The sequence below is a fragment of the Euleptes europaea genome, chromosome 19 (assembly GCF_029931775.1).
Source record: "Euleptes europaea isolate rEulEur1 chromosome 19, rEulEur1.hap1, whole genome shotgun sequence".
In the NCBI taxonomy this organism is placed as follows: domain Eukaryota; kingdom Metazoa; phylum Chordata; class Lepidosauria; order Squamata; family Sphaerodactylidae; genus Euleptes; species Euleptes europaea.
The window spans coordinates 37,102,807-37,174,895 of record NC_079330.1 but is presented as its reverse complement, the minus strand read 5'-3'; the positions used below and the strand labels follow the sequence as shown (position 1 = coordinate 37,174,895).

Here is a 72,089-nt window from a genome sequence, read left to right as displayed (position 1 = left end):
AACCACAAGGAGACCTGTTGGTCGAGATGTGCGGGGAGAACCTGCTGATCCGCCTCCCTCAGAGAAGCATCCCGGAACCGCTGTTGAAAAGCCTCTGGGATTCCCTTGAGGGGAGGAACATCCTGGCGGTGGGACTGGGACCGGGTGGTTACTGCAAGTCCCGAGACTTCTCCTCTCTGTTCAGGGGTAAACAAGGAATCCTCCGGCCGGTCAAAGTCATTGCGGTATTTGTAATCTGTGACTCCGATGAGTCAAAGGTTTCATTTGTAATCCGTGGCCCCGATGGGCCAGAAGAGCCCGAGGCTTCGACCTCGGCGCGTGTGTGCAAGGCCGAGGGTGTGCCCCGTCGGCTTGGTGCGCCGCTCTGGCGGCGAGGTTGCCCCTCGGGAGGGGGCTTCTCAGGTTCGGTCGTTTCCGGACAAGACGGTCCCGGACGTCCGGGTCAGGAAGGGCATTGAGAGGCAAAGTGTCCTTTTCCCCCGCAAATGAGACAGACCCCGCTCTCAAAGCGTTTGCGGCGTTCGGTCACGGATGGTCCTCCCCCCGAGGGGGGACAAGAGTCCTTCGGACCGCTGGGCCTGTCTCCACGGGTCTTGGTCTCCCGTCCGGTGTGTTGTCGGGACAGGAGCAGCAGCTGCTTTCGGTTCTCGATGTCAGCGGCGTGACGAACCCACCCTTCAACATCGGGAGGGTTACCTTGCATGAAAGCCCAGTGTTGCAATTCCGGGTTCAAACCTTCGCGGAAATACTGCACCCTGGTAGCTTCACTCCAGTCCAAAATTTTACTCGAGAGCGACTGAAATTCGCTCGCATACTGCGTGACAGATTTAGTCCCTTGGCGCAGTTGTAGCAAGGCAGTTTTTGCTCGCTCACCCAAATGCTGGTCCTCGAAACGGTGTCGAAGGGCGATCATGAAGTCATCGAGACTTCGCAAGACCGGGGAGCGGAGCTCATACTGCAGTACCATCCAGGCGGCCGCCTCACCTTGTAGGAGGGACGCCACGTATTGGACCAGGGATTCTTCCGAGGTAAAAGTCCGGGCCTGTTCGCGCATAAAAATGTCCACTTGCACCATAAAAAACGTCAGCTGGTCACTCGACCCGTCATATGTGATCTTCAGATCTCGGCGGGCCGGTGGAGCGGGACGGATGGGAGGTGCGGGAGCCACAGGTGGGCCTGGTTGCTGCCCTCCGTCCGCCGGAGCCACGGGTGGAGCCGGAACCTTCAGGTCGTCCATGGCTTGAGCCATGTCCAGAATCACCGCGTTCATGGCATCCATCCGGTCCAGTAATTCCTGGCGCTCTTCCTGCCAGCGCTGCCGCTCCTCATCCATCTGGTGAAGCAGCAGGGCTTCCTTTCGGGCGGGATCGTCCTCGAACCCCAACCTGTGAACTGCAGTCCGTCGTGACCGCGCGTCGCTCTGCAGGAGCGACCAACCCCGGGGAGATTCCAGCCAGGTATTCAAGCGAGTAGACTTGGGCTTTGTACCCAGACCCGATCCCGAGTCAGCTCCACTGGGCGTCTTCCCAGTCGACTTCCCTTCCGAAGGGGCCAGGTCGGGCTGCTTGGGTACGGCGCTGTCCTTCTTGTCGTTGTCATCCCCGTTGCCTGCCATAGCTGTCCAAGAATGGTACAGGAGCAGGACAATGAGGCAGAGGACTTGCAACTTAATGTGAGGGTTCCCAACCTCCCTGTGCAAACTCCATAAAATCACTTGCTCAGACGGTCATGCAGAAACAAGGAACTTTATTGGAAGCTTCAGGTAGTACAGGCCTTACACTGGTAAAGTTGCAAGTGCTCACGATTTCACAAAGACAGAATTATAACCCCTACAGGGAAGCAGATGTCAAACGTATGTTATGGGAATCTACGAGATAATTGTGCATGGTACAAGAACATCAAAGACCTCAGGGAGCTCGTTATTGCTATCTACCCACCAAGGCCACAGCTGGTGGGAGGGAGTCAGAGAGAGCAAGGGAGGTGGACGTGGGAAGAGACATTCCAACCTGGGGCCTGTCAGACGCAGCGCCTGAACCAAGGAAAGGCAAAAGACCTGGACTGCTTTTACGAGTCCAGGGGGGGGGAACACACAAGGCAAAGGCGTACAGACCCTCACACAGGCGCCCCTACAGGCCTTCGGTCGTTGCAAGGAGGGGGTCTGTCAGCGGCGGAACGGACTAAACGTTTCCAGAGTGGTTCCTGTCTCGTTTGCGGAGGCTTGGGACATTTTGCCGCTTGTTGTCCTGAAAAAATGGCCCCAGTCCAGCCAGCATCTGTGGAACCGGAGAAGGCGCGCACTGAGGGACAGGCGCGCCACAGAAGCGCCCCGCCGGGACGACGGGGGACACCCACGGCTCTTCAGCTTCAACCCACCCAAGAACCGCCGAAAGCTACCGGCTCATCGGAGCCGCGCATTACGAATAAAAGACTCCTCTTCCTCCAGCGAGGAGGAAGAGTGGAGCCCGCCGGCAAAAAACGCCGTCGGTCTGCTGTAAAGGGAGCTCCACAGCAGGCCGCTCTGGACCTTGAGCAGGGAGCTCCAGTGATGGTAAGCGATCATGAAGACAATGTGTTTGTTAAGGTCGCCCTTGCGTTACCCAGGGGGGACCCATGTTGCAAGTATCAGTGCTAGTTGATTCAGGCTATACGCGGACTTTGATAAATGAAGAGACTGCATGTGAATTATGGGCGAAGAGGGTTGAGTTGCCCGAACCCATCCAGTTTGCCCAGATAGACGGTAGTGACTTTAGGGGGGGGGCGGTCACGCATAGAACAGCCCGGGTTGCTTTGGGAGTTGGGGAGCATTGGGAACAGCTCCATTTTACCATTGCCCCCACTATTAAATACCCCATAGTGTTGGGGATGAACTGGTTACATGGCCATAGTCAAACCATAGACTGGAAGGAACCAACTATTACATTCTCGCAGGCCCAGTGTGACCGACACAGGAGGGAGGTGGCGTTCAAAGAACAAGCAGCCGCGTTACAGGAGCTTCCATCGGAGGAGGCTTCATCACCTTGCCTCCCTGAGGAATATGCAGTTTGCAGACGTGTTTGATATGCGCAAATGTGATGAATTACCCACACACACACACCGAGTAACTGACTGTGCAATTGAAGTGGTGGGGGATGGCAAACTCTTGAAAGGGAAGATCTATCCCATGAGTCCTAAAGAAAAGGCTGTGTTAAGAGACTACTTGGATACGACCTTGGCAAGGGGTTTCATATGCCCATCCTCAGCTCCGTTTTCGGCACCGGCGTCCTTTGTGAAGAAAAAGACTGGTGATTTGCGACTCTGCATAGATTTCCGCAGACTCAATGCAGTCACACAGACTAATGCCTATCCCCTTCCTCTCATTCCAGATCTGCTCGCTCAGTTGAAAGAAGGTCAGATTTTTACTAAGCTTGATTTAGTGAAAGTGTACCATCGCATTAGGATCAGGGAAGGAGATGAACACAAGATTGCCTTCTCTAGCTGCTTTGGAATGTTTGAATATTTAACAATGCCGTTTGGATTGATGGGGGGCTCCGAGTGTCTTCATGCAAATGATTAATGAGGTGTTGCATGATTTGTTGTTTAAAGGAGTGATTGTTTATTTGGATGACATTTTAATATACACCCAAACCATGGACGAGCATGTGGCTCTGGTGAAGGAGGTGTTAAGTTGACTGCGTGCCCACAAGTTGTACACTAAGGTTTCCAAGTGCGACTTTCACCAGTCCTCAAAAACATTTCTGGGATATACAGTGTCACAGCAGGGACTCGCTATGGACCCAGAAAAGGTTCGAGCCGTTGTGGAGTGGGAGGTCCCCACTACTCGCAAGCAACTACAGCAATTCTCGGTTTCGCTAATTTCTACCACAATTTTATTAATGATTTTGCGCAAATAGCCTTGCCTCTCACCTCTCTGCTGCTGCTGTCCGCCAGGTTGCTTTGGACTCCTGAATGTCAACAGGCGTTTGACACACTAAAACAATTGTTCACATCTGAACCAGTGTTGAAACACCCTGATTGTGAAAAACCTTTCATTGTTCAGGTGGACGCTTCAGATGTTGCCATGGGAGGGGCACTTTTACAAATGGGTGAGGGTGGACAATTGCAACCGTGTGCATATTTCTCTAAGAAATTCTCTCAAGCTGAACTAAACTGGGCCATTTGGGAAAAGGAGGCAACGGCCGTGAAACATGCCCTCACGGTCTGGAGACATTTTTTGGAAGGGGTTGACGTTCCTTTTGAGGTTTGGACTGATTACAAAAATTTGGAGGCGCTAAAGGGGTCTAGAAAATTATCAGCCAAACAGGTTAGTTGGGCAGAGTTCTTTGCCAAGTTTCGATTCGTGCTGAAACATGTTCCAGGGAAGGAAAACTGTCTGGCTGATGCGTTGTCCTGACTCCCCCAGCACCGCAGTCAAATCGACCGCCCCGTGGATTCCTTATTCACCCCGGAACAACAGGGGTAGGTGCCGGGATTGGCCATAGTCACTCGTGCTCGGAGCCGAGCGATGGATTCTGACCCGGTAAGCGGACTCCCGGAAGCCTTCTGCGCAAGGGTGGCTGAAGCCTCGCGCCAGGAAGAGGGGGGTCAAATGCTCCCTCAAGCTCTCACTCGCCGGGGGGAGTTGTGGTTTCATGGGGTGAAACTGTATGTTCCGGAGACTGTTTGGAGGGAGGTGTTGGAGATGGCTCATGGGGCAAAAACCGCAGGACATTTCGGGTTTGTCAAGTCTGCATTTATTGAGGTGTCAATTTTGGTTGCCGGGCATGAGAGCCAATGTAGACTTTTTTGTGCGCAGTTGCCCCACCTGCGCAACCTCTAAAAGACTTATGGGGAAACCCCCGGGACTCCTCAAACCCTTGGAAGTCCCGTCCATTCCCTGGGAGGTCATTGCCATGGACTTTATTATGGATCTCCCCCCCAGCCGAGGGAAGACGGTGTTGTGGGTGGTGATGGACTTATTTTCTAAGCAAGTGCATTTTGTTCCTTATACGGGTTTATCGACAGCCCAGAAGCTGGCAAGCATGTTCATTATACACGTGATGAAACATCACTCGTTTCCATGCAAGATAATCTCCGACAGGGGGGTTCAATTCGTGGCTAAGTTCTGGAAAGCCTTTTTAAAACTAATGGGGGTGGAACAAGGTTTGTCTTCGGCACACCCTCCTCAGACGGATGGACAGACGAAACGAGTTAATTCTGTGTTAGAGTGCTATTTGTGCTGTTATGTGAACTATCACCAGGATGATTGGGTGGATTTACTGCCTTTTGCTAAATATGCTTATAATAATGCTCATTCGTCTACGGGGTACAGTCCCTTTCGGGTGGTGTACGGCAAAGATTTTGGACCCTTTGGGAACGTAGAACTACTCCAGGAGGAGGGGATAAAAGGTAAAGTGGAAGATTGGGTGCAGGTAGTTCAGAACACATGGCCCTGGCTTCAGAAGAATATGGAGCAAGCTAAATGCAAATACAAAGAGAATGCAGACAAACATCGTTCCCCAGGGTGGGACTTTAAGGTGGGGAATCAAGTCTACTTGTCCACCAAGAACCTTCGGACCCTACGACCATGTAGAAAGCTCAGTGACAAGTATGTGGGTCCCTATCCCATCACAAGGGTGATCAACAAAGTGACTGTAGAGCTTGCGCTTCCCAAAGCCCTCAGGGGAATCCACCCAGTGTTTCATATCAGTCATCTCAAGCCCTATGTAGCGGCTCCCCAATTCCACCCAGAACCTAAGCCCGAGGTACCAACCGTGGTGGGAGGGGAGGTGTATCTGAAAGTCTCTAAAATCCTTGATTCCAAACTTTAAAAAGGGAAGTTGTTTTATTTGATACATTGGAAACATCTGGGACCAGCACATGATAAATGGATGGTGGCCCCGCATATAGCAGCACCCTGTCTGGTACAACAATTTCATGACGCCTACCCCCAAAAGCCTCGGCCTGTCCCGGACCTGGGAGGGGGGTCTTAAGGGGGACAGAATGTCAGGAGTCATGCCGTCCAGACAGGCGCTTGACATGAGTTATGCCCATTTCTGTTCAAGTGCATCTTTTGGTTTTGTTTCTCTGAGCTGTTCAAGCTCCTTTCCTTCCCCCCCTGCTCTGACCTTGAGTCTCTGGCAGGCAACTTCAGTATTATGGCTTGCTCACTCTCTACTTCCTACCAGGCACCGTTATCTCCTAATTCCCAGGCCTGCTTGGTTTTGCACCTAGGATTGCTTTGTGCTTAAAGTTATGCTTTGTAGTTTGGTTTGCCATTAGCAGCTTTGAACCTGTGGATTGCTTATGCTGTACCTGCGGCTCCTAAATAAACGTTTACCTGCTTTAGACCTGCCTGTCTGAGCGAGTGACTTTTTGGGATTGCCGAGGTTGGCTGGAGAACCTCACATGCACCCTTCTAAGAGCATTGGCCTTAAAATGCTCTAACTCTGTTTAGGATTGCACTGTTAGCCCTGTATTCTGCTTTGCAGCGATGCTAATTCTGTGACCTTAGGCAGATGATGAGGGAGGGCATCTTGGCCATCTTCTGGTCACTAGGTGTGGGGGAGAGGTAGTTGTGAATTTCCTGCATTGAGCAGGGGGTTGGACTTCATGACCCTGGTGGTCCCTTCCAACTCTATGATTCTATGATTTTAACACTTCAAGATCTTGTGTAGAGAATGAGAGAGCCCGATGAGCGATTTCAGTGGAAGATGATGGCATTAGAATTTAGTGGCATACCCAGGGACTAAGCAGAGCCAGCACCTTTCTCAGTCACTGCAGATGTTAAAATTGCTCGGTGCAACTTATCACTATGCCTATGCTTGTGTATTTGCATAGAACTGTAAAATCATCTCATTTTTTGTGACTCCAGTGGGACATACAGTAAAAGGAGAGTGAAGCATAATGTTTTGCTTTCCTAGCCCCCCTCCCTTAAAAGACCTGTTTTCTCAAAACCAGGCAGCCTAGTTTGAAATAGCAAAACCAAGTGGTGCCTGAAGGGTTAAACACCCTTCCTTACATTGTCCCCAGGTGAACTGAGTCTGACCAAAGATGCAATTCATGTGTTAAGGACTGAGGGAGATGCATAACTTCATTCCTGTTTCAGGCCTGAGAAGTATGTGGGCTACACTGAACCTTGGAAAATACTGGCTGAGTAGACCAAGACTTCCACTTATTCTCAGCTGCTGCCCAAAGCAAAAATATGTAGAATCATAGAATTGGAATGGACCACCAGGGTCATCTAGTCCAACCCCCTGCACAATGCAAGAAATATGATATTGTGCATCAGTTAGTGCTGGATCACAGCTTCTGCTGTATGACACATGGCAAGTTTTGAATGGTAGCCACTGAAATGAACTGCAGCTGGTGCTTTTAGCTCTTGGGATTACTTGTCAGTTTGGGATTCTTTTTTCACCCTCACAGTGAAACAGCTCTCCACTGCAATTGGAACATGTTATTCTTAAGGATGGGGTCAGACAGATTTTTAACAAATAGAAAATAGAGAAATGTGTGCACATTGCAAAGTTAAATTGAGCTTTATGCATGTCTAGTGATGTGCACACACCTGGTTCTGCAATCTTCAACCTACCCTCCCCCTCCCACCAGATTTGGACAAAAGGGGTGGAAGAGGTAGTGTAACTCTCATAAATGAAAAAGGGGCCATCTAGTCCAAGCCCCTGTTCAACACAAGGACATTGTAAGCTGGAACATCACAAACGGTTTGCAAAGAGGGCCAGCCCACACCAGCTAATAGACTCAATTGTCTAAGTTTCTCGTGTTCACTTAACAATCTAGCCTTGCCTCTTTAGGAGCAGAGAAGTTGCTCCAGGTACCCACCCCTGGATCATTTCAACAGCATTGCATCTCCATCTTCTCCAGGGTAAAAAATGGCCTTGTCTAGAGGAGGCCGTTCAGCAGAACCACGGGGCGGCTGCAAGAGAGCTGGATCAATATTAATTAGGTTAATAAAATTGTGCTCGCCTGCGGTTGCTCATGTGGGTGTTGGATCTATGGCTCGGAGCTGACCTAATTTCGTCTCACTGCAGCGGTTCCCTTCTCCAGCACAGCAATTCTGGAGGCATTTTTTAAAAACCATTTGGAGGGGTGGGGGCTGTTGCACCCTCACACCTATGCCAAAAAATGGTCCCGTGTAAACTGCTCCCAATAAACACTAACAACATAATCACAGCAGTGTTAGCAAACAAAGGGCAAACAGCCACGCAGGGCCCGACCTGCGGTCCATATCACCCGGCATCTTGTTTCCTGGCAGATGAACCCCTCCCGCAAAGCAGAACACAAGATTTAACCCCCCTTACTACAATGCTGAAGTGTACTGCCTTTGAAGACAAAGGCTGCATTGGGACAAGACCAAAAAAACATGTGGCTCAATGCTAAGACACCTGCTGAGCATGCAGAATGGCCCAGGGCCAATTTCCAGCTCCAGAATGTCCAGCGCCAACTGTTGGGAGAGGCCCTGGAAAGCTGCTGCCTGGGAAGACCATGCGAAGCCAGACAGAACCACCGTCTTCCCCGGCATAAGTTAGCAGCGCCAGATTCACATCAGCCTCTCCTTTCACTGCTCGGGGGGGGGGCAGCTCAGTAGTGAAGCCCCTGCTTAGCGTTGAGGGGGCCCCAGGTCTGATCTTTGCCAACCTGTTAAAAGGATCACAGGGAAGGAGGGTGCGAAACGTCCCACCTGGGATACCTGGAGGATATGCCCCAATATTCTCAGCGCATTGGTTCTTGTAGGTTATCAGGGCTGTGTAACCGTGGTCTTGGTATTTTCTTTCCTGACGTTTCGCCAGCAGCTGTGGCAGGCATCTTCAGAGGAGTAACAATATTCTCAGCGCACTTTGGCGAGAGAAGGGGGGAAATACAGGTCCTGGGTCTGTAGGGGCCCCTGGTGCCCAACTCCACGGTTTATGCCCTTTCGTTCTCAGGGCAGCAGGCTGCAGGAACCCCCTTTCTTCACAGAAACCTTGGAAAGCCCCTGCTGCTGACCCATCAAGCCCACAAGTATCACACTTCCCTCACTGGAAACCTAAAGCTGCTTTGAGCTGATTTAAATAGCTTCATACAACAGTGGAATGAAAAATAAAATATGAAAGTAAGCTAAGGATCTGTGATGTGCCCCAAGACAGAGAAACACAATTAGTTTTATATGCATTTAATAGTTTACCAATTGGTACAATAAGATTTGTTTTAATATGCAGAAAACATGAATAAATTTTGTTTTACACAGTCTGAGAGCAACGAATCTTACTGTAAAACACAGAGCAGTATTATATACATTCCTTTACTGATTTTTTATTTAATTGTGTCAATATCTTCAGTTAACTCCTAGTCTGGGGAAGCATGGGTGGGGAAAGAACTTCTCCAATGGCTATCTCTACTTCTTCCTTATGGGGTGGGGAAAGAGAAGTCAGATGGCCCTATGTTCATGTCAGTGTCAGAATCACCCTCTAAAAAAAAGTGGCAGATTTTGCTAACTCTTGAGAACGACCTTTGGAAAGCTGGAATGCTGAGGATAAGAAAAAGCAGTTACTTTACAGGGACCCAGCGGAAAGAGAAGAAAAAGGCCAGTTAGCATCCAGCTGGGATTTGCCAACCCGGCCCAATCATCTGCACCCACCCACCCCCACATGCTCCCAAGCCAGTTTTCCCTATTTTATACACATCATTCTGCAACTAAGACAAGTTCTGCATTAGACAGTCTGCTGGGTATTCTTTTCAGCATTAGCTGGATTGAGAATATGGAATCATTAGGAGTACTTAATTTTTTCCCTTCATTCAAATTCCATAAATTTTCCATTCCAAAAAAGAAAAAAGTGTCAGGATTATCAAGCCACTACTAGCCAAGAAACCAAGACCCAAATTTTCCTTTTAAATAGCTATCATGAGTTTGGAGACAGAGACGGGGTGGGGAAGGAAGAGAAGGAGTTTGGCCGGGAGGAAGAAGAGAGAAAGCTATTTAAGAATGACGCCGCGGGGGCAATTCAATTCACACCGAAACTGAAGTCGTCAACAGGAGAAGCAGCAACGGGCTGACAGAAGATGCCGGAGTGGGGGGGGGGGGGCGCTTGGTGAGGCGACAGCCAAAGCTTTCAAAATGCTACAGTGCTCTTGGACAACTTGCTAGCAACTATTTTTTTTTAATTATTAGTGCCCTGGGCACATCATTGGTCACACCACACACAAAAGCAGGACGGCTTATATATAAAAAAGTTTTTTTGATTAACAACAAAAAAATTGTAAAGTGCAAGATGCGCTGAGACATCAGTTTTCAAATTGTGTCCAAACCACGAAGAACTTTGCACTTTCCAAAAAAAACTGAGAGCGAAAGAAAGAATGAACGATGCATCTAGGATTTTTCCTGGGCCAAGTGTAAATTCATGCGGTGCTGGAATGTTTATGGGACAGAGGGTCTGTTTGCAGCTCCTTTTCGAGAGGGAGGATGGGGGGGGAGTGGTTTGTTTTGGAATCTGGTGCTTATACACCTGGCCCTTCGATGGATTTAAAAAATGCTTTTTTAGCATGACAAAAAAGTATTCCCAACCTCGAACCACTGGACCCCCCTCCCAACAACAATTCCTTTTATGAACCAAACCAAGAAAGCATTTGGACTCGATACAAAAAAGGCACAGGATTGGACAGCCAGAGAAACAGTTAAAATAAAAACACACACAGGCACACAGGAGCAGAAGACTGTAAGAGACGACTCCACAGCGTACGCCACCACCTCCGACCCACTCAGCTTTTCCCCTTAATTTTAAAAACTGGGGCAGCAACTGCTGATCTAGTTCAGACCCATCCCCCAACATCTGCTGTTTATTGTAGGGCAACATGCAAGTTATCCAGAGCAGAGAGGGGCTCCTCTCCTAAAGCCAGTAAGAAGGGCTACAAAAGGAATTCTAAACTTCCTAAAAATATAAAAATCGCTGCTTTAGGTGCGAAGGAAGTAGCACAGCAGAGAACTCCAATGTTGAATATGGAACCTTTGCTTCTCTAGTTGTGGAAATACAGTTTACCTGAACCTTTAAAAAAAAAATTGAATTGGTACATCTTGCCAGGAAATACTTGACTGCTACTAACAGGAATTGTTAACCCTGCGCCCCCACGACAAATCCAGAAATTCTTGAGTGGGGGGGAGGCCAATTAGCCATTGCCAGTCAAACATAGTTTAAAAACAAGAGTAAGACCTTCAATATGTAAGAGTCACTTGTGGAACATGGTTGCTGACCAAGACGCTTGGCTGTCTGCTACCCTACATACACACCCCCTTTCGTACAAGACGCCAAATCACAAAACTTTGTGGGTGAATTGCCAGTTCTCATGACGTGCATTAAACCCTCCCAAATTCAAGTGTTCCTTTTCTATTACATACTTCTTTTAAAAAGGGATCACTTTACAAAGTCCCTTAATTAAACAGAGTAAATAAAACAAAAAGACCTCCATGTGTTAAAATGTCGGGCTGGCAGTTCACCGCATACCTCAAAGGGATTTTAAGAGACCTGGTTAGTCAAGGACCAGAAATTCTTCATTGCCCATTAAGACACTTGGGCATTTTCTGGTGTTTTGGAAGATCGACTTTAAAAAAGAAAAAAGGGACTTTTCCAACTGAAGAAGTATTTCCACGCTGAAATGGACGTGCTGCGAGATTTTTAAAAAATGATGTGAAGAACTCTGCTTGCACAGACTACGTTCCTCTTCATCTTCTCTGTAGTGCTTTCTCAAGAAGGATGTGGGTCCTGTGTGCTCTGCTGTTTATCTCAAGGCCCGACAGCCAGGTCCCCTCCACTCCCTGGCGCCCAGTCCTGACTCCAGAAGATCTAACCAGAAAGGGAATCACCGCAATGTTGCCCAGCTCATTGCACTCGCACGGACTACTGGAGGGCCAGGGACACAACTTGTGACATCGCTGGCATGACACAACCCTCATGAAGGAGCCACAGCCGAAGCCAACAGCTGTCCCGTCAACCGGGAGATCAAATCTAACTGCTCAGGTTAAGAGCTGAATTCAAGCAAAAACGGCCTCCCTAAAACAGCTTTTGCATGGAACGTGTTGCACGCCAAGTGTTCGAATGCAAGAGACCGCCAACGACCAGGTTTTAAAAACAAGATAGACACCACATCATACCGAGGACTCTTCCTGTTCTGCAGTCTGAAGACTAACCATTCTTTAAAAACGTGATAGGAAGCCAATTTTTTTTTAATCTTATTGATTTGGCAAATATATGACAAAAAGAACCCAAGATTCTAAATTGCAGCCTTGTTTATCTAGTACCCTTAGAGATTTCTTCAACACACTTAAGTGATGTTACAGAGAGAGAGAGAGAGGCTTGTTTCTGCAATAGCCCCCCCCCCCAATCCCATAGGAGAGTCACCATTTATAGGCACCACCCAAAAAAGAGGAAAACGGCTGTCAAGATGATTTTGCTCTCACCTCTTTTAAGTGCCCGTAATTCAACCAACCAGCTTCTGCCTTCTCAGGTCTGATGTGACCAATGCCAGCCCATATTCTTAAAACCTATGGTACTTCTAGACAACGTATGTAAATTTACAGTATACAATTTGGATTCACCATGCATGAATACTTTGTGTGTAACATTTAATAAGCTCAATCTACATCCAGAATAATTTACATGAAAGGACAATATTTATTTTAAACAGAGCTCAATGGGTAACCAATGGTATCCGAGTGCATCCAGAAGGAGAGGGGGGAGGAGGAGGGGGCGAATTCAAATCAGCGGCACTCCCACACTTTCACTGTTTGATCTACGCTGCCAGTGACCACATAGGGCGCTGTCTTGTGGAAATCTGAGAGAAAAAGAGGGGAGGGGGATACACACATGCACACAACTCTGAGTACAGCAAATCACACTGCTTTTTTAAAAAAAGACAGGTCAATGCAACCCACCCAACAGAGCAAGATGATGACATGTTCTGCTAGGGAGTTATGGCCCCTACCCCTCTCAAGGTTATTTTAAACTCTGTCCAAATGAGAATAGTCAAAGCTGAAGGCTCAGGATGGACAATAATTTCTAACAAACCAGCAGCATCATTTCTGAAAAAGGAACACACAGACTAAACTAAACCTTAATTGTTCCTGCAAGACTTGCTAAAGAGCTCTCCCTTACCTCGTTCATCCCATGTTCCTTTTGCCCCCTTCCCTGCCTCTGATCTCCAACCTTCTGATCTCACGCCTGTCGCTCATATTCCCAATTTTATACCCCCCGCCAAGACCACACCACTGAGCAAAGTTAATTATTATTAAAATATTTATATCCTACCCACCTTTCCTTTTGGCTCAACTGTGAAGCCTTCCTCCATTCTAACAAGACTCTTCCCCCCACCCCACCCCCAGTGGCTCTTCCTCCTCAAGGCTCTTCCACAAGGCTCCTCCTTAGGCTGGAGGAAGGCAAGTCGGAGGACTGTTGGATCTACCCCCATTGTGTAGCAAAAAATTTTTTATTATTTTTTTTAGTAGCCATGAAAATATATGGGTTGTTCTCCCCAGCTCTACACAGTCTTGTGAATCAAAGGATGGAAAATTAAACACAGAATAAAACTAAAAAAGCTCAGAGCAAGAAGACTTTGCCATGGAAAGATGCAACCAGCCACATCTCCTGGAGAGGCCTGCCACTTTTTAACTACTGTGTCCTGTTTGGTCTCGTGCAATTAAAAAGCCTCTGCATTCAGATGGATCTTCAGTCTAATCAACAGAGCTTCTGCTGCACTATTTGGCTGAGGGACTGCGGGTTAATACTACAGCACGTGTTTTGCATGTAGAAAGTCTCCTGTTCAATCTTTGCATTCTTAAGTTAAAGATCAGGTCTCAACAAAGGCCCTTCTCCGTTCAAGACCTTGGAGGGCTACTGGCAGAGTAGACAGCATTGAGCTGGATAGACCTTCGGCACTTTCCCAGAGCACCCAGTCAACTCCAGGGTATTTAGGACAGCAGACCCCCTTCCCTTGAGGACAGCGAGAGGGATCTGGCGGCTGAATTGAAGAGCTCTGCTGGGTCAGAGCTAGTCGGCTGTCCTGTTTTGTGCAGCAGCCGACCAACTGCCCTGAAGGCCCAAGGCTCTTCCCTGACGAGGCCTCCTGGCCCTGGGCTTCAGAGGTTTGCTGCCTCTGCATATGGAGGTTACCCAGGCCTAGAAGATACTGATGGATCACCTGCCCTGCACCTGTGTCACTCCTTTTCAAGCCATCTCTGCATGTGGCCACGGTTACCTCCAATGTCCATGAGCTCTGTGACGTTATTAAGTTGTTCTGTATTGTAGTATTACCTTTTATCTGTTTTGTTCCTATTGCCTATCAACTTCATTGGGTGCCCCCAAGTTCCAGTATTATGGGAGAAGGAGAAAAATTCTCTCTAGTCTCATGTCTACCCCACACATAATTTTACATATATCTCTCATGTCCCCCTTCACTGTCTTTTTTCATCACAGGAAAGGTGCTCAAGCACTTGATCATCTTGGTTGCTGTGTTTTGCTTGGTTAAAAAGTGGTGTGCCTGAGTTAAGGTCCTAACTCTGGGTTCAAGACCAACCAAAGGAAAGGTAAGGGGAGCCCCACTTTGGATCCCACTGTGCCCCAAAGACACTCAGCCATGGATACATACCCAACGAGGTAACAAAGTGTTCGTGCGCATTGAGAGTTTTCATGCATCTTTTGTTCTTGTAGTCCCAGACACGCAAGGTCTTGTCATCGGCACAGCTCAAAATAAATTTCCCCCCAGAATGGAAGAGGACACCACGAACCCAGTTATCGTGGCCCACCTTCGAAGAAGAAGCACCAGGTCACAAGTGAGTTCACAAACGAATAAAGCAAGCCTGAGTCTAAACACTTTGCTCTCACTCCTGGCCCCAAACCGGTTACAATCATTTAGGATGGAAGGGAGGCGTGGGGGCCCGTGCCGGCCTCTTTCACAAGAATCAGGGAGGGGAGAGAAGCCTTAGCCCAGCATGGCTTGAGCCCAGGAGGGATTTCCTCCTTGCTTTCGTGTGACGTGGTCACCCAGCTGGTCCTGGCACTGGTGCCGTGGAAGCCAGACCTTTGCACATGGCTGTTCTCTATGGAGGGAGGGGGGAGGAGCAGGCGCCTTCTTGGGAAGCCCCAGCCACGTTCTCTGCTTGTGGGGAAAAAGGACATAGCCAGTGCCAGGAACAAAAATGCACGGACTGCTGTCAGGCGCTCAGCTACTGACCCCCACCCAACACAATGGGGGAAGGAGCCTCGAAGATGGACAAGCGCCACTCCCTCCCTTGGGATACCCCACAAGCTCCGAAACAAGAGACTGCAGCCCACGCAACACCTGGGATGATCTCTCATTTCTTGCCAGGAGGGACAGTTAGAAGGAGCTGCCCATTGCTCTATATCTCCTTCTAAGGCACAGATCTACAAGGACTACAAGACACACACCCCCACGTAGCAGTGAACAAGTCTGTGAGTGCTCTGAAGCCCAAGGAGAAGAGAAATAAGAAGTCTGAGGCCTGACATAATCAAGCTCGAGGGAGCTACCCAACTGCAAAGAGCCCAAAGCATTTCCCCCCTCCCCATAATCTGAACCTCCTTTTCCTGCTTAAGGTGAAAAGGCATGACTCATTCCTCTCAGAAATTCAAGTGTTATTCACATCTGTTCCTCCCAGAATATATGTAAAAGAAGAAGAAGAGTTGGTTTTTATATGCCGACTTTCTCTACCACTTAAGGGAGAATCAAACCGGCTTACAATCGCCTTCCCTTCCCCTCCCCACAACAGACACCCTGTGAAGTAGGTGAGCCTGAGAGAGCTGTGACTAGCCCAAGGTCACCCAGCTGGCTTCATGTGTAGGAGTGGGAAAACAAATCCAATTCACCAGATTAGCCTCCGCTGCTCATGTGGAGGAGCAGGGAATCAAACCCGGTTCTCCAGATCAGAGTCCACCTCTACAAACGACTGCTCTTAATCCCTACACCACATGTGAATGTATGTACACATGGCCTTTTATGCAGGGACGTTTCTCCGCGGTCACCCCCACTGACTGCTTCGGGGGTTCCTTTTGATTATCCATGTCTTTTCCACCTATCAGTGGTCGCCTCAGTCTTCCAGGGCATTTTGCCCATGTTTTCCAGATGCTGTTTTAGCCAGAATCTGGAAAATGCGGACAAAACACACGGGAAGAGCAAGGCAACTACTGATGGTCAGGAAATGATGGTTGGGAAAGGCCCTGCATAATCAAAAGGAAGCCCTGAAGCAGTAAGAGGGGGTGACCTCGGGGATACGTCCCTGCATAAAAGGCCTATGTGAATGAGTGAGAAAGAGAGAGAGAGCGAGTGAGTGTGTGAAGTGCCATCAAGTTGCTTCCAATTTATGGTGACCCAATGAACTGATGGCCTCCAAAGCATCTTATCGTTAACAGCCTTGATCAGGCCTTGCAAACTGAGGGCTGTGGCTTCTTTGATTGAGTCACCTCCCAGAATAAGTACAGACATTTAAGTTTCCATGCAAGGGCATCACAGTGGAGTTCACTTTATCTGGGGTTTCCTGAAACCCGGCACCAGACTTTCGATGGGAGAATAGTGCCCTGCAAACCATTTATCCCAGTTCCCCAAATTATTACATCTGATTCCATTTAGCTGGGGTAACAGTTGGGGGTCATCCAGTCAAGATGTTCCAGTCTGTTCCCAGATAAGGATGCTGAACAGGCTTTTGCACCGTTAACAGAGGCCAACCGGTCAGTGCCATGTGCACACAGAACTTACAAGTGTCATAAGGCACATGCCAGTGCTGATGTCCCACATCTTAATGGTCTTGTCTCTAGATCCAGACAGCAGGAAAGGCCCGGGCTTACCACTCTTCTTGGTCTACAAACGAGATAAAATTTGTAATTCGTTACTTGACACACAAGCAGCACATACCCAGCTCTCATGCAAACCATGCAGAAACCACTGCCGCTGCATTCATTCATGCACAAACAGCAGTGGCCCTAAGGCGCCCTCAGAGCCAGGTTTTCTCAGCCTCAGCCAATGAGGACAAGATAATAGAATATTAGAATAGAATCATAGAGTTGGAAGGGACCACTAGGGTTGTCTAGTTCAACCCCCTGCACAATGCAGGAAATTAACAACTACCTCCCCCCACATCCCCAGTGACCCCAACCCTCCCCCCGCCATGCAGGACAGATGGCCATTAGCCTCTGCTTAAAGACCTCCAAAGACGGGGACCACCCTCCGAGGCAGCACATTCCCCCGTCGAACAGCCCTCACCATCAGAAAGTTTTTCCTAATGGTTAGATGGAATAGCTTTTCTATTAGTTTAAATCCATTATTCCGTGTCCTAGTCTCTGGAGCAACAGAGAACAAGCTAGTTCCCTCATCAACATGACATCCCTTCAAATATTTAAACATGGCTATCATGTCTCCCCTCAACCTTTTCTTCTCCAAACTAAACAAGCCTAACTCCCTAAGTCTCTCCTCATAGGGCATGGATTCCAGACCTTTGACCATTCTGGTCACCCTCCTCTGGACACACTCCAACTTGTCAACATCCTTCTTAAATTGTGGAGCCCAAAACTGCACACAGTATTCCAAGTGAGGTCTGACCAATGCAGAATACAGTGGTAGAACTACTTCCCTTGATCTAGACACAATACTCCTATTGATGCAGCCCAGAATTGCATTGGCCTTCTTAGCCGCCACATCACACTGTTGACTCATGTTCAGTTTGTGGTCCACTCAGACTCCCAGATCTTTTTCACATGTACTGCTGTCAAGCCAACTATCTCCCATCCTGTACCTGATGTTGTTTCTGCCTAGGTGAAGTACTTTACACTTCTCCCTACTGAAATCCATTTTATTGCTTATGGCCCAGCTCTCCAGTCTATCGAGGTCGTTCTGAACTCTGACCCTACCCTCTGGGGTATTAACTACCCCTCCTAACTTTGTGTCATCTGCAAATTTGATTAGCATGCTCTCTATTCCATCATCCAAGTAATTTATAAAAATATTAAACAGTACCGGTCCCAGGACGGACCCCTGTGGCACCCCACTGGTCACTCCTCTCCAGGATGAAGTTGTGCCATTAATGAGCACCCTTTGGGTTTGGTTGGTCAACCAATTACCAATCCACCTAACACTAGCAGTGTCCAGCCCACATTTTACTAGTTTTGTTTCAAGATCATGGGGGACTTTATCAAACGCTTTACTGAAATCAAAGTACACTACATCTACAGCATTCCCTTCATCTACCATACTTGTCACTCTTTCAAAAAAAGATATGAGATTAGAAAAAGGACTCAAAAGGCACCCCATGTTGAACAACACTTAAATTTGCTTGGAAGGTTTTTTCCTAGTGGGCCAACATGGCTGCTACTGAATGAAGCTAATCAGGAGAGTAATTCCAGAGTTAGAGGGAGATGACCTTCTATTAGAAAGAGAACAGCCATTGCTGCTTCACCCAAAAATGCCGCATTGTCAAAACTCTTTTCATACAACAGTACTGTGTCTAAGCTCTTCTGCGGCATGTAAAGACTCCACTAAAACTGCAGCCGCGGGCTCAGCTCCGGTCCTCTTCAGGCTGGACAGTATGAACAGTGGGGTGGGCGTGTGCCACCCAGACCCAAAGCTTTCTTCTTGCTCTGTGACTTTCCAGGAGGGGTGAATAAAGGCCCTGCAGCACCTAGTACTGCTGCTTGTTCAGATTCTCTCTTTAACATAGAAGCAATTTCTCCTGCCTCCAGAAAAAGAAGCCACCTTCTACCAGTCCACTCGCCCTTCCTCCCATTGTGTCCCCCCAAAAGGCCCATTTCACTTCTGAGTCCTACAAGAACTATTCAAAACTTCTCCCCAAATCGCATCATGAAATGTAGATAATTCAAGGATTATTGATTAGAGATTCCCAAATGCTCGAGAGAAACCCTGGCCTTTCACTCAACACTCTGGAGAAGAGAGCTCAGGGTGGCCTCCGTCATATGAGCTGCCGCTGTTAGAACAAATCACACAACAGAGTCTGCTGTTTGCAGCTGGTGTTCAAAGCACCACACACTTCTTCTAAGGCCACAGAAACCCAGTGGTGGAAGAGGGGCTGGGAGGCACACCATGTGCTCTCCTTGACTAGGGCCAGCAGCGGGCAGGGGAGAGGGGCCTGCTCCCCCACAAAAAGGGACCTCAAGGACACCTCTGGAAGTCTATTTTAAAGAGTGGGGCAAAGGGCCACATTCAAACCAGGTGAATTTGGCCCAGTTCAGGGCTCAATATTAGCACAACCATCCCTCCCCTTCCCATTGCTGTTTCAAAATTGGGGGGTGGGGTCCTTGCATGACAAGCTGACCACCCAAGAAAGAATGGCTGTGCGCAATCTGAAGTCTCGTGTTTCCATGGCTGACCCTTCCACCTGTACCAACCTGTTTCCCAATGAACTGTAGAGGAGATAACCTGGAACACAGCTCTGGAGGTATGGAGCCAGAATCCCTCCCTCCAACCAAGTCGCAGCAAGCCAAGTTTGCTAACGTGAATGGTACCTCCCATATTCTCCCCCCTCCTCCACCCCCACCCTTCCTCCCAGTCTCTACTAAAGCCATTTCCAAAACCTCTCCAGAGAATGAACTCTACGACCATGTCCTTATTAGCACTTCAGCTCTGACATGATTACAGAGACTGGGCAGAGTTAAGTTCAGTGGCGAATAAAAATAATAATGATTGTAGATTGTGCTTTCATTAGTCCAAGCTCTTTACATAGAACAACTATTTAAGATAGGCTCGTTGTATCGTTATACTGCAGATTGGGGGCCGGGGAGGGGTAAGTCCAGGAGAAAGGCTTGCCTGGAGCCGCCGATTCAGCTTGAACTGGGGAACACCCAGGATCACAACTCATCATTCCGGCTGGGAAGGGAGCTGTGGGGAAACACACGGGCTGCCAGCGTGTCAGACCCAGGCTGAGCATGTGTGTCCCTCCTGCTGCAGGGGTCTGGGTGTGGCCCCAGGCATGCAAGGCAAAAGCCTAAGTGGTCTCGGCCCTTTGCCTGCGGCTTGGACCAACTAACCCAGTGGACAACAGCCCAGGATGTTTCTGTGTCCCTATCCCCAACTTGTTCATTACACTGAGTTTTGTTTATTTAAATTTTATTTTTGTAAGATGCTTTGGGTCTCCACTGGGAGAGAAAAGTAGGGTTCAAAATATACCAAAATAAATTCTAGCCAATATGTGGCATCAGCTCCCTGGCTGAAGAGGTACACAGCAGGAGGTCAGGCAGCTGTGGATGAAGACAGCATGTGGCGGAAATTTTAGACAGCCACCACATGAAACTACATGCCCAAGCAAGCCCCCTCCCCACAGCAAAGACAGTTGCAGTACACGTAAGAATACTTATGTGGGGGGGGGGGAGCAGAAGGGAGGAGATGACAACCCCTTACCTCAGATCCCGTCGCTTCCGATATGGTGGAATAGGAGCTCTCAGGAGCCCAAGAAATGCATTCTACCACGTGCTCATGTTCTCTGAGTTCAGCTTTGCATTCCTTTGTCGCTACCACCCAAACACGCACCGTCTGATCATTAGAACAACTGGCAATCAGCGTGCCATCCTGGTTAGGTCGTACCATACGGACCCATTCTCTATGTCCCGTGAAAGTCTTCACACAGTAACTGTTTTGCAAACAAAAAGAGAGGACATTATTGGCAGCACACAGCTACACAAGCCGTGGACAGATTAGGCTGGTATGAGCAACACGGAGCTAAAAAAAGGTCTCAGGGCGTTCATGAGGGCTTCCCCACCAGAACAGCCCAGCTGCGTTCTTCCACCTCATGTGGGCAACGTCTCCTTCCTTGGTGCAAACGAGGCAGACAGAACTTACCCTGTTTGAACCTCCCACATTTTGATGGTTTTATCCCTCGAGGCAGACACTATATGATCCCCATTGGGCATGATGGCTACAGATGAAACATTATGGTCGTGACCTAAGAGAGGGGAAGAACAAGCTCACATTAAGTGCTGCCATGGATGTGCCACCTTACACCTGGAGGCCCTCTGCACGGCAGCCATTCATACAACTCTGAAGGATAACCCTTAATGGGCACGCGTGAGGTCTGAGATAGTGCAGACTCTGAAATTTACTCTTCAGTCCTCGAACAGCGCCACCCACCTAATGAGCCGTGGAAATCAAGGACTTAGTCCTGAAGCTGTGAGCGGCATCCACAGCTTTCAGAATATTTGACAATCACTGGAGGTATTGGTTTGCTAGTAAAAAAGGAGGGGTCCTCTTTGACCACCAAGGAGTCTCTGCTGGGGATCACGGGACCCCTGTGGGACAGGGGCTGCAGAATGGAGGGGAACTGAGTGAGATTAGAAGAAAAAGCTGGCTGGATCCAGCACAGGATTTCAAGCCCTTCTTTCTTGACATCAGGACCAGCAGGGATGGCTGGGACCAGATTTATTGTTTTCAGTGTTGGATTCCTGGCCGAACCTTCTGGGTGCCTTACCATGCATGGTCCTGATGCACTCGAATCCCTGGAAATCCCACAGCTTAATGGTCATGTCTGCAGAACAGGAGGCCAACAGCTTGCCACTGTGGTCGAAAGAAATATCCTGCACAGAGTCCGTGTGTCCCTTCAGGGTTCGTTCGAAATCACCCGTCTCATAATCCCACACCTAAGCAGAATGGACAAGGGGGGGAAATGTGAGTGCCAGCCCAGCCCCCATTTCTCTTCCAAGCCCCTCCCTTTTAGTTCCAGCCATCCAATCAGCATGTGGCAAAGCCATCTGGCACCTTGTTTAACATTTACTGAACTGGATTTCAGTAGTGGAAAAGCAGGGGGGAGAGGCGTATTTTAAAAAGCTTAACTATTTTCAAATTAATTACGCTTAGGAAGTGCACCCCCCACCCACACCACCAATGTTTGCAATTGACACTGCTAACCAACCAGAATATACACACAGCCCTGCTTTAACACAAAGGAGTCTCTTTTTCTTTCTTTCTCTCTTTCTTTCTTTCTTTCTTTCTTGTGCTTCTAGCCCGCCCTCCCCCGGCCAGGCAGGGCTCAGGGCGAGTTGCAACATTAAAATTTTACAATATAACAATAAAATATATAAAGCAATAAAATATATAAAACCATAAAACAACCCCAATTAATATAAAATATGGTCGCCGTATATAAGTGCATACAATATCCACCCTCAAATTGATCATAAGCTGGGGGGTGGGGGGTAGAGAGGCCAGCACTGATCTCACTTGATCTCACCAGCGGCCGTAGTCAACCATAGGCCTGGCGGAATAGCTCTGTCTTACAGGCCCTGCGGAACTCCTTCAGGTCCCGCAGGGCCCTGATGTTACTAGGCAGAGCATTCCACCAGGCCGGGGCCAGGGCCGAGAAGAATTCTGGGGGCATTTAACTTTTGCTTGCTAACATACGGAAGATTCCAACCATTTCCAAAAACTCCAGACAGAATCAATCAGATGCCCAACAGATATCAGAAAGTGCAATATCCAGATGTATCATGGCTAGGACTGGAACAAAAAAAGCCTTAAAAGCTATACAGCGCCTGCAATAAAGTTCCAAGCACCTGCCCCCAGGAATGGCTGTACAGATTCGCTACAGGTGCAGCACGGAATTAGAGGTCGCCAGTCACCCAGCACTTCTGGCAATCCCAGCAAAGACACTGGCATCCAGATTTAGCAGGGAACTGGGCCACAGGGAAGGGCAGCAGCTCAGTGGCAGAGCACAGACTTCGCAGGCTTTGATCCCAGGCATCTCCAATTAAAAGGGTTTTGGGTAGCCACTGTTGGGAAAGAATTTTCTCCACCAAAGACCCTCGGCAGAATCCTGTGCTGGACAGACTGATCGCCTGGCTCAGTACCAAGGCAGCTTCAGATGGGAGAGGGCCAGCTTTGCCTGCATGAAATCTCAATTTCAATCATGGGTGTCTTCAAAGAAAGAGTGAGCTTCTGCCATCCAGAAGAGCTTGTGCTTGACTAGATGAATTCACACTCTGGCTCATTATAAAGGAACCTGCTGCAGATGTCCCATCTGCATATTTTATACTTGGGGAGGGGACGCAGCTCAGTGGGAGCTGTGCTCTGCACTCAGAAGGTTCCAGTCTCAATCTCTAGCACGTCCGTTAAGCGGTTCGTGTATCAGATATTGGGGCAGACCTTCTGTCTGAGGTGCTGGAGAACTGTCAAAATTATGATTACAGGAGAAGGGCTCATATGACTCTATGCAAGAACATTTTAAAAATCCTCTGTGCATAGAAAGCTAGCATACCAAAGAGAAGGAAGGCAAGGCTACAACCATTCTTTACAGCATGCTTTTCCTCTGTGCACAGGGAGTTTCTTTTGTATTGAGCCCTGATCCCAGCCCTGAAGGTCTGGTATGGTATAGCCCAGTCTCAGGACCACATCATGAGGCCTGGACTCCCAACAAGCTCCCACTTGAGAGGGTTCATAGACTGGAAGCTACACCCTCACCCCATGTCCTTCCAACTTCACACACATCAAGGGCGGGGGGGGGGGGGCAACACAGGAAGAAGCATCTGAAGGGGCTCTGATTTATGGTTATGGTAGCATGCACAGCTGCCGGCTTCTTCATCCCAGCCATCCCAGTCCACACTGCCTCTGCAGCAGAGGTTAATAGCCACGCCCTGCCACGCCCAGGAGAGGCAGCCCTCATGGAGTCCAAGGGCTTACCTTTATTGTAGCATCCTCTGAAGCAGAGACCATAACACTGAACACTGGATGAAAAATTACTCTTGTGACAGGACTTCGATGTCCACTCAATGCATACTTTTCTGGAGGACGAGGGATCCATTCTTTAGGGTCTCGTTTCTGGCCAAGCGGCCCACCTGATGTGAATTCTTCCTTAGCTTCATTGAGTTTGGATTCTAATTCCATAACCTAAAAGGGTTGCAGGACAGAGGAAGAAAAGACAATAGAACAGATGAGTAAGCATAAATATTCTCAAGAAGCAGTCCTAGCCTTAAACGGGTACACTCAGAAGTAAATCCAGTTGTATCCAGTGGGGCCCCAGGGAAGAAGTCTTAACAGTCACAGAGCTGTTTGAACTGAGCTCCTTCAAAAGGAGTTTATGGGTAGGATTAAGCACAACAGTCAAATTAGAAGTTGGTTTTTATATGCCGACTTTCTCTACCACTAAAGGTAGAATTCATTCATGAATTCAAGACAATGTAACTCTGCCCTCAAGCTTAGCCTGGACCTTGGATTCCTGTCTCACTAGATACTGATACCTCACATCTCTCACCCCTTACAGACGTTAGTTTCTCCATTTCATCCTGCATTAATCTGATATTTTTTCTACTCTGATGTAGGCTGGGAGTGTATCACACCTACTCTGGGTAAACTTCTGATTGGATCTTGTATTATAACAGCCCCTCTTTGTACCATTCCTCCTCTACCACCCCCCTTTCTGCTGGGTTAAGTTTAGCCAGGAATAATGGACATCTACTTCTACGCATCCAAGGTAGTGAGCTCGGACTCATGTAAGAGCATGCGGAAATAAATTTCTGTTAAGTCTTTAAGGTGATACTGGACTCCTGTGTAATGCAGCCAAAGGTCTGGTTCTTTTGAAGCAATCCCACTCATCTCCACATCCCTTCCTGCCTCTGAGAGGTTACACACCAAGATTTGCCAAAGAGACCCTGCTCTCAGGTGGGCGTGAGACTGGTTGGCATCCACCAAGTGCCGAGCTGTTCCTGTACTCGTCCCAATGCTGCTGAATCCGCTTCTTCTGGAGGTCTGACTTTTTCCTTTGTTCACCTCTTTTCAGAGGCAGGGGAAAGGCCCATTCTATTCCACTTGGGCAACTAACACTGTGACTTTTAAAAAGGAATTTATGATATTTTTAGATGTTGTAAGTGTAGTTTAGATTCCAGATGCCTTAAAAGTTTAGCTTTCATCTGTGAACCATTCTGAAAATCAACCGAACTATGGTTTACAGTTATTGCATATAAATATAATTTACCTCCCCCTGCGGCATTCTTGCTGGCCCTACCCCGCCCAACCCCTGTGGCCTCTCCCACCCTCAGGCCTGGATTTGTACAATTCTATTCTCTGATGAACTACAAATGCTTCAAAATTCATCTAAAAAGAGAAGGCTGAAAAAAGGCTAAAAGGCTGCTTTATTTGAACTACTGTGTTGAATAATAAGATGGGGAAATTTACACTGCTTTACCGGACGCAACATCTATTCAAGCTGACAGGAAATACAAAGCCTGAGCACCTTTCCTCTGCTTATGCCCACAGAAGCCCTTCAAAAACAGATAAGTTCATACTACAAGCATTTTCTAAAAATGCTTATTTTGAAGTCTGGTGCATTAGAGCATGAGTTAAGTACAACATCAGCACAATTTGTGCCTTCTCTGAAATCAAGCATTTTCAGAAAATGCTGGACCAAGATTAAACCCAGAGTTGCTTTTTCTCCACAGAAATACAAAAACTCTACTTTAAAAACTTAAAACTACAAAACCTACTTGCTTAAGAGTTGTTCTGCAGTGGTTCATATATTCTACATGCTACCACCTAACTTCCACAAATATCTTTAAGACATTTTTTTAGTTCTCCCAAGATGATGTTTCATTTCTATATTACAAACACCATTACAGAACTTTTATTACCAGCATACTGAGGCTTCTACTCACCTTCTTTTGTAATCTTATAACTGATGTCCATTTTTTTTCCAAGAGCCCAGCATACTTCTTATCTAACTCTTCATTCTGAAGAAATCAAAGCCACATTCAGCAGTATTTAATCAGGGCTTCCTCCTCAATATTAGGATAATGTCATGAACAGGAAAAACTCAATGGCTCTCTTTATGAGAATAGGGTTTTCCTGCTCTCTAAAAACTAGAGACATTAAACTGCATAGCTTATCAAACAATTTTGAAACAGTCACACACTTAGCATGCAGTCTGCTATGAAACAGGAATCAAACTTGCAGATTAAAACAAAAGGAACAAATCATTTAGAAATAATCTAAGCTCCCTTTCGCTAGTGCTTTTGTGCTCTTAAAATGTGCTTTTTCAATACTTGCAAATAGGATTAAAGAAATAGACATCCATTGTCAGAGACTGGAGTGTGGCTGTTGAAAGGAAATGGTCTTGCCAAGAGGTACAATACACATTGCGCATCACTAAGTTGTCATGGAATTACAGCTGACATTCTGCAGATGTATTTGAACAGGCCATTGGAAAGTTAATTCTGATTTAACATATTGATTGATGTGAGCTTGTTGGATATGAGTTGGCTTAATTTATCTATGGGTTTGGTTATTGGCTATATTTTGCCATCATAGTTCTCAATCATCTAAATTATCAGACCTCTTGGTCTGATAAGTTACTTTGAAATCTCAAATGAAAAGTAGGATGCACATTTTATAAACCATACACATTTATTAACTTGTGTCCCCGTCCTCAATGCGACTCCTGAGAGGACTTCTGAACTGTACAAACAATGACGATATCATTACTCAAACAATAAATGGGTCAGAGGCCAGTAATAACACCAGAATTTTAGAAGATTTGTGTAAAAAGAAGCCTGAACCGTATAACTGAGTAGGCAAGAGCCCAGCCACTGGCAACACACTCCAAACTCAGAGAGCAAAACTGCTTTTCACTTGGTGCTAAAGCTCAAGTCTTGGCCCCATGCAAAACACCTGAAAGGAAGGAACCCCAGAATCACGGCACCAGCACCAAAAACAGCTTGTCTACCTTACATCTGAAGCTGAAGGCAAATACAGGAGGGTATGTCAACACACACGCCTCGCCTGCCATGCAGTGGTATCCATGTGAACAGAGACACGGCCAAAAATCACCACCCAATGCAGAAGCTTGGCAACACATGCAGCTAGTGGTGTGGAATACAAGGCTGCCGCTCTCCAGCCTATGGGCAGACCCAGTTTTCATTCTTGCCCTGCATCAAATTTCAGAACAGTCCAGGGAGGAGAAAAAAGATGCTTGAGACTCAGAGAGGCCAGCACAATAGGGGAGCTGCAGATCAGAGCCTGTAATTGGACAAGGACAAGATAAGAACAAGGACAAGATAAGCCCATTGCGTGGACCTGAAAGTGAAATTGTAACAGGAGATGAAGAGAGGGCAGAACTCCACAATTCCTACGTTTCATCAGTCTTTTCTCGTGAGGGAAGTGGTGCTCAACATGACATAAACAGAACATGTGATGAGGGAAGGGATTTGCAGCCTAGAATTGGCATTGGGGTAGTGCACAAACACCTGGTTTCTTTAAATGAAACAAAATCCTCTGGGCCAGATGAATTGCACCCAAGGGTACTCAAAGAACTTGCAGGTGTAATTTCTGAACCTCTGTCCACTACTTTTTAAAAGACTTGGCAAACAGGTGAGGTACCAGAAGAATGGAGGTGGGCAAATGTTGTCCCCATCTTCAAGAAGGGGAAAAGGAGGATCCGGGTAACTACCGACCCATCAGCTTGACTTCTATGCCTGGAAAAGTGTTCGAACAAATCATCAAACAGTCAGTCCTTGAGCATTTAGAAAGGATGGATCTGATCACTAAGAGCCAGCACGGGTTTCTCAAGAGTAAGTCATGTAAGACTAATCTTATCTCCTTTTTTGAGAAAGGTACTACCTTGCTGGATCAGGAGAATGCAGTAGGCATAGTTTATCTAGATTTCAGTAAGGCTTTTGATAAGGTTCCACATAGTATTCTAGTTGACAAATTGGGAAAATGTGGTTTAGATCCTATTATTGTAAGGTGGATCTGCAACTGGTTGACAGATCGTACCCAAAGAGTTAATGGTTCCTCATCCACTTGGAGAGAAGTGACTAGTGGAGTTCCTAAGGGATCTGTGCTGGGCCCTGTGTTGTTCTACATCTTTATAAATGATTTGGATGCTTATTAAATTTGCAGATGACACTAAACTGGGAGGGGTAGCAAATACGGTAGAAGACAGAGCCAAGATGCAGGATGAACTTGACAGGCTGGAGAAGTGGGCTTGAACTAATAAAATGCACTTCAACAAAGACAAATGTAAAGTTCTGCATTTAGGTAGGAAAAATCAAATGCATAATTATAGGATGGGGGAGACTTGTCTGAGCAGTAGTGTGTGTGAAAAGGAGAGAGTAGACAGGGAGATGTTTTTCTCCCTCTCCCATAATACTAGAACACGGGGACATCTGCTAAAGCTGGAGGGTGAGAGATTCAAAACAGATAAAAGGAAGTATTTTTTCACACAATGCATAGTTAAATTGTGGAACTCCCTGCCCCAGGATGTGGTGATGGCTGCAAGCTTGGAGGGCTTTAAGAGGAGAGTGGACATATTCATGGAGGAGAGGGGTATTCATGGCTGTTAGTTAGAATGGATACTAGTCACGCTGCATACCTATTCTCTCTAGTAGCAGAGGAGCATGCCTATTATTTTGGGTGCGATGGAACACAAGGCAGGATGGTGCTGCTGCACTCGTCTTGTTAGAGGCTTCCTAGAGGCACCTGGTTGGCCACTGTGTGAACAGACTGCTGGACTTGATGGGCCTTGGTCTGATCCAGCAGGGCCTTTCTTATGTTCTTATGATTACCTTCTGGGGTGAAATGGTACGAGGGAAACATTTCCACCTTCTGTGCTTCGGGGAATCTGGGGCTATTAGTAGAACTAATTGGTGCTGGAGCCAAGTGTAACCCTTGAAGCTGTTGCCTGGCTAGCCTCCAATCCACTGATGCTCGGCTTTTAGGTCTTTTAATTTATTAAGAGTCGTGACTAACTCACTTTCCCCAGTTTCCCTGTGCAATTCTATCATAAGGCTGTCAACTAGCCTCCCTTGTTGCCACTGAATAACAAGACTGCTTAGCATATTCAGGTCCTTTCAGCCTTTTGGGGGAGAGGATTCTTTCAATGAGGTTGATGGATGGAGCCAGCCCTCCTTTTATGAAGCCCCCATTTTCAATTACATGTAAAATGAGATTACAACTAGATTTTATTTGAACGAGATACAGGGAATTGAAATCAGAGCCTCAAGTGGGCATTCTGGTAAGATAGACAAAATACTACACTTCCTATAGTCAGTTGTATGATCTGTACCAAAGTACTTCCAGATCACACCACGACAGTTATTCCTTTCCAGAAGCTAGAGTAAGAGACAGGAGAGATTGGACGTATGTGAAACGCTCAGTGAATGTTTCCTAAAATATTACCTTTCTGGTTTAAGAGCCTATCCTGAAACAATTAGGTTCACGCAGGTCACCGCAGTTCTGCACAGGGTGGCTCACAATTCAAGTAAGATCAGCAGTTTAAAAGGAAATAGGAAGACAACAGGAAAGATACAGGGAGGATGTAAACTACACGACTGGTGAGGGCGGTGATGGTTGGCTGGAGGCTCTGGGTTGGATAGAGACCACATTTTCCACGAACGGAAGGGAAAATGCAATTTCCGCCAATTCCCCCTTGCTGCCGCTACAGACTCAGCTGCCCCTCCTGCCATCCCTGAGGGTCCCTTTCCCCAGCAGCATTTCAGGAAGATCCATGGGGGGGGGGGGGAGGCAAGACGTTCCACAGACAGATGTGCCTTCCGTTAGTAGAAAATTTACTCAGGATACAACCCTTTGTGAGAAGAAGAACCATGGAAGTAGCAAACAATAAGATGAGAGGAGGCTGGTGTAGACACTGCTGAACAAAGGAGAATTGATACCTTTGATGGATATTTCCACCATTTACAATAGGAGAGATTTGAAGGTATTTTGGCCAACCTAAGAGCAACTTCTCCCACACGTTTACAGCCACTAAAATTCTGGGTCAATATTCAGTTTACTAGTTCCCCCCGCCAAAGTTCAGTTACAGAAAGTAATTTCGGCAAGATTTGCTCATAAGGAAGTCTGTTCCTATCTGGGTTTTAACCAAATAGGTCATTTAGTTTTTTCTCTGCAAGTGCAAAGCTCATCAACCTCAGAACCATTCTACTACTACTCACAGACTAGCCATAAAAGATGTGCTGTAGTTTGGAATTCAAAAAAGAGCTACACAGTTTCACACTCTTGCTCCTGCAGCGACAAGATCCTCCACAGCTTTCATTCTGTAAAAATGCTGTGCTGTCCTAGGTGAATCTATACACTCTTCCCATAGGAAGTATCCCCATATGTTTGAGACTCCTTATTACAGACAAGAGTTTGGAGTGGGGTTATGTAATAATACCTACTTTGCTGGATCAGACCAAGACTCAATCCAGTCCAACTTTCTGCTTGCAACAGGGGCCGCAAACTGCCTCTATCTTCCCTGGTAACTGTACTTTGACTACTGCCCTGGAGATGCCATTTATTATTATGGGATAGTCAGCCAATTCAGACCCTGCCAATATACACAAGGTCTTTTATTTTGTACACTTACACTGAATCACATCTGCCCATTATGAAAAAAATTATTGAAGCTCAGTCTGCATGGGATTTCAGCATCCCAAATAACCTGGTACAATTTGCAACAGGTGCAGCTAAAACAGCACTTCTCAAACTGGGATCCACAGACCCCCACTGGGGAACCACAAGGGCATTCCAAGTGGCTCACAGGAGTCCTCTGCAAGGACCGAGGACATGCTGCTCTTACACCCACCGAGCCAATGTGAAACTGGCATTGGCTGAGGGCCACCAAGCAGGTACAGCCCTAGCCAGGGTCACCAGAGCTAACTACAGAACAATGTTGAACTGGCTTCCCCTGTACTTTCCAAGGCAAGGATTTCAGCATCCACAGAGAATAGCCGGTGGCAGTTTCAGTAGAGTACTGGAAGTTCAGGTTTTGTGGGATGCTCCTCATTTTCCATAAGCAGCTCTGAAAGGTTTTCCAAGAGCCTTCCTACCCCTACTCAGCTGGCTAGAAGTTATTAACAGCGAAAAAGGTTCCTCGCTCTCTTCAGCACCAAGGTCACTCCCAATCAAGGGGTGAAACCGATCAGAACACGGGTGGGGACTGCCAAGCTGTTTCACCTGCGCATGGCCTACATTTCCCTTAAACTTGTTCTTAAAGTGCAGCTGATGCTGAGCTCACTGTTTTGTCTCAAAGAGGCAGATGAGACAGAAACCTCCACGAGGAGTATGCGGCTTGCCATGTGCACTTGGAAAAGGGGCTATGCTGGCAAGGGAGAAAGGAAATGCTTGAGAAAATGTTTTAATCAAAATCTGGATCCTTGAGTTGACTTTAGCAACCACTGGGCTAAAGATCAATACCTGCTCAAGCAAAAATCTAATATCAGAGACACTGCTTGGAGATGGCTTGCATTGTACCAAAAGTCCTGAAGTAAGAAGCTAAACAGTGAATATCACCTTACCAAAAATACAAGTCTTTGTACTTACCACATCAAGTTCTGCTTCCTTTTTAAAAACAGAGTATGCCTCTTCATAGCCATTAGAACGAAGGTAATCTGCTATCGCTCTATTTCTGAACAGAGAGATTTTAGTCTTGGAATTATTATAACACCTTCATTAACATTCTAAAGAAATACTTCTCCCCAGCTCCCCAAAAACAGTGTCCTCAGCATGCAACGTATTTGACAGAAATTCTATAGAATACACACACAGTTTTTGAATGGAAGATTATACGCAATTATAACAAGTTATGACGTGGACCATGAAGTTCGTAAAGGAACTTCCTTGTTCGTCCAACAATGCTCACTATAGTATAAGGGCAACTGTTATTTGCCGGATAACTGGCACAGGGAATGTGCCCTGGTTAATTCTCCTGGACCTCTCAGTAGTTTTGAGTAAACAGCCTTGTGAGTTAGACTACTGGTCCAACTAGCCCGATAACTTTCCCCTCTGACTGGCCCTGGTTCTCCAGTGTCTCAGGCAGAGGTGTCATCTCCAAACTCTGGTACCCAAGATAATGGAAAATGGAAAGGGAGAATAAACCTGGGACTTTCTGCAAGCAAAACAGGTGCTCCACCACTTCGCCATGGCTTCTCCCTTTCATCATGGCATCCCTCTGGAATACCTGGCAGGACTGGGAATGGGGAAGGGGAGGTACAGCACTGCTTTTGCCATGGTTCCATCAATATCTCAAAGATCTCACAACAGGGTGCCTATTTTTTAACATCTTCATAAATACTCTAGAGAAGGCTATCAGAATGCGAGAGTTGACCAGAATCATCTCACCTTTTCATCAAATCTCACTTTGGAAACCCTGAATCACTGCTTGGAATTAGTAGCTGGTTGGATGAGAGCCAACAATCTGAATTTGAATCCAGATTAAAAAAAAAAAATTATGGCAGTTGGTGGGACTGTAGAGTGACTAATAAATAAATGGGCCCCTTGTCTAAGAGGAAGACTGATTTGGAAAGACCCAGAACCGCAAGATCTGCTTGTGGAATTCCAGAACACGGCCTGTATCCCGAAGGGCATTTTTCCAGCTCCAGGTGGTTCACTTGCTGTGCCTCAACATTCAAGATCTCCGTCATCCAGGTATTGCCTGGATTGCTGCCTTTGAAAACAGCAATTCAACTGGCTCCAAACATATTCTAACTGGTGCAGGACATATGGACCATGTAACACAAGACCAGCATTTATATTGGCTTTCTTTTTCCAGGCTCAATTCAAACAGCTTGTTTTATCCTTCAGACATGCTTATCTGATGCTAATGCCTCCCTGCTCCATGCATTCAGAATATCAGCGGAGAACCCCGACATCTGGTGGCAGAGGATCACCGGCCTTCTCAGAGGTGACCTCCTAAATTGTGCTCCCTTGGCATCAACCCTGCAGGCTTTAAGGCTTTACCTGCTTTCTCATCATTTTAAACAAACAATGGTGTTGGGGCTTGTCCTACTGACTTCTATTTTTTTATTTAACCAGCACCGTTTTAAAAAGATGCTTGTGAACCACTCATAACTTTTGATTAGACAGCACTGTACATTGCACTCCACAGGGAGTTGTGGAATGATGGGGAAGAAGAAGAGAAACAATTAGACCCCTTCCTTCAAGTCTATAAGTTTACAGGGTCTTCAGCAGACTTATTCTCTATCTAACCCCCTCCCCATTTTAACTGACTTAATTATGCCTCCTGGAGCATGCTCAGTCCCCATCTTCATTTGGAGATGGGAGCATCCTCACTTGATTCATCTTTTTCCTCCTGGGGAGAGCTGAATATGCAGAGATTAGAAGCACCTTGTCTATGGGCTGCTTGGTTTTGCTGGTCTGTTGATCAGCACAGACTAGCTACATTACTATTAAGTACAGTGATGATATAAGCTTAATACAGAGGCCAAGAATCTTAGGCCTTCCTTGCACTTGCAATTAGGGAGAAAAGAGGGATCTGTGCATCCCTATTATAACATGGTTGAAGCACTAAAGCAGCATGTAGCAAGATACCACCGGACTGTTAAAAGAGTCTATCTACCCCAGTGGTCATGCATTAGTGAGATGTCCTCTGACATTTCTAAAGAAAAAAAGTATCCATACATCTTTAAAGTAAAATTGGCCACTCTCTGGGAGAAAGAGTGTCCTCAAGATTGCACTGGTGTTTGTTTTTTGCTTGATAACTTCAGATGTCACCTTACCGCAGCAGTAACAAGATGCACAAGTTTCTTATACTTCCAACATCATTATACTTGTGAGTCTAAGGCAACTCCACCCAGGCAACCCCACCCAAGTCTCTCATATGCAGGCTGGCTAATAGCAATTAAAAAGAGCCCCGTGGTGCAGATTGGTAAGCTGCAGTACTGTAGTCAAAAGCTCTGCTCACGACCTGAGTTCGATCCCGACGGAAGTTGGTTTCAGGTAGCCGGCTCAAGGTTGACTCAGCCTTCCATCCTTCCGAGGTCGGTAAAATGAGTACCCAGCTTGCTGGGGGTAAAGGGAAGATGACTGGGGAAGGCACTGGCAAACCACCCTGTAAACTCTGCCTAGAAAACGTCGGGATGTGACGTCACCCCATGGGTCAGGAATGACCCGGTGCTTGCACAGGGGACCTTTACCTTTTTTAATAGCAATTGATCTAACTTTATGACTTTTTAAGCTTCTGTGGTTAAGATTACTAGGGTTTATACAGTTGTTCCTGATCTGCACTGACCTATGTACACTGCAAACTTTGAGTACTAGCTAGAAGAATGGTCTTTGCTCTATCTAAGGTGAGCTGCAGATTGCCAATTGCCAGATTGTCAGCCACTGTAGAGCCTTTCGTGGTTAGCATCAGACTAGGATCTAGGAGACCCAGGTTCAAATCCCCACTCTGCCATGGAAGCTTGCTGGGTGACACATTCGGCCTAACCAACCTAACCTAGACTCTCAACATAACCTACCTGTTTTGATAATAAAATGGTGAAGAGAACAAAGGAAGCTGCTTGGGGTTCCCATTGGGCAGAAAGGTAGGATATAAATGAAGTAAATAAAAATGTTGAAAGGACCCGTCGCTGATGCACGCGCGTGGAGAGCAAGGGCATCCCCACTCCCTGCCTCTTTGCATGCATGCATGCATGCTGAGAGGGAAAAGCACGACAAAGGGGCAAGGCCGCTCACTGGTAGAGATCCACACTCCCCCCCCCCAACCTGGCCAATGCTCCATACTAGCTTACAGATCTCTCCTCCCAACTGGTGAAGTCATAACCCTAACTTCTTCTCTTCCTGGCACGAAACAGATGTCACATGACTTCCTGTCATGCACTTACTGCTCATGGGGCCCTATGGAGCCGTCTGGGTGTTAAAGATGGGCCCACATTCTAGACAGGCTGAAGACCACTCATCTAAAATATATATAAAATTTATATAATTTCAAGTATTTATTTACTTCATCTATTCTCCACCTTTCTCCCAAACCAGCTTACATCATTCTTCCCTCCATTTTATCTTCACCACCACCCCATGAGGTAGGTTAGGCAGAGTGTGCGTGACTGGCCTAAAGACACCCAGCAATCTTCCTCTGCAGATGGGGTATCTGAATCTGGGTCTCAATTATCCTAGTCCTTCACTCTAACTACTAGACTATGCTTCACATATTTTCAACTAATCCTTACAACAACCCTACAGGAGAAGCCATTACTCCTTTCTCCCCTATATGTTGTAAGAGTGGGGTACAAAAACCGAGGGGTGTCTAAAGGTATCTAGAGATCCCACAGCTCATTGGAGAGATCTGAAGAGAAGTTGCAAGGCATCTTCTCAGCCACCCCATGACATCGGTTCTCAACAGGACAGCTAGCTATTTTCTGAATGCTTCTGCAGTAACTGTTTTTGGTTGCCCAGTTCATATGTTAAAGTGAACGCATGTACAACCTGCACGTATGTGTGAATACCTGTTTGTAAGGAAGAGCCAATGAGCATGCACTTTATGAATGAAACTGGGGACCAGCACCTGGACAAATTTAGGGTTTCAATCACATGTTCAGCTGTTCACGTGTTCAGTGTAACATGAGAATTATTCAATGCACATGTACAGAAAACTCGAGTACACTATTCACACACTACACTGTAACTTGCGAAGAAGGCTTCTATGACAGTCCAAGAATCTTATTTTGCTGTACCACATGACTCCTACCACTCCCTGTAGGTCAAGGCTTCCTGTGCTCCAAAGCAGCCTGTGTTTCTCAAGGATGGAGCACGTGCTTTCAGGCACAGCTCGATGTGCAGCTATAAAATTTCCAGAAATGCTGCAGCCATTGGGGCGGGGGGGGGGGGTATACACGCACCCTTTGGAATTTTGGGGAAATTAAAATATATACTTTTCCTGTCAAACCCAAACCTGTTTTGATGGTTTATAATTAAATGCATAATTTATAACTTAGCAACTAGAATTGTGTTAATTGGCATATTTATGGAATGTGAAAGTATAAATGTTTTTTTTCATACTGCACATTTTGAATCAGTAAAACCCAATCTTTAAAAGAAATTTCACTAGCTTCAAGGAAAAAACATTTTTGAGAAGTTGTTTTAGTACTCCTCAAAAAAATCAAAAAGGACATCAGAAAAGGGAGGATTTTGTTTCTAATTTTGCCCAGATCCTTCACATTTTTAGTTGGGACGCTGAAAGCATAACCCAAAGAGAAGCAATAACCAAGTGAGAGTCTCAGCCTTTGAAAACAAATCTGTCTTTGTTAATAGTTGAAGAAAAACTTTACCACACCCTGTTTAGGATGTAAAAGAATCACAGGACAGTTAGAATTGCTTTGCAAACTGCTAGTCAGCTTTCCCTTGACCAGACAAGCTGTAAAGTTCCACGGCTGTTATGATTTGGGGAAGAACATAAAAGATTAAGACTGTCATACTGGCTAGAAAATTCAGCTTCTCAGCAATCTTATCCTTAATTTAAAGTGCAAGTTCCTAATCCATATGATTACAGAGAGTCTTGGAACTGCAAATACTAATGCCAGGTAAAGTATCAGAAGAAGCTTCTGAATAAGTTTTCTGGTGAAGAAGGTGGGTTCAAATTCCCCCACAGGCCACGCAGGTTGCTGCTTTCAGCGGGCAGCCCGCTGAGCCCACACAAGGCTACTCCTGGTGGGTTAAGGGACCTTCAGGAACACTGTGGAGACAAAATACTCCTGCATTGCACAGAAACAAGCCTCCAATCATCCGCCTTGCATGATTTCCCTCCCTCCTCCCCCTCGTGCAACACAGCAGGTGGTTGTGCTGTCTGAATCCTGTTCTCTTGCTTGCAAGCTAGGATTCAAAACCAGTGTGGTTGTCAGATAAGGTAACAAGGTATTACTTGTCATTCTGACCGGCCTGGACATTATGACAAAGTGCAATTTGATGGGAAGGGGGAAGTCTTTGCCCTCCAAGCTGTGCACAATGGAAGGCAGCAAGGAGAGCACAAGAGTCCAAGGCAGGGGTCCTCAAACTACCGCCTGCGGGCCGGATCCGGCCCCCGGAGGGCTTTTGTCCGGTCCGGGGACCGAGAAAGCCAGTCCCCCCCTTGCCCCCCTCCCCAGAGCTTTTCTGGGCTTCCTGGCCACGTGCGCCCAGCCGGAAGCCTCCCTCCCGCCCCAGTTTCCCCCTTCCCTGCTCCCTCTCCAGCCCCAAACCCCCTTTCCTGGGTGCACGAGGCGTCTTGCCACCTCGCGTGCCGCCCGGTCGCCCCCTTCACCCTCTCCCTCTCAGGCCCAAACCCCCTTTCCTGGGCCCGGTCGCCCCCTTCTCTTCCGCAGCACGCCCCACCAGGAGACTTCTCCCATTGCCCAGCTTTGTGGCCTGGCTGGGCCTGGCCTCCTCGAACTCCATGCAGCTGCGCCTGGTCCTTCGGGCCCTCCACGATGCAGCCCAACGTGTCCCTGGCGATCCGGTTTTGGCCGCAGTCGGCCAGCGTTCTCACAGCTCGGGCCTCTCTCTCTTCCCGGGGGTATCCTTGTGGCCTGGATGTAATTGTAGGGGCCCCTTGGGGGGGGGGGGCTGGGCATATCTCCAGGGAGAAGAAAAAGACTTGTGGCCATTTATGCACAGGAGGTTTTGCCTTGGATTTGCCGCTCTCCAGATGCACATTTTCCCCATCCGAATTCTCAGAACTCAAAAGTAAGCTCCCCCCACCCCTGGGCAGAGTTTGGAGAATTCGGATGGGGAAAATGTGCATCTGGAGAGTGGCAAATCCAAGGCAAAACCTCCCGTGCATAAATGGCCTTGGTTTTTAGATGCCGACTTTCTCTACCACTAAAGGGAGACTCAAATTGCCTTACAATCCCCTTCTCATACCCTCCCACAACAGATGCCCTTGTGAGGCAGGTGGGGCTGAGAGAGCTCTAACAGCTGTAACTTGCCCAAGGTCAGCCAGCTGGCTTCGTGTGTAGGGGTGAGGAAACCAACCAGGTTCACCAGATTAGCCTCTGCTTCTCACGTGGAGGAGTGGGGAATCAAACCCGGTTCTCTAGATCAGAGTCCCTGCTCCAAACCACCACTCTTAACCACTACATTTGTAAGGCGCAGGCACTTGCCCCGCACTCTAGCCTCTTTATTCCCCATTAACTCGCCTCCGTGCGTGCGGAGAGCGCAAGGGAGGCCGGGGCAGGGGCGAGGCCGCGTCTGCCGAGGGAAGGCTGAGCCCCAGCCGCAGAGCGAAGGGGGAAGGTCTGGGCTCGGGAGGAGGATGCTTTTCAGGAGAGTCCCCTCGCACCACCTCCTCCTCCCCCGCACATGCGGGGAATTTGTTCATATTTTTTTTCAAACTATAGTTCCGTCCCCAACAGTGTTTGAGGGACAGTGAACTGCCCCCCTGTTTAAAAAGTTTGAGGACCCCTGGTCCAAAGACTTCCTGTGATGTCTGAACAAAGCTTTATTTAGGTCACTAGATAAGGGGAAGATATGAGGGGTGGGAAGATTAACATACAATATAGTGATGCTTACAGACGTTCTGCAAAACCAGGCAAAACATAAAATAGAGTTTGCCACTTGCAGAATTCAGGTTACCTTGATGCTAGATATTAAGTTTATTTTTGTAATACAGAGTGTACAGCCCATTTTCTGCCCATGTGCATGATTCATTTTGCCAACTGCATGCACAAGTCCATTCCGAGTGCACAAATTCAGATATTCTCCAGTGCATATTCTACTACACCTGAAGTATTAACCTATTAGTTTTTTGAAAGCGTCAATAAGCATGTGGACAGGAATGAGCCAGTTGACATTGTGTATTTGGATTTCCAAAAAGCTTTTGACAAAGTTCCCCACCAAAGACTGCTAAGCAAACTTCATACTCATGGGTTAAGAGGACAAGTCCTCTTATGAATTGAGAGCTGGCTGAAAAATAGGAAGCAGAGAGTAGGAATCAATGGTCAGTTCTCCCAATGGAGGGATGTGAGCAGTGGGGTCCCTCAGGGATCTGTGTTGGGACCGGTGCTTCAATGACCTGGAGTTGGGGTTAAACAATGAAGTAGCCAAGTTTGCAGATGACACCAAATTATTTAGGGTAGTTAAAACAAAATCGGACTGTGAAGAGCTCCAGAAGGATCTCTACATACTGGAAGAATGGGCATTAAAATGGCAAATGAGATCAATGTGAGCAAGTGTAAAGTGAAGCATATTGGGGCAAAAAATCCCAACTTCACATATACACTGATGGGATCTGTGCTGGCACCGACAGACCAAGAAAGGGATCTTGGGGTGGTAGTGGATAGCTCAATGAAGATGTCAACCCAGTGTGCGGCTGCTGTAAAAAAGGCAAAGTCCATGCTGGCCATAATTAGACGAGGAATAGAGAATAAAACTGCTAATATCATACTGCCCTTGTACAAATCTATGGTGAGACCACACTTGGAATACTGTGTACAGTTCTGGTCACCGTACCTAAAAAAGGATATTACAAAGCTTGAGAAGGTGCAGAAAGGAGCAACCAAAATGATTAGGGGACTAGGGCAACTGTCCTATGGGGGGGAGTTAAGACGCTTAGGGCTGTTTAGCTTGGAAAGAAGGCGGCTAAGGGGTGACATGATAGAGGTCTATAAAATTATGCATGGTTTGAAGAGAGTGGACAGGGAGATGTTTTTCTCCCTCTCCCATACTAGAACGTCATCTGTTGAAGCTGGAGGGTGACAGATTCAGAACAGATAAAAGGAAGTATTTTGTCACACAACGCATAAATGGTGGAACTCCCTGCCCCAGAATGTGGTGATGGCTGTCAACTTGGAAGGCTTTAAGAGGGGAGTGGACATATTCATGGAGGAAAGGGATATTCATGGCTATTAGTTAAAATGGATACTAGTCATGCTGCATACCTATTCTCTCTAGTATCAGAGGAGCATGCCTATTATTTTGGGTGCGGTGGAACACAGGCAGGATGGTGCTGCTGCAGTCATCTTGTTTGTGGCTTCCTAGAGGCACCTGGTTGGCCACTGTGTGAACAGACTGCTGGACTTGATGGGCCTTGGTCTGATCCAGTAGGGCCTTTCTTATGTACATTTATTAAGATCTACCAAGAGTGATACAAAAGTCCTAAGTCATTCATTCTTTCAAGTAGAGAAAGCAGATTTTGGAATGCAGTCAAATTTATTGTGTATGAGTTTTCAGAAGTCTCCCTTTATCTAAAAGCTTATCTCCGGGCTTTGCTACCCATTAAGGGCACTCACAGTGATTTATGCTAAAAGATTATGGGCTGGATCCAAAGCACAGTCAGTGAAGTGAAGCTTGCAGAGTGGGACCTCCCAGCCTTCCCCCTCTTGCCTACTGAGACCTGCATAATACTGCTCCTAGTGGGTAAGGGACCTTCAGGAACAGTGTGGAAACAAAAGAAGCTGAAGTAAAGGTGGGGGTCAACAAATGGCCACCCTTCCACTGAAAGAAAAGAACCTGTAGATCCCAATCTAAGTTAATATATAAACTTGAGTTTGTGAGTTGAGGATTATTTTAATTGGGATTTTATTATTATTATTATTATTATTTAATTATTTTAACTTAACTTAATTATTTTAACTTAATATTGTTTGTTACTATCAATGTATTTTAAATGATGTTACCCGCCCTGAGCCTGGCCTCGGCCGGGGAGGGCACGCCATGTTGCTAAATAAATAAACCATGTTTATCAGAACAGAATAAAACTGTGGCAGTATAAAACAGCAACGACTATACCCAGCGGGCCTGATCTGGGAGTTCCATAATATCGATGCCAATGTTGAAAAGGCCCTGCTCCACAAGATTACCTAAATTCTACCCAAAATTATGGCCAATACTCTACTGGGCTGCAGAGTTTACGAAGTGGACCTATGCCATCCTCTTAATAATAACTGCTTCATGATCAGGTTTTTATTAGTGTGAGCAAAGTATTCAGAGGACTACCGACATTTATATAAATTTTTGTTAACAAAAACAGGATAGAAATGAATGTTTTCTGAAAGTCCCACCATAGGGGAAACAGCCAATGATAAAGAATGGTCAATATTTACAATCGGATGCACTGAGTTACTCACAGTTCATCTCGTTGCCTCTGTGACAGCACCATTTTGGCTGTGGAGTCAGGTTAACGTGATCCAGCTGCCTCCCCTTCGTCAAGCGGCCTTGGGATTCAGGGATCCACAATTCAACCTGCCACGAAGTGGCTTCAACCCAAAGGACAAAGCGTTTCCACAAGCAAGCTCCAGCAAGTAGACAGTATGCACTAAACAAGGAAGATTCATTCCATCTATAAAAACAGAAGGGGGGGGAAGACATGTATGGGTGTATCCTTACTGCCAAAGTTGTTTGTTACCATTGCATAAAACAGGCAACCTGGCCATGAGTCCAGGGGCCACCCAGAGGTTGCTCCATCTCCATGGGAAGATCAGCTTGGCCTCAGCTGGATATGAACTGGTAAACCACCCCATAAAACAAAGTCTGCCTAGAAAATGTCGGGATGTGACATCACCCCATGGGTCAGGAATGACCCAGTGCTTGCACAGGGGACCTTTACCTTTTACCTACTAGTTTAACACCAATTTAACACTAATTTACTAATATAACACTGATATATAGAGAGAGGAATGGAGAAAATATTTCACACTTCTGAGACGCATCACATAATTTGGAAACCTAAAAGGTTAATTTAAGAAACAAACACATGGACAAGACAAGTGTACTCCTTGCAATTCTGAAGCTAAGCTTGAAAGTATGGAAAAACTGAAATTTTTTGAATACTCTGGGGAAAAAAACCTTAGAATGTGTAAGACAAAGATAATTATTATAATTAAATCGACTGCATTATGATTACTGTGTATACTATGGATTAGGCAATATTTTCAAACTATGTGCCTACATAATATGCTATAATGTGTATGATGATATAGGACTAGCCCTATTATGGCTATGTGAGACAGTTTCTGTCCAAACACAATTCATTACAAAAACTGTTTTCCATTTTCAGTTTCTATTTTTTTCCTGTTTCATATGCCAAAAACTAAGATACATGTGCTAGCATAACACAAGACGCATAGACGTTTGCAGAACTCACTCTCTGGTATTTGTATATATTCACAATTTTCTTGTATCTAAGACTTTATACTTTTAAATTTAATAAATATGCCAAATACTACAATATTATATGTTAACTACGTTAGAAGTGACTCACTGCATTGTTGCTAAAACAGTAAAATAAGTTTATTTAGGAATAAGGAAGTATCAATTATATATTTCAATTTTCCCAACATTTCTGGGGAAATAACCCCGCCCAAGGAGGTAAAATGCTTAACCCAGAGGCACACAGCTGAGTGTCAGAGGTGTCTGTGATGGATACAAACTACCCAGATACGTTAATCTAGATTAGGAATTCCCAATCCATGCCAAGATATTTCAGTATTGAGCTACCATATCCCACTGGGGGTAAAAGACTATGCTGTGGACCAGGAGGTCCCCAGTTCAAATTCGGCCTCCGCCAGAATGAAATTGACTGTCTCCCCTCTGCTGATCCTTCCTTTTTGTTGAAATATTAGCTCTTAAATGCTAAAAAGCCTACACCACCCCCATAATCCTCACAGCATTAGGATGAGGAGGGCCAGTATTCTCCTGTTACTGTGTATAAGGAACTGGGAGGTTCAGAAAGGAGGTTTGTCTAATACTGGCCCACCTTAGACAGGTGCCGTTAGGATCACTGAGGTAGTGCGGACTTTTTAGCATTACGAAGAGGCAGGGCCTGCCCACGGCAATGATGCAGCTCATTCTCCTCTTGGTGTGTATTGTTAGCATACATTTGTATTAAATTAATGCAATGCTACAGTTAGCAGACATGAAGCACTCAAATTTGCTTTGGAAACGTATGCCCTGAAAGTAATCCAATCCCTCTAGAACTTTCAGCCCCCCAAACTGCAAAAAAAAAAAAAAAAAGAGCTTTCTGAATCTATTACTACTGACTTTTGGACCCTTGCTTTTTATCCCCTGAGGTCAAGATTTGTAACAAAAGCTAGAAGGCAGGATGAGATGAAGCATAAGCTTTTGCAGATGCACGGCACAGACCTCTAATAATTTTAGAGGCAGCCAAGACTATTAGCTGTAGCAAATAAATCCTGCTCTCTCTGGCATCCTTCAGCTATTCTCAGAGGAGACAGATGTGCCACTCCAACAAAGAGCTCCTTCTGACACCCCCACACACACAACCACAGGTGTGGCTGCAGCATCACCATGTGCTGAGTGCCGGAAGCGCATCATGGAACTAACTGCAGTTGCCCAAATGCATTACAGCAAGAAGCTCTGCACCCCACTAGTCTCTGGGCTCTCTGAAGTGAGGAGCTGAGCTAACAGACCCAGGAAAAGAGGCTGAAACGTACACATGCACACAAAAGTTGAGCTGCTGTTAGATATGATCTGTAGCCTTCTAATTTTAACAAAATGAAGTCTCTCTCCCATAAGTACATACACCCAAAACTCTGGAATTCTGCACTAAAAATTCTGTGTCTGAAATGATCCATCCATTTCATTCTGCTCTTGCTTTTGAGGATTTGGCAGCATCTGAATCTTTCTTGGAGAAAAAAATGTCAGACTGGAGAGCAGAAACTGGGATTCAAACCAAACTACTCTAGTCTGACCCAGTGCAATTTCTAACTATTTAGTGCAAAACCACAAGTTTTGCATTTTACTCCAACTGTGACGACTAGAAGAGAGCTCTTGTCAAAAAAGCAGACTGAAATCTCTAATTCATATAATTGGCCTGGAGGCAAAGAAATACGGCTTAAAACTCTGCTTGATCGGCTGCATCTCTTTGTTGCATGGCAGGCCACTTTTGAAGCTTCTGATGATTAAAAAGAAATTTATAAAGAAATTTATGGTAAGTAAAGCAGGTTCAGCTGTAGTACCAAGGTACACGCACAACCCACAAACCCTCTGCATGAGCAAAGCTGTGGTTCGAATCCTGGCCCATCCAGCACTCCGTAAAAAGATCACGGCAATGCTGAATGAGATTATCTCGTTGCTCCAATAAGGGAGATTTCCCCACTTATTCTGGAATGACTTCAATACATGCTCACAAACATGCAAGTAAGAGCATGTATGACCTACCTGTCTACAGATACTGGCATCCAAGGCAGCTTATAAAGCTATAGTCACTCAAACGAACCATATCCTTTGGATCCACACTCTATTTTTGCTATTTGGATGCCAAGCAGAAATCAAGAATGATCTCATGCCAGGTCAACCCCTTCAATGGCAAGCAGTCACATACCTCATCACAAGATAAGGTTGGTTCACAAGTTGTCCCCAACACCCAACAGTCAGAATGCACTCCCTGCCATGTATACACACCCAAAACGAAGGACAATGGGCCAGGAAGGTATGACTAGGGGTATGCATTTCGCAAAAGCCAAATTGAACCTCCCCCCCCCAAAAAAAACCTTAACCCTAAAACTATTGTGGTGATTAAAGGGAGGCAAAAAATTGATCCCAATAATGCCTATTTCTTTTTTTGGCATTATTCAGGCTTTCGGCCTGCCATCATTTTTTTAAAAAAATGGGAGGGAATCCCCTCTCCCCCCTCCCTCTCACTTACCTGCTGACTCTTCAGCTCTTCTCGCCGCCTACCACCTCCAAACTCTACATGAGCTGGGAGGGAGCAGGAAGCTGCAATTTTGGGGGGTCATGTTTAATAGACCCAAACAAATTCAGAAAAACAAAAAAAGCCAATACAGGGATTCGGCTTTTTCTAGTTTTATTCAAAAATTTCAGGGTCTATTAAACCAAACCCGAAAAATATCGGGGGAAAATTGTGCACAACCCTAGATATGTCAGCACTGGTGATGGGAAGAGCTGGTATCAGGTTTCACTTTTTGCCCTCTAAAAAAAGGCAGTAGTGGAAGTCTCCAGTCGAGAATATTTTAAAATAATGAAAAATCAATGAACCATCTGACAGACCAAGAGCAGAGGATATAGAAATGCAGAGGAATGCCAGTCCCATTTGCCAAGAAAGAACTGAATGTCTGCCAGTCTCACAAGGCACAGCAGTTATAAGAAAGCTGGGGAGGAAACATATATGGATTAGACAGAAAGCCAAGCTAGGATGTCCCTGAAGCTGAACAGGGTGCCTGGAAGTTGAGCAAGGAGAAGAAAGAAAGCGGAGTCCCTTCCGCCTGCCCAGGAAACCGCAACCAAGAACCGCACCCTCAACATGGAATCCTGCTGCAGCCCCTGCCTCACACACATTGCCACCATATGAATAGGGGGCTAACAAAATTAGAATCCAGCTGTAGCCACCTCACATTTTAAAAGGCTAACAGCACGTCTAAAAGACAGACTTAAAGGAAACGCTCGAACAACAGTTTTTCTTAATAAGGGATTGGGGGGAAATCACCTCAAGACTAAAACATTTTTAAATGGCACTTTACATGAATGCACACTTCTTTGCTTCAAGCTCAAGTCTAGCAGGCATCAAGCAGGTCAAATCAGCAGAAAACATTTCCACACCATAGAAGAATGGAAGGGTATTTTTCTTTTTGTTAGCACAGATGGCTGAAGAGGGCCAAAAGAATTGTCTTGAGGCTCATGCCAAGCGTTCATTACTTTCAGCATGAAAGAGGGCATTTTAGGGAAGCCCAAGTGTGCTCCCCCCATTATACTTCTTCCCCAAACTAATTATCTTCATGCTCTGCCAGCCAGTTGCTGCACTAGCAACATTTAGTCTTTTAAAGTCACACAGCCAATAGGATTTGCCTGACGCTTCAATGCCATCAAAGGTAAACAAAGTTTCATTGGCTCTCAGCAACACTGGTGTATAGCTAAAGCCTTTTGGCTCTGTCACAGTACCACTTTTGGGAGAAACAATGGCCATTTGCAAAGAAAAATAAAGACATTATAGCAGTTGATCAAGGCTACAAAGAGAATGTCATTGAAGCTTTTTTTTTTTAAAGAGAGAGAACTGATGCTGGAGACTGTGGTTTCCCAAAGCAGGGCAAATTCACACTTTCATGCACTTGAGACCCAACAAAAGATCAGTCACCAACGGGGGTTAAAATCCACAAGGTGCAAACCTTGTTGCAGAACATAATCCCTGTATAGGCTCAAAGAGTTTCATGCAACTCCTGCTTGAAACACACTGTTTCAGTGGCTGCAGGGGACATGGAAGAGTATCAAATTCAAGCGTTAAAAGCATCTGCAGGCAGGTTTAAGGTGACTGCTACCTGCCCATCAGCAGAAACCCGCTATTCCGGCTCCCAGTAATCCATTCTCAAATCCTACATGTATCTCAATTCTTAGTGTAGACAGTATGCCAAAAATACCAGCTGGGGTAAGCCTTCTTTACTCTTCCAAGACCTCAGGCACCAGAAACCACAGTGGAAACTGGCTTTTTAAACTTGAATCTATTATTGTTCTTAGCCTCTAAGCTTGTTTGTTTGAATACTTTATATGCTACTATAACTCAGAAAATGCCTCTCCAGATGTCCCTCCTCACAAACACACTAATCATCTCACAATCCTAGAACTTCTACTGCAATTTTGTACAATGCATGCATGTCTAATCAAGCAGCTGACAGTTTGCGGATCTAGAAAACCACGGTCAGCCGAATATTTTCAAATCATGAATGCCTGCACCAAGTTTTTTGGGCCAAATAAAAATATGATGCAGTTAACTAACATTCTGAAGAATTGTAGTCCTAGCAGAGCTGATACTCAAGCATTTCATGCCAATACTTAAAATCGGAATCTTGGATACTTATCATGAGGGTTCCTTTTGATCTGAGGTAAGGAGGGCATCTTGAAGCTTGGGTGATTCTCACTAACTGCTCAGGGAGGCAGGACTAATCTTTCCACTTCCTGTCTCCTAGGTGGGACTCTCCTCCTTTGTTTAAACTTGACTGCTTAACCATTGACAATTCCAGGCATTTAATTGTGCTGTGGCTTGCTCACCGTGTTGTCTTCATCTTAATCCATACTGTTCCTCTCTTCTTCACTAGTTTGGGCGGGCAAGATGCCCTCCTTACCTCAGAGCAGAAGGAACCCACATGATAAGTATTCAAGGTTCCATTATCACTCTGAAAAGGAGGGCATCTTGAAGCGTGGGCCTTCCAAAAGCAGCATCCCTTAATCCGGGTGGGAAATTAATCTGCATTCTCCACATTCTGCATCCGAAGGCTGCGTTGGCTGAAGAAAGTGAATTTATCTTTATGCCTGACGAAGGTTGAAACAGAAGACCACGAATCCGCCTTGCATATCTCTTCCACAGAAGCTTGGCGATCGAAGTTTGGCGGAGATAGCTGCAATCCGAACAGTACCTATAGGTACAGGAATATTACTGACCTTGTAGGCATGAAATATACACTGCCTAATATAACTGAATGCTGACCTAGACATCTTGTTCACCTTGTTGGGGGCAGTCAGTGACATGAATGAGTCTTTTTTCCTAATGGACTCTGTACATCTGATGTATATACTAAGCGCCTTGCGCTTAGGTCCAATGTGTGCCACACCTCTTTGTCATGTTCCAGGAGGGGGCAGAATGATGGTAGATGAATCTCTTGTCTTCTGTGAAAAAGGGGGTTCACTTAGAGAATAAAGGTGGGGTCCAATTACAGAACTACTTTATCCTTATGAAAAATCCATAGCCCTTTCCTAGCTGAAAATGCTCCTAATTCAGATACCCTACATGCTGAAGTCACCGCCATTAGGAAGAGGGCCTTCATGTGTAGCTACTTAAGTTAAAGTTCTCTTAATGGCTCAAAGGGAGCTATTGTAAAGGCTGATAACACCACATGTAATGGTACTGACCCTATGCATATTATATAAGTCACTGCAGCCTGGTCAGAGACATCAGTCGTGACGATTTGACTTTGATCATTGCCTTGGCCAAACTGGAGATCTTGTTGATCTTTTCCTCCAGGAGGAGCAACATGTGCTTCTTAAAGTCAATAATGACCCTAGATGTTCCTGATGGCCTGTTCCCTGGTTGGAGAGTAGATCAAGATGCAGTCCAGATATGGAAGAATTTGGAGGCCTTGTCTCCTTGCAGAAGCCACTAGAGTGACCAGCACCTTGGAGAAAACTCGAGGAGCCAATGCCAGACGGAAAGGCAGTCTCCTATGCAAACACCAGGTCATTACTGACCCATGGGGTTACGTCACATCACGACGCTTACTAGGCATACTATGTTTTACAGGATGGTTTGCCATTGCCTTCCCCAGTTGTCTACACTTTACCCCCTGCAAAGTGGGTTCCGTGGGGATCAAACTTAGGTTACGAGAAGAGCTTTGATTGCAGTGCTGCAGCTTACTGCTCTGCACCATCATTTTTCTTGAAAACTGTGAAGAATATGGAGTTAGACTCCTGAGTAATGTTCATAGGGAGGTACTGGCTCTATCACTCCTATCTGCAAGAGATATGTGATGCCAGTTAAGTTCTTGCATGCTTTACACCCCCCTCCCCTGAGAGATCTAGGGGAGCAGGAAAAAATGGTCTGGGCAGATTGGTGAGCTCTACAGCACAGCTAAATTGAGTGATCTGCTGTACCCAGCGATCGGGCTATAATTGCATCCACTGCATTTGGAATTGTTGCAGTCCTCCCTCCACCGCCAATGGCCTGGCATCACTGTTTGCCTTGCTTGGCTGGTCTGTCATTCTTGTCAGACCTGTAGATTTGGGACTGTGGAGACCCGCTGAAACGCGATCCTCTACAAAGGACCCTCTGCTACCTGACCACAAAACTTTTTGAAGATCAAACTTGTGTCAAGATGACATCAGGTAGGATCGAAAAGGAATTCAGTGAAGGGCTTCTCTGGAATCCTTTCATGGTCTTTTTCTTATCTCTGGTTTCCACCAAAATCTTTGCATCTCCGAATATTCTATCACCTTAGGCTTGGAATGAGGATCAGTCTGCCATGCCCTCAGCCACAAGGTGCGTCCCATGATAGCTGCTGCAGCCACTGATCAAACCACAAAACACATGGTGTCAAGAGATGCGTCTGCTAGGAAAGTGACCTCTTTAAGGATGTGATTAGTTCCCTCTGTTGCTCTTCTATTGACACTAGGGATTAGCTGACTCAGTTTACTAGCCCATACTATGAAGGCTCTGGAAATGAGGGCTGTTGCTCCGATGGCCAAAGCCGCAGCCTTATAGGATTTTTTGGAGGCGTAGTCAGCTTTCCTATCGAGGCAACCTCACATGGATCCCACACCAGCCTCAATTAACAGATCTATTGACTGCAATGGGTGCATCCACCCATTACATCAATGGGTGTATCCACCAACAGGAATTGCAACATTTTCATGGCATGGCGTGCCAGGTGTAAAGTTTCTTAGTAGTGGCTGAGAACTGTCTATTAGGCAAGGGCTTCTCCGACTCTGCTCTCACCAATCTTTCAAGTACTTGGGGAAAGGGACAGACCTGTCAGAGGACAGCAGCCTAGGAATAAACTCTTTGGACACTTTAAGCCTAAACTGCTTCCCTTGAATTTTCTCTCCAGAATCAGGTTCCTCAGAGAGATCCAAGACCAGGATGGCTTTGGCTAGTAAGGCCTGATAGTCTTCCCATTGAAGAGCCTGGCTTGCTGTTCCTTTATTATATGTTCATCCTCATCAGAGGAGAAGTCGCCTTCCTCCTTCTCATTGTCTGATATGTAGGAAAGAGGGAAGTTTTCCACTGGGTGGCAAGAGCAGGCGCCTGAGGAGTTGGCTTTCGTAGCCACTTTAGTGGGCTATGATCTACAAGTCTCGCCATGGAAGGTGGCATGTCCCCCCCCCCAGCCTGTCCCGAGCTAAGGGAACATGCAGAGGGGAGCCCCGTGATTCCCTGGATGAGGGAGGAGAGGACAGCTGGATGTGTTGTAACTCTTCCCTCAAGGCCCTTTCGACTGTTTCCATTATTTCAATGGGGCCAGAAGGTTGCCCACCCACAATCTCAGTGGCGGGGAGAGGGGGCGTTTACCCTTTGATGTCTGAGCCAACTCCGTCGGCTGGCCTGGGATAATATTGTCCAGACAGCTCGGCATACCATCATTGCCACTATGGGCCAAACTAGTAGCCATGGAAATCGTCCGGAGAGTTGGGCATACCATCGTTGTCGCTATAGGCAGAACTGGTAGCCATAGGAGCCTATCTGGCTGTGGGGGCCCTTTTTGTGCCTTTTTTCTCTGATGCAAATGGTTTTTTTTGTTTTGGCAGCAAGGGCCCAGCCGCCCTTCCCTCTCTTTCACCGCAGTAACTCAGGCTGGCAAGATAGCAGCCTAGGGTCTGAATCCTCCTCTGAGATGTTCTCCTCCGCCGACTCCACTAAAAGTGTGATGGGAGAGGAGGGAATAGAGGAGGGAGTTAAGAGCGGCAGACTCTAATGTGGAGAACAGGGTTTGATTCCCCAACTACTCCACATGCAGCCTGCTGGTGCGCTTGAGCCACTCACTGTTCTCTCAGAACTCTTTAAGCCTCACCTACCTCACAAGGTGTCTGCCGGGGGGGGGGTGATTGTAAGCCGCTTTGAGACTCCTTTTGGTAAAGAAAAGTGGGGCATAAAAACCAACTCTTCTCTCCTTCTATCTGGGATGGTCATCCTCTTCCACTGAGTGCGCAGCTTCGGGAGGGACGCACATGGAGCAGTGAGGGAGGTAGGGGACATCCACCTAGCCAGACAGATCAGCCGAATCAACCCTGGCAATCAATGGGGTGACAGATGTCGCAGCCCTATTGCCCTCACATCCAGCCAACTCTTCTCATCCTTAAATAAGAAGACAGAAAAACAGTAGTAAAGAAGGAAGCATAAAGATTTCCTATAAGGCAAGAAGGAGTTAGGAAAGGTGTAAGGCGTAGAAGAAAGAATTTTTATAGAGAACAGTGGTAGCTGCTGCAGAGACCAACTTTCCTGCTGCTCTCTCTGTGCGAGGCAGGAAGTAAACTGGGCAGGAGATTCCTGCCTGGGAGACTGGAAGTGGAAAGTTTAGTCCTGCCTCCCTGAGCAGCCAGTGGGACTCACCCAAGCTTTAAAATGCCCTCCTCCTCAGAGCGATAATGAAATATTTTCCCAATTTTTTTTGTATAAGCAGCATAATTATGATACTCTTATGCAGAGTACATCACCCCTCAAGCAAAAAATGCTAGGGAAAATCCAATATTGGATGAAACATCAATGGCTGCATGTAAAGCACAGCAAACTAGAGAATGCTTACTATACCAATTCTCCATGGCTGCTGTCATGAAAATCTTTTTAAAATCTCATTGGGTATTCTTCATCTAATTTGATTGTTTAATCCCTCTCCCACAGTTTACTGGGGGAAGATGAGTTACCAATACGGGATTAAAGTGCACAAAACAAAGGAGATATTCTCTCATGAAAGCGCCCTTTGAATGGAAGTGTACGTCCCAATAAATAATTCTGTTTAGGCACAGTTGTGTCTAAATAGAATTACCATGGTGCATTAGCTACTATTTACATGCTAATTCCAAGACCGTGATCGAGACTAAGAACCCTGACCTTTCAATCTAGTTAAAGCACACTTACTCCACACTGATAGCTGTCCACACACGATTAGCAGATCATCTGAATAGGACTGCCTCTCAATTCAGCTCACAGGCAAGGATGAGACCCAGCTCCTTTCATTACACAAAGCGCAGTGGCAGACAGTGATAACCAAACCTTGTTTTGACACATCTACAATGCACAGCCATTTGGCACTTGCTCCAAATTGAACGCAAGCTGGTTTGTCACACTGATACAGCAGTTACTACCAGTCTGGCTCAATTCAGTATTAAGAGCAATCCAATGGGGAACCTGTTGGGTCCAGGGTGGATTTGATTTAAATCATGAATTAAAGTACTAGTCAGTAAGACCTGATTTAAATCATGGTTTTTTACATAAAGACTCATTTTTGCTGGTATAATCTTAATATTTACAACCAGATGAAGGTTTTATTTTTGGAATAATAATTTTTCAGATTAGTTTTACAATTATATAAAAAATTCTGATTTGGTTATACTATTAGAAATATAGATAATTATGAAATTATTGCTGGTTGTTGCTTGTTTCTTTATTACGGTTACACTGTATTGTGCTGATTTGGGGCTGTTTGAGCTGAAAAGGTGGCAAATAGCCTAAATAAATGCCAGTATCAAATGAATGAAGCACCATTTCAAAGTCCTTCAACTGGTATGTGCCCCAAGTATCCCTAGCCAACTTTCAGCACATACTTTAGATCTTTACCCTATGCTATACTTAAGGCTCAGAACTATTACAACACACAAACTCACTATATAGCATAAAAATAACAAGATCAAAGCTTCCATAAGACAGCCTAATCAATGCCAGCTTGAGCCTGATCATTAAATGCCCATCCCACAATTCTTTTAGATGTTTAAGCTTTACTATCCAAGGGAAAAAATCCTACAGTAGAGCAGCCACATCCTACAGTAGAGCAGCTGCGCATGCCCTTCTATGAACTTAGCCAATGAACAGCATTATCAAGAGGGCATTCTTAGCCGATTCAAAAGATCACAATGGGTCACCGAAAAGGCAGCCTTTAAGGTAGGAGAAAAATTCATCATCACACCTTTTAGAAGCCAGACAAACATTTTATTCTCTTAAGCTTTTAACAGAATATAAATATGGACCTGTTCAAAGTTTTCCATGGGTGTCCCATGCTGCTTAGAGCACCAATGCTCATAGCTGTTAGTTAGAATGGATACTAGTCATGCTGCATACCTATTCTCTCTAGTATCAGAGGAGCATGTCTATTATTTTGGATGCGGTGGAACGCAGGCAGGATGGTGCTGCTGCACTCGTCTTGTTAGTGGCTTCCTAGAGGCACCTGGTTGGCCACTGTGTGAACAGACTGCTGGACTTGATGGGCCTTGGTCTGATCCAGCAGGGCCTTTCTTATGTTCTTAGTGCTCCAGATTTTACACTTTATTTTAGCCATTTATGCTTTTTAGTTTTTATATTTCAACTTTCATATGTTAGCGACCTTCGAAGGCAGGAGAAAAAGCATGTTCAATAAGTGTCTTCAATTTTCAGCATATTTATGTTACCATCTAGCTTTTTATCACAGTAAGCATCTCCCATGAGAATATTAATGATTTACCAACAAAGCATCCAAGAAATATCATAGCTATAAATACTGTCAGCTATACTGGCAACCTTAAGCATCTAGTATTTGACAGTAACCTTTAACACTGTACAACAGACTAGCAACACAGGACAAGCAAAGCACAAAGCGTCACTGCAGTTAGAACATTTACTTGCAGATTCAATGTAGAAGATCATCTAGCCCCCTGTATTCCTACCTAAAGGATATTGTCTACCATTTATTATCCTTGCTCTATCTGGCATGGAAGAAAAAAACTTCCTCAGTCAGAAAGCTGCAAGCTCAATGATTCCCCCATGACATTCAAACACATTGCCTGGAAATATGCTTCTAACTTTATTGTTGGTTTTATCTTGTACTGGTGTTTAGTAGTTAAACATTTGGACAGTATTGGTGGCACACTACCCATAAGAAAGATGAAGTCAGCACTGTATATTGCTAACAGCATTAATAGTAGAAGCAGCAAAATGCAGAACTAGTAATAAAAGGTCACCAAAACCTAGCCATCTTAATTTCAGTGTGTCGTCTTGATTATCAAAAGAGAGAAAATGGGTTAAGAGGCAATGGAGAATTTGAATTAACTTTTATAGACCTCTATCATGTGCCCCCATAACCATCTTCTTTCCAAGCTAAACAGCCCTAAGCGTTTTAACCACTCCTCCTAGGGCAAACAATGGTCAAATCCCTATGAGGAGGGCAATGAAAAAGGGCACCCTCAAAAGCATAGGGATTTCTGTATATTGGAATAAAGGGATATACTCCATACAAGAGAAAAACAATTTGACGGGGACTGCGCATGCTTTAGGACAGTGATGGCGAACCTTTTAGAGACCGAGTGCCCAAACTGCAACCCAAAACCCACTTATTTATCGCCAAGTGCCAATACGGCAATTTAACCTGAATACTGAGGTTTTAGTTTAGAAAAAACAACGCATACATTAACATCTTTTGCCTTAAAAGAAAAACACAATAACAGAGCTTTCAATGATACAAACAACTTTTTATTGAAAGGTAAAAGTTTGCATTTGGCATGCATCTCTCCAGGACTCGTCCTCTGATCAGCCACCGGACATTATTGTACATAAAAAAACAATTATACTGTGCCTGAACCTCCTCAAGAAGTGCTTGAAACTGTCGACAATTCAGAGCACGAGCCATGTGTAATTCACCATTTTTGTGACATCTTTGAGGACATCGTCAAATTTTTTGAACAATTAATGTGATTTTTGCTGTTGTGTGCATGCTGATAATTTGTCTACCCTTGACTCATATTTTTTAAGTTTGAGAGCAACACATGCAGCACTTAGCACTCAGGAGAGCAACTGTTAGCCTGTTTCTGGTGTCAGATTTGATATAATTCAAAGCTGAAAACAGCTGCTCACAAGCATAAGATAATCCAAAGTAAGGAAAGCAATCCCAAGTGCTTTCATTGACTTAAAATTATTTGGCAGAGAATTCCACACTTTAGGGATTTCATTTTCAGAACTAACTGTGCTGCCCTTCTATCTTCTCAAGTGTTTCACGCAGGTCATAGAATTTATTTTTCCAGATAGAGCTTTCTTGAAATTCTATTAGCTCCATTTCCAGATTTTCTAAATCTAACCAGTGTAGGCAGGAAAGATCAAGTTCTTCCAATTTTGCTTTATCTGGAGAAGTAAGAAAACACAGGGTTGTCGGAACTGTAAAAATCTGTTACTAAAATTCACTTTTGCAGCTGCTACAATGCTAGAAAATTCCTTGTAGATTTCCTGATGGCTTGTAGGATTGTTTCAAATGTTGTAGAATTTTCTAAATGTTTTTTTAGACGGGCGGGGCCCCAGACAAACTGAAGACTGGTGGGGGCCCCGACAAACAGCTGAGCTGAGAGGGGGCATGGCAAGGTGCTCAGCCACAGCCTCCCCCGTCCAAACTGAAGACAGGTGGGGGCCCCAACAAACAGCTGAGCTGCAGCGAGGGAGAGAGAGGGAGGGGCTTGCCCCGGGTGCAAGGAGAGGGAGGGCGCCAGCGCAGGCTTGGGGAACATGGGCTTGGGGAGAAGCACCGCCCTCAGCGCCCTCACCACGGCAACACGACACAGCCCTAGGCAGACGCGACAGGTCCGCGCTTGCCCACAGAGAGGGCTCGTGCCAGCTGCGTCACGCGTGCCATAGGTTCGCCAACACGGCTTTAGGAGGTACAGAATACAGAGTACCACTTTAAAAGGAATGGGGAGAGAAAACAATGGGGAAATAGGCCTGTTTAAGCCCCTTAAATGCATACAGTATCCTAAAGGTGGGGGATTTGAGTCAGGGGGACCTTTCTTTATATGTCCTGTAATTCTCCAACTTAAATACCCTATATAGAACTACAGACTGAGTATAAAGGATATGCTGAAGGACTCTTTTCCATAAACACTTACTGCAATAAATTCATTGAAGACACCCCAGAACTATTTGTTTTTATTTCATGTCATTCATTTTACTATTTGACCCTACAATTGACAAACACACTGAACTGCGTTTTTTCCAGAGCTAGACTGCATCTCCCATGTATCTGTGCAAGCAAAGCTGATAAATTCACACCAGTTCCATTTGTGAGCTATGATAATGAGAAGAGGGTTTTTTTATATGCCGACTTTCTCAACCACTTAAGGAAGAATCAAACCGGCTTACAATCACCTTCCCTTCCCTTCCCCTCCCCACAACAGACACCCTGTGAGGTAGGTGGGGCTGAGAGAGCTCTAAAAGAGCTGAGACTAGCCCAAGGTCACCCAGCTGGCTTCATGTGTAGGAGTGGGGAAACCAACCCGGTTCTCCAGATTAAGAGTCCACCACTCCAAACCACCACTCTTAACCACTACACCATTCACAAGTTCTACGATGACACTTGGTCATGAAAATATCAGCCACTGGAGTGAATTCCAAGCACAGTATAGCATCCCAGTTCAAATTTTGTGTGTGTGTGTAAAGTGCTGTCAAGTCGCAACCAACTTATGGTGACCCCAGCAAGAGGCCTTCAAGGCAAGAGAGGAATTCACTGGGTAGTCTTCTGCAAGCCAACCTCCACATCAGCTAAGACACTGGCCTCCCCTTACAGGACTGTTAGGGTAAGATAATGCTTGTGAAATGTTTTGGATAACATGGGACATTATATAAGTGCTTATTTGGAGTCTCCCAATTGGAAGTTATAGAGAGAAGAACCAAGACAACGCAAAAAAACAGAAGAAACCTGCACAATTTCAAGGGGCTGGATTCTGCTAACATTTTCACTCAATGTCACTCAATTACACCTCATTATTACAGACCTCCTTGTTACCAATATTACTCAATTATAACTCCTTGTTACTTTAACAGCCCTGTAAGGGGAGGCCAGTTTTGTCATGCAGGCCCTATAATCCCCAGCACAGCCTTTTTGGTGGGAAAAAGCAACTTCCTCTTCCCTTTACACGAGTGAAAAGGCTGACAGGATCCAATCCGAGATGTGCCGATGGTCAATACCTTAGCCGTTTTTTAAAAGAGATTTAGACTTCTCAGTTAAGCGTTTATCTAACAGCTGCAATAGCTCAATGGAATCTCCATAACCAGAGGCAGAGTGTCACTGAAAACCAGCTTCTCAGTGGCAATGGCTGGGGAGAGTCTTTGCCCTCTAGGACCATCTGGATGACCACTGTGGGCCTGAATGATGAGATTTTAAGTCTGACCCCAAAGGGCTTTTATGATGGATTAATATAACTGCACTGGTCAGGAAAGAACTCCTACACCAGAACATGCTCATGTGCCACCAGAATCACCTGTACAGTTAATTACTGCCTTATTAATTTGTATAACTGAACATATGCACATGCTGTGATACCATGTCTTTCTACTGAATGCCAAGGAAAGTCAACTCATTTAGATTCATGTCGGTAGCTAAACATTTCATCATCCACAAGATGACACCATTCTCTCAAAGGAGTTTCCCAGAAGGCCTCCAAGTAACAGAGCTTCTACGCAGTATAGATGGCTTAGAGGACCCATCCAACTCTATGCCTCTGTCATTCTATACACATTGGCCCTTTGCTTCTCACATGGCAGGAGATCATTAGGTATTACTATCAAAACCAGCTAAGTCCTGAAGAGCATCAATTACAGCTAGGTCTTCCAGCTGCACTGAACATACAGCGGGAATATATTATTAATTTAATCTATGTGAAAACATAAACTCTGTAAAGGAGTCTGCCTGTTTATAAAATTCAAGCACCTATACACTTTTCTCCATTACTGGCATACACAGATCACTGGCAATAAAGGCAGTTCAAGGTCAAACCAACTCCACAGCAGTTAAATAATTCTACAACTGTTACGACTGAGCAAGATATGGGAACTGGAACCAGTCAACCATCCTGCAGTTTCTAACCTTCCATACAGATCAATGTGACAAAGGGCCTGAATCATAGAAATTCTTCGGCGCTCCTACTAATTTGTAACCAGTAACTGGATGACTGGTATCAAGAATTACTTCAGGCTGTAAAACATGTGGCTAAAACCAACTGTGTTAAAAGTTTGGTTTCATTCCTTTCTTGGCCTACTTAGTCGACCTAAGTAATTCCTTGTAAATATACTGCCTCTTTTCCCCCTTTATTTTATTTTATTTGTATTACATTTCATTTCCAGTCTCTTCTTCAGTCTTCTCATCCGGGTGGGGAAGATGCCCTTCTTAGCTCAGAGAGAAGGACCCTTCACGGTGAGTAAACAAGGGTCATTCTCCAGTGAGGGAAGGGCATCTTCAATTCTGGGACCTCAAAGAGCTGTCCGCTGTTACGGGTGGGAATGTCATTCGCTCGTCATCTGTTGATGGACTCGCCTTCCAAAGGCCGCATCTGCTGAGGAAAAGGAATTTATTCTATAGTGACGTACAAAGGTTGAAATAGGCGACCAAGTGGCCACTTTACAGATGTCCTCCACAGAGGCTTGTCTTGTGAAGGCTGCAGAGGTCGCTGCACTACACACTGAATGTGCTGTAATACCCTCCAGAACCAGAATCTGACTGGGGGAGTATGCTTGGACGATGCATTGTCTGGTGACCCGGCTGATTGAAGACTTAGATAACTTGTTACCCTTGCTGGCCGGTGACAAGGAGATAAACAGCGCTTTGGTCTTTCTAATGGATGTCGTGCGGGCGATATAAATCTTTAAGGCCCTGCACAAGTCCAAGGTATTCCCGTCCTTCTCCGTTTGGCAGGACAGATTTGGGCAAAAGGACGGAAGGTGGAGCTCCTGGTCTCTGCAAAAGGGGGTATTTACCTTTGGAATAAAGGTTGGGACTGGGCACAGAACCACTTTGTCTTTATGGAAGACACATAGTCCCTTGTTAACGGAAAGAGCGCCCAGCTCAGATACTCTTCGCGCTGAAGTGACGGCTACTAGGAATGGCGTTTTCACCCAAGTAGGATCATTGAGGTCTCCTTGAGGGGCTCAAAGGGCGCCTTGGTTAATGAAGACAGTACAATATGTAACCGCCAGGTTGGAAATCTGTGTACTGTGGCTGGAGAAACTTGGGTTGCTTCCTTCAAAAAGACCCTAATGTGAGGATGGTGAGCTAAGTCGAAGCCGTCCAAAGAGGGGATCACTGTTGCGATGGCGGCTACTTGACGTTTCAAGGTGGCGGCCTTAAGTTTTTGTTTCAGTCCCTCTTGCAGAAAGGATAGGACCTGAGACATCTGTAGGTGTATAGGATCTATTGATTTCCTCCTGCACCACCAAACGAAGGCCTTCCAGGAGCAGTTGTATATCCTTCTAGAGGAGGAACGACGTGCTTCCATTATGGTGTCTACTACATCAGAGCTATATCCCGCATCTAAGAACCGCTTCCTTTCAAGAACCAAACGGTCAGCCTGTACCATCCTAGGTTTGGATGGCATAGAGGACCCTGTGTCAGGAGCTGAGGATGAACAGGTAATGTCCACAGCTCACGGACGGATAGATCCTTCAGGGATGGATACCAGGGCCTTCGAGGCCAATCCGGAGCCACTAGGATCATGCTCACCTGTTCCCGTCGAAACTTTCGAATAACCCGAGGTAGCAGAGGGAGAGGCGGGAACGCATAAAGGATGCCCTTTGGCCATGGAACCATCAGTGCATCCGTCTGCTCGGCCTTCCCGTCGTGGAATCTCAAGTAGAACCTCGGGAGCTGATTGTTGCAGCTGGATGCGAATAAATCCACTACTGGATGGCTGAATCTGTGAGCTAGATCCTGGAAAATCTCCTTGTTGAGTGTCCATTCCGCTTCTTCGAGCCGTTGCGGGCTCAACCAGTCGGCCTGACTGTTCAGGATTCCCCTGATGTGCTCCGCCTTTAAGGACTCCAGATGGTTCTCTGCCCAGGACAAGATGGGTTCTGTCTCCCGGTGTAGCCTGGAGGACCGAGAGCCCCCCTGCTTGTTTAAGTGGGCTTTGGCTGAGATGTTGTCTGTGCGTACTAGGACGTGGTGACCTTTCAGAACGGAATGGAAGGAAAGTAATGCTTTCCAGATCGCCCCGATCTCCAGCACACTTATATGTAGGGTCTTCTCCTGCACTGACCAGACGCCTTGGACCATGTGTCCCTCTAAGGTAGCCGACAGGCAACTCTTTTCCCAATTAATGAGATAGCCATGAGAAGTTAAGACTTTAATCCCTTTTCGGGTATGTTCTGAGGCGAGAGTTTTCAAAGGAGCACTGATCAGGATGTCGTCGAGATACAAGAACAACTGAAGACCTTCCTTGCGCAGGTGAGCAATCAGAATCACAATGACCTTGGAAAATACCCGAGGTGCTGATGTGAGGCCGAATGGTAGGGCCCAAAACTGATCCCTTGATAACAGAAGCACAGGAACCTTCTGTGGGAAATATGTATTGGCAGGTGTAGATACGCCTCTGTCAAGTCGATTGAAGTCAGAAAGGATCCTGGACGAAGAGCCTCCAGGATGGACTTTAATGCTTCCATGCAGAAATGTGTTTTTTTTTTAATGATGTATCTGTTTACGAACTTTAAGTTTAGAACGGCCCTCCAGTCCCCGTTCTTCTTGGGGACTGTGAAAAATATGGAGTACACTCCTTGCGGATGCTCTTCCGGAGGCACCATTTCTATGGCCTTTATTTGAAGCAGATGTTGAATGGCCTTGATAGTTCTTAGTTGCTTTGCTGGTTTGTGGGATGCTGGAGACTGAATGAACTTGTCTGGGGGAAAACTGCGAAATTCTATACGATAACCGTCTTGTATCAGATTTTTCACCCACTGGTCCGGCTGCAGTGCTTCCCATTGAGTCTGGTATCACTGAAGTCTTCCCCCGATGTCTTGAATCTTGGCGTCATAGCTTGAATGACTTTTGTTGTTTGTCAATCTTGTTGTTGTTGCCACCGCGTCCACTAGAGCTGGAGAACCTGTTAAACCTACTTCCTCCTCGAAAATAACCCCTCCCACTAGACAAGCCCCCTCTCCTCTGGTCCTGTTTGTGTCCGGGAAGGGTATGGAACGATCAAAAGGAAAAATAGGATGAGGAAGAAAACCTCCCCTCCCTCCGAAATGATTTAGGCATAGCCTTCTTTCTGTCTCTTGTTTCAACCAAAATCCTTTCCAAGACGTCACCTACAAGGCGACCTCCCTGGAAGGGGTATGCCATGACCGCACTCTTAGAATTTTACCCTGCTTGCCAGACTCTTAGCCAAAGAGCTCTTCTGGTGGCAGTAGCCGAAGCCAGGGCCCTTGCTGCAAAGGTCATTGAGTCCAGCGTGGCGTCCGCCATGAAATTGGTGGCCTTCAGAACTCTGCTGAAGCCGTCTGCCACCCTTCTATTTTCACTGGGAATCAATTGGATGAGCTTCTTCAGCCATATCAAGGACGCCCTGGTGAATATGGAGGCTGTAGCTGAAGCCTGAACAGCTAGAGCTGCTGCTTCATGCGTTTTCTTACAAGTAAAATCAGCCTTTCTATCCCAGGGGTCCTTAATGGTCCCCATGCCATCATCATACACGAGTTCTGCTGATTGCAGGGCTGCGATGGGACCGTCAACCAGAGGAACCTTAAGAAGATCCATGGCCTTCGGGTCCAGGGTGTAGAACTTCCTGACGTTGGCATGGAACTGGTGATTTGAAGTGGGCTTCTCCCACTCCGCAGTTAGCAGCTTTCTAAAGCTGGGGACAGTAACACTCTGTTCCTCTACCGCAGGGAAATAGTCCTTATGGCCCACAGGCCCCGGTCGCCCTTTAGGGTCCTCTGCCCGCGTCTGTTGATTAAGATCCAGAGCAGACAAGGCTTTTGCCAAAAGGGACTGATAATCAAAAGACTAGACTGTTTTCTAGTGATTGCTATCTATGGGAGGTGCCTCTTCGTCAGAAGAGAACTCCCTTTCTTTATCTTCCATATCAGACCCCTGTAGGGAATCAGAAAGATCATGTTGTCCATAATCCACATTCACTTGTCCCCCCGCCTTTCTGGCTGCCTTAGTTGGCCAAGGGCCACTGCAATCTTCCTGGCTCGGCTCCCCTTCCCCTCTAAAGCTAGGGTGGCCAGGAGAGCCTTGATGGCTGGCACTGATAAGGGAAGCCTGAGAGGCAACTCGTGATAGGGAGGAAGAAACCTGCAGGCACCACAACTGCATTAATTTCCCTATGCAGGCAAATCCTATTTCCCCCAAAAAGAATTAGAGGGCAGGTTACTGACTGCGGCTCTCCATGCGGCTTCCTGATGGTCCTGCGCTCCGTCAAAGTCGGTCTTCAGGGGCCAGCACCATTTTCGCGGCTTTTTCTCTTGGCCCACTTTGCCACTTCTTTTTGGACGCTACGGCCTTGCCGGAGGGTTCCTCATCGGCAAAACCGCTTTTGCGGCTGCCAGGTGGACTGGAGCCGTCTTCCTGATCGGCCATTAATTGCCCGTCGTCGTGGTCTCCTTCTGAGAGGAAATCATCCCCTCTTGAAGAAACAGCATTCGCCTTTTTTTTTTTAAGACAAACAGACAAGGACTGGAAGGAATTAGCGAGGAGGGAAGGAAAAACAAGAGGTAAGCCACTCACACACACACGGAGGAATAGGAACAAAGAGGGTAAACGGTACAGAATCTAACTCTCTAGGAAGAATAGTGCAGAGCTGCCACAAAGTGTGCACTCCCCGGCGAAGGCAGGAAGAGAAACTGAAAGGGATGGTTCCCCGCCCATGGAGCAGGGGGAGGAACCCTTTTTAACCCTTTTCTTCCTGCCTCCCTGGGCAAGCAAATGAGAACCACCCAGAATTGAAGATGCCCTTCCCTCAATGGAGAAGCTTGTTTCAAACTGTAAACATTTTGAGTTTTCTGAAAGCCTATAGCATTTACAATCAGCAGCTGGGGATCTTCTCAACCTGAGCTTGTGACTAAAACGAAGAAAAAAGAAATTGAACACTTCCAAGGATATATTGTTGATGTGACATACCAGTTCAAGGCTGGCTTTTGTCTAGTGTCTGTCTAGTAAGGAGTCCAGTGACAGTAAATCTTGATATTGTACAAGCTTTGCTAGCTATTAATGCAAGATGTTATATATGCATTAATTTTCTGGGCACCATTTATAAAGTTTTTTTCAAAGTAGCATGAAGCCCATAAACTATTTGAAACCTAAATAATATTTAGCCACAGCAGTAGTATTTTCTATAATTTAACCCCCCCCCCCCACAAACAGAGCAAATGGCTTTTTTTTTGCTGTCAAGTCACAGCTGACTTATGGTAACCCCTGCAGGGTTTTTAAGGCAAGAGACGTTGGGAGGTAGTTTGCCATTGCCTGCCTCCACGTCTTGCCCCTGGTATTCCTTGGAGGTCTCCCATCCAAATTCTTGTCAGGGACAACCCTGCTGAGCTTCTGAGATCTAATGAGATCAGGCTAGTATGGGCTATCCAGGTCATAATTAAATAAAACTCCCATGTTAAAGGGAGGAAATATCAGCTACTGGGGGGGGGGGGACAAAATGTGGGAGAAGGGATTTATGTGAGGTTGACATTTGGAAGAGCTAATAACCGCTGAAGAATTATGAGGACTTCACTCCACCTGGTGAGAAACCCTTGTAAAATCCTTCATGAACATTTCTGCATGTCCCTCACATGCATATCTCTATTCTCTTGGCTTTTCATTTTTTATTATTATGATGATCTCGTAGGATTCCTTCTTGGATAGAGAAGTTTACTGGATCGAGGGAATGCAGTTGATATTGTTTACCTGGATTTCAGTAAGGCCTTTGACAGGGTCCCCCATGATGTTCTAATGGGTAAACTAAAGGACTGTGAACTGGACCCTAGGATAGCCAGGTGGATAGGGAACTGGTTGGAGAACCACACTCAAAGAGTAGTTGTCAATGGCATTTCATCTGAATGGAGGGAGGTGTCCAGTGGGGTGCCACAGGGTTCGGTTCTGGGCCCAGTACTTTTCAAAATTTTTATAAATTATCTCAGTGGCAAGTCCAAGGCTAAACCTCCCATACACAAATGGACAATAACCCCCCCCATGCAGTTTTGAGAATCTGGATGGGGGAAATGTGCATCTGAGTGGCAAGTCCAAGGCAAAACCTCCCATACACAAATGGACAATACCCCCCCCCAATCCAGTTTTGAGAATCTGGATGGGGGAAATGTGCATCTGAGTGGCAAGTCCAAGGCAAAACCTCCCATACACAAATGGACAATAACCCCCCCCCCCATGCAGTTTTGAGAATCTGGATGGGGGAAATATGCATTAGAGTGGCAAGTCCAAGCGAAAGAGCCGCCCGCCGCAAGCCTCCCGCAAGCTTCCCGTCGCCCCGCTCCGCCTCAGCAGCAGCGCCGCCGCCCCACCCAGGCACCGCTCTGGACCCCCCGCGGCCGCGGCCGCTCATGCTCAGCCCCAAGGGCTGCCCTGCCGGCCGCCCCGCTACGCCCGCCGAGTCGCCCCCGCCCCTCGACAAAGTTGGCTGTGGCACGGCGGAAACTTGTGCCGAGGCCACGAGGAGGGGCGGAGGAGGGGGACGGGCAGCCAAGGGGGCGGAGGAGGGGGCGGGGGCGGCTCGGCGGGCGTAGTGGTGCGGCCGGCAGGGCAGCCCTCAGGGCCAAGCATGAGCGGGCGGCGGCGGGTCTGGAGCGGCGCCTGGGTGGGGCGGTGGCGCTGCTGCTGCTGCTAAGGCGGAGCGGGGCAACGGAGGCAGATGGCGTCGAGGCCGCGAGGAGGGGGCGGGGGGGCGGCTCCCCGCGTGCCCATAGAAAGGGCTCGGCGTGCCGCTTGTGGCACGCGTGCCATAGGTTCGCCAACACGTTTCTAGGCTGATCTTGCATTGAACAGCGGGTTGGACTAGATGGCCTGTATATGATTAGCACCCTTGCCAACTGTTTAAATATCATAATTTGACCAGAGAATTGACTGTGATCAAGTATGCCAAGAAGCAAAGAATGCCACTGTGCAGAATTTCATTGTATGTAATTCGTCAAGGTGGGCATGAGGGCTGCCTGCATCAGTCAGGGACTGATACAGCGGCATAACAAAGGTTATCCTCCTGGCTACCTGCTGTAGTTGCAGGTATTGCAATACAAGCACTTATGCAATTACTGCATATTTTGACTCACTAGACACCTAATCTGTTACAAGACAAATTATTTTACACACAACGTATTTTACATATAGCAACGTTAAATGTTGTGTTCCCAAAGCTACTTTTTATATGCTTGGAAGCCATTTCATGGACCACACTGAGCCAAAAACCCATGGTCCACAGCAAACATAAATGACAAGATAGCCAAACACAGAAATCATTAAGAAGTAAGCTGAACTGAATCAGGCAACCGACATTGCAAAGAATACTTTTTTTTTTTTTTTTTGCTGTCAAGTCACAGCTGACTTATGGCAACCACGGTGGGGTTTTCAAGGAAAGAGAGATTGGGAGGTGTTTTGCCATTGCCTGCCTCCGCGTCACGCCCCTAGAATTCCTTGGAGGTCTCCCATCCAAATACTTGCCAGGGTCAGGGCTGAGAGTGTGCGACTAGCCCAAAGTTACCCAAAAGCTTCCATGGAGCAAGTGGGGATAGTCCAACACCTTAACCACTACACCATGCTGGCTCTCTAGTAGACAATCCTAAATTTTCTCAAGTACAGCCTCCATCTTTCTCCAAGGTGGAGCTGCTGGCTCTATTTATTCATTTTAAAATGTTGTTTTGTTTCCATCAAACTCCTGAAACAAAACAGCTACTTGCCTTGGTGAACATGAGTACAAGGAAGTGCTCTATTCCTACAAATCTGGAAATTCACAAAAGTTCTCCATCCCATCAGCTTACACCCCAGTGGAAGACTTCCATCTTTATGGCAGAGAGCAACTCTTGAATTATCATCTGCAGTTTTCAACACATCGATATGTTAGGCTTAAGGAATGAGCTGTTCCATTAAAATTCAGTACACTATCCGTAAACCTATTCTAGAGTGTTAATTTGTTAATCTATGCAGATCACGTGCCAATCTGCTGATCATAAGAGTTCAGAAAAAGAAAGCCAGCTGTGTTTGTGTGTGAGAGAGCAAAACAAGCAGCTGAATGCTTAAGGTCCTCTTCCCCACCCCACCCCCTTCCTGCACTGCATGCCTGTTCAGAGTTTGAATGAGCACAATTTCTACCACAATAATCACCTGTGAGTTTAATACCTGTTTAAGAATTCCAGTGCAAGTTATTACCAAGGCAGACTGATGCTCATTAGATTAAAAGAGGAAGCCATTTACAGTGCTCAATGAAATTTGCTTGTGCACCATGCGGTTAGCTGTAGGAAAAATTAAATGTCACTAGAAGATGGGAAACGCAGCATTACAGTTAAAGATTAGAACTCCAAGTCAATTCATGGACAACACATTTTGTAATATTTAGTTTCCAATAATACGGACTAAAGGAACTTCTCAAGGTTTATTTGCCAGACACATAATTCCACTGCAATTTTACTCCATCTTCCCCCAGCATGCTTTGTTATACCAAGAAATACTGCAGCTTCCTCATGTGAATATGTAACAGGTAAGAATATGGAGAATGTTGCTTTGGAGTTGACAATACCCAACTAATCCTTTTCAGAAGGGCAGGCAGTCAAATCCCAGATCCATTCATGGAGTCCTTTTACAGTGAGGGACAAAAGTATTTGATCCCCTGCTGAATTTGCCCGTTTGCCCTCTGACGAAGAAATGACCAGTCCATAATTTTAATGGTAGGTCTATTGTAGCTGTGAGAGACAGAATAACAACAGGAAAACCCCCAGAAACCCAGAAGACAAAAGTCAGAGATTGATGTGCATTATAATGAGTGAAAATAAGTATTTGATCCCGTATCAACCAGCCAGATTTGATCCCCTATCAACCAGCCAGATTCGATCCCCAATCAACCAGCCAGAAGTCAGGCTACCTGGTATCTTCAATGTATGTAACGAGCTGAGATTAGAAGCACCTGCTGTAAGGGAGAGGTCTTACCTGTAATCCCAGCTCGTTACTGTACCTGTACAAAAGACACCTGTCGACTGAAGCAATCAATTTATCAGATTCCAAACTAGCCACCATGACCAAGACCAAAGAGCTGTCCAAGGATGTCAGGGACAAGATTGTAGACCTGCACAAGGCTGGACTGGGCTACAAGACTATTGCCAAGCAGCTTGGTGAGAAGGTGACAACAGTTGGTGCAATAATTCCAAATGGAAGAAACACAAAATAACTGTCAACCTCCCTCGGTCTGGGGCTCCATGCAAGATCTCATCTCGTGGAGTTGCAATGATCATGAGAACGGTGATGAAGCAGCCCAGAACTACACGGGGGAAACTTGTCAATGATCTCAGGGCAGCTGGGACCATAGTCACCATGAAAACAGTGGTAACACACTACGCCGTGAAGGACTGAGATCTTGCAGAGCCCGCAAGGTCCCCTTGCTCAAGACAGCACATGTACAAGACAGCACATGTCTGCAGTTTGCCAATGCACATGTCAGGCTGTTATCTCGGTTTAGATGTTTCCTTTCGTTTCTCTGCTGACTTCAAGGACGGCTACACATACCAAAGCCTGGGAACGCCACTCCTGGGAAATAATGCTCTGTTTATGCTTTGTAATCTCCCGCCGTTTCTCTGCCTTATATTTCCAACTAACGGGCAAGACAACCCATAGCTGTCATCTTGCCTTCAAAGCACTGTATTGCCTATTTGACCAGTAAAGCCATCTGCTTGGAATCTGATTGTCTCTGTGGTGATTTCTGGTTCGATGGGTCAAGAGCTTACATTATGACAGCTATCACATCACCCTTTTCATCAGTCAGGCTGGAGCCCAGGAGGGTTCGCCTGCCACTCGGATGGGAGCTAAGACAGAGCTCTCCGAGTGAGCCCGGTGTGGTTCGCCCCGGTCCCGGTGGATCTGTTCCCCGGAGCCGGAGCCCTGGAAGGGTCTCATCCTTGACACCTTCCTTTGAGGACGCCCTAGACAACGTTCATCGGGAAGAGGTGGAACGTAGCCGCCTGACTGGACTTGTACGGGCGCAGCGTGGAAGCCAGCGCCCCCCACGACCTCCTAGTGTCAGATTGTCTAGTGGAGGATGCTCAACTGGCCCGGGTGTGCGGAGCCGGGCCAAAAGCACTGTCAAAACGGATGGTTGCGCTCTTCCACAGAATGACCTCGACCACCGCTTCAATGGCCGGGATTGCTAAGCTGTCAACCCCCGTCTTTGGTGTCAGCGCAGCGACCTTAGCGGTTCAGGTCTAGCCGCGACTGGATCTTCCGGATCAAGCCGGACCTATTCCGGCATGGGAGCAGGAAGCTCTGCCACTAGTAACCACGACCCTGATCACCAAACTTGAAGCGGATCAAGTTTTAGCGGATCGTAAGGGGACCAAAGAGGACTTGCACTATGAGGAAACTCTCTGGACTGCAAACCTCCGAATCAGCCAGCCCCATCGCTTAGGTGATGCGGGCAAGGATATGTTTTTGCTCCGACAGCACAATCGGGAACACATAGACCGGGTGGCCCACTTGCAGGGTCAAATGCACTTTTTGCTTCACGACAACGACTGCTTGCAGCAGATACAAGCCGAACCAGATGGCTCGGCAACAGCTCCACAACCAGGGTCTCCTGATCAGGCTCAACCGCAGCAACCTGCGGCACCTCTGGGCGGAGCGCCCATGTTGCCAGTAACTCCAGCAGTGCCTGTGGCGCCAGGAGACCCCAGAGCTCCCGTCCTGCCACCGCCAGGAAGTCCAGGGGCCCCGTTCCTTGGATCTACACCAGCACCCGTACTACCTCCAGTTCCATGGAGACCACCCAAACTGAACATCTCTTTTGCCGGCTCGGCAGAGATACTACCTTGTCAGCGACCCAAGGTGAGGGGAAGCCAGAAGCCTCCCCCCGAAGCTTCCGTTCCCTGCCCGCAGAGATCAGCACGGCCCCCTCAAGATCGCGAATCCCGATTCCAAAGGGGAGCTTGCCTCGTTTGCGGCGCGATGAACCACTTTGTTTCAGCATGTCCTCAACGCCTGGAACTCCCTCGACCGAATGCATTGCCCCGAGCTCGGGGACGACCTCAACGCAGAGGCACCGCGGCCACCCGCAGTACAGCACCGGGACGGCCCACACCCTCTGCACTTCCTACTTCTGCAGACCCCTCCGGGTCCTGGATTACAAGTGCCCCAGTGGGGGACAATTCTCCATCTTCGGACACGGATCTTCCCTGGGATACCCCAGCGTTAACCCTGGACTCGCTTCCTGACCTCTCACAAAACCGGGGAAGACCTCAACGCGGAGGCACCGCGGCCGCCCGCAGTACAACGCCGGGTCGGTTCACACCCTCTGCACTTCAGTTCAGAGACTCTCCCGATCTTCCTGTTTCTACAGACCCCTCCGGGTCTCGGATTACAAGTGCCCCAGTGGGGGACAATTCTCCATCTTCGGACGGGGATCATCTCCAGGATACCCCAGCGCTAAACCTGGACTCGCTTCTTGACCTGTCTAATAACCGGTCACAGTCTGCGGTGAATGGAACGTCCCCGCAGACCCCGCAGTTTCTCCTGCAAAACCGACGAAACCGACGAAGGTGAAAGAAGTAGAAAATACGGTGTATGTGGACGCAGTGTTGCAACACTATAAAGGGGGTCCCCAACTGCCTGTCAAGCACTTATTGACTCTGGCTGCGGCCGCACTTTAATCAGTGAGGCCACGTTTGCAGCCCTCAAAGTCAAGTCCGAGGCTTTACCAGCTCCCGTCCAATTTGCCCAGATGGATGGGAGCCCTTTTAAGGGGGGACCAGTCGATCATCGCACACGGGGAGTAGCGATGGGTATTGGTTCCCACTGGGAGCAAATAGACTTTACCATAGCCTCTATCCGATTTGAAGTGGTCCTGGGAATTAACTGGATTAAAGGTCATAGTTCCAGTATAGACTGGGAGACGAACACTATCTCCTTTGCTAACCCCAAATGCAACCAGCACCGACAGCAAGTTGCGGTGCTGTCTCCACCGGCTCCGGCATTAATCTCCGATGTCCCATCACCGCCGTCCCTACCTGATGTATACCAGGACTTTGCGGATGTCTTTAACATTAAAGAATGTGATGCCTTACCCCCCCACCGGGCCACTGACTGTGCAATTGAGATGGTGAAGGACTGCACATTAACCAAGAGTAAGATTTACCCTATGAGCACTTCCGAGCGCACTGTACTACGGGACTTTTTGGACAAAAACCTTGCCAGAGGGTTCATTCGACCATCGAATGCTCCCAACTCAGCCCCCGCATTTTTCGTCCGAAAAAAGGAGGGCGACCTACGCCTCTGCATTGACTTCCGAAAACTCAATGCAGTTACTCAAGCCAACGCCTATCCTATACCGCTAATTTCAGATATTTTGGGACAACTACAAGAAGGACGTATATTCTCCAAATTGGACCTAGTAGAAGCCTACTACCGCGTCCGTATCCGTGAGGGGGACGAACCCCTCACTGCCTTCTCTAGCTGTTTTGGAATGTTTGAATTCCTTGTGACGCCCTTCAGGTTAAAAGGTGGGTCTTCATGCAACTCATCAACGAAATCCTCCATGATTTACTGTACCGCGGGGTGGTAGTTTATTTGGATGACATTCTTATTTATTCAAAAACCATGGACGAGCACGTCACTTTGGTCCGAGAAGTTCTGCACCGCCTGCGCAATCACCAACTCTTTGCAAAGTTGGCTAAATGCGAATTTCACCAGAGCAAAATAACTTTCTTGGGATATATAATCTCCCACCATGGCCTTAGCATGGACCCGGCCAAGGTCCAATCTGTCCTCGATTGGACTCCTCCCTCCAACCGCAAGCAAGTACAACAGTTTCTGGGCTTTGCTAATTTCTACCGCGGATTTATCCCTAACTTCGCCCAAATAGCGCTGCCCATCACCGACCTTCTGAAAACCAAGGGTAAAGGAAGCTCTGCTACATTACCCTCCGCTAAGATACTGTGGACTGATCAATGCCAGACCGCCTTTGTAGCCCTCAAACGCCTTTTCACGTCGGAACCTGTGCTACGGCACCCAGACCCAAATCGAATGTTCATTGTACAAGTCGATGCCTCCGACGTAGCTATGGGAGGGGCCCTGCTCCAAAGAGGACCAGATGGTCTCCTTCACCCCTGCGCTTATTTCTCAAAGAACTTTGCGCACTCCCAATTGAACTGGCCCATTTGGGAGAAAGAAGCCTCAGCCGTTCACCATGCGCTTACTCTATGGTGACAATTCCTGGAAGGGTCTAAAGTCCCCTTCGAAGTATGGACCAATCACAAGAATCTAGCCGCCCTCACGGGAACCCATAAGTTATCCGCGAAACAACAGCGTTGGGCGGAATTCTTTGCTCAGTTTCGTTTTGTCCTGAAGCATGTCCCTGGAAAACAAAACGTTCTCGCAGATGCTCTCTCCCGGTTGCCTCAATACCCGGCGAAACTCGATCGGCCAACAAACTCTTTATTTACGCCCGCTCAAAGAGAAGCCCTGCCCGTACTGGCTGTACAAACTCGATCCCAGACGCTGCCCCAGCGGAAGCACACGGTAGCCGGCGCGCAAGCTCCTCCAGCCCTACCGGCCGCCCAGCTGCCCCCGCAACGGAAACACACGATAGCCGGCGCTCCAGCTCCTCCAACCCAACCGGCCGCCCAGCCGCCTGCAGTCTGCACACCACCGCACGTAAGCGCTTCCCCCTCGTCAACCCCCATAACTGCTCCTACTACCACCGTAAACAAGGGGGGGTTCCCGTTTCCGAATCTTTCTTAAATTCCCTTCGGGAACAATGCCTTATGGAACGCTCTGATCAAACCCTGCCTCCTGGTGTAATCGAACAAGGAGGCTCTTGGTACAAAGACTCGAAATTATATGTGCCCAAAGCGCTCCGAAAAGACGTCTTACACTTGGCTCATGGAGTAAAAACAGCTGGACACTTTGGGTTCCTAAAGACCCTTCACCTGTTGCGCACACAATTTTGGTGGGGGGGAATGTGTTCTGACATTGACTCTTTTATTCGCAGCTGTCCTGTTTGCGCCACAGTCAAACGATCTCAAGGCAAGCCCCCAGGACTACTGCAACCACTTGAAATACCAAGCAAACCCTGGGAAGTGATTGCTATGGATTTTATGACGGATCTCCCTCTCAGCGGGGGAAAAACTGTGTTATGGGTTATCACTGACTTATTTTCTAAGCAAATACATTTGGTTCCATGTGCGGGGATCCCCTCTGCTCAGAAGTTGGCCAGCCTCTTCGTGTCACATGTCTTTAGACTACATTCGTTTCCGCGCAAGATAATCTGCGACTGCGGAAGTAGTTTCGTTGCTAAGTTTTGGAAAGCTTTTCTTAAATTGGTGGGGGTGGAGCAGGGGTTGTCTAGTGCATACCATCCCCAAACGGATGGTCAAACCGAACGTGTCAATGCTGTACTTGAATGCTATTTGCGCTGTTATGTCAATTACCACCAAGATGACTGGGTGGAACTGTTGCCTTTTGCAGAATATGCCTACAATAATGCTGTACATCAGTCCACAGGTTTCAGCCCGTTTTATGTGGTGTATGGACAGGACTTCGGTCCTATCACCCCAATAGAAGGATTAGAGGGGGAGGGGGATGCCGACATTGCCTCTTGGGCACACACCCTCCGTACAACATGGCCCTGGCTGGTTAGCAACCTAGACCGAGCCAAGCGCAAATACAAAGAGCAGGCCGACAAGCATTGTTCCCCCGGTAGGGACCTGCAAGTGGGTAACTTGGTATACCTTTCCACCAAGAACCTGCGCTCCACCTGTCCGTGCCATAAGCTCAATGCTAAATACATTGGCCCAT

The 72,089-nt window shown here is 46.7% G+C and overlaps 1 protein-coding gene across 1 annotated transcript; it reads right to left on the bottom strand.

The window, feature by feature from the left end:
* Positions 1-12,365: 12,365 nt before the first annotated feature.
* Positions 12,366-40,953, bottom strand: PAFAH1B1 (platelet activating factor acetylhydrolase 1b regulatory subunit 1). Its single transcript, XM_056865316.1, has 10 exons — positions 40,785-40,953; positions 31,270-31,354; positions 25,608-25,682; positions 23,641-23,847; positions 21,437-21,605; positions 20,812-20,914; positions 20,374-20,602; positions 16,726-16,827; positions 14,605-14,761; positions 12,366-12,795 (listed from the first exon to the last, which is right to left on the bottom strand). Exons 1-10 carry the CDS (start codon positions 40,814-40,816, stop codon positions 12,722-12,724), a joined length of 1,233 nt encoding a protein of 410 aa, XP_056721294.1. The 5' UTR covers positions 40,817-40,953; the 3' UTR covers positions 12,366-12,721.
* Between the last annotated feature and the right edge of the window lie 31,136 nt (positions 40,954-72,089).

Coding starts and splice junctions, on each gene's coding strand:
- PAFAH1B1 (XM_056865316.1), bottom strand. CDS start 40,816: ATGGTGCTGTCACAGAGGCAACGAGATGAACT. Junction 31,355..40,784: donor CAGAGGCAACGAGATGAACT/GTGAGTAACTCA, acceptor CTCTCTGTTCAG/AAATAGAGCGATAGCAGATT. Junction 21,606..23,640: donor CAGAGGATGCTACAATAAAG/GTAAGCCCTTGG, acceptor CATTCTGCTTAG/GTGTGGGATTATGAGACGGG.